Below are 64676 nucleotides of genomic sequence, written 5' to 3' on the forward strand. Positions count from 1 at the left end.
TAGGAAGGGTAGTGTATGTTAAAGTCTCCTACTACGATGTGGCACCCTTGTCTCTTAAGCGTACTGTCTAGGTGTCTGTAGACCCCTAGGTCGCGGCTAGACCTCGAGGCTAGCGGTTGTATATATAGGTTGTGTATCTAGGTGCTACCTACGTAGAGGGAGGTAATATCGCCCCCGCCTTCTTCGTCTACGTAGTATACTACCTCCTAGTCGGATTCTAGTATGTCCTTGCTAACATAGAAGCACGTACGGGGTCTACCGTCGCCTCGTAGGCATGTCGTATAGCCTAGTAACTTATAGGTCGTTAGTCTCTTATAGTACGGGTTAATCTATAGCTCCTAGATTGTAAGGACGTAGTAGACGCGCGGGTCCGCCTCGTATAGGAAATGGTTCTAGACTATATCCTTACTATAGTTAACGTTATACTAGATGATGCTAAGCGTATCGAGGCTAGTTATCGGCATCGACAATCATTTCCTCTATATCGTCCTATGTCCTACTGCCCTATACGTCCTAGTCTACGCCTATCGGCTATATACTAAAGGGGAGCCGGGCCTAGTTAGATTCCCTCGCCGTAGCTAGCAGAGCACGTGGCCTCCCGTACGCCCTAGGCTACGTATCCTTTATATCGTTCTCGGCCCTAGGGCGCTTATACCCGACCGCCGCTAGTTAGTTCCGGTATAGGCTAGCCTTACGGTCGCCGTAGAATCTTAGGGCGACGGTTCTGTTTGTGATTGCCTTGTTTTTCGCTAGTTTCCGCTATAGGCATTCCGTACTATACGATAGGTAGTGCCCCGGACAGTTCGCGTACCGTCTCGTAGTCGATATACAGTCCCTAGACATATAGTCTCCTATATAGTTCGAGTAGGCCTACTTGTTTATACACGTGTAGGTTTGGTGTCTATACTATTAGTATTTAAAGCATTAGAGGACACGAAAGGATAAGGAGTGCTTTTCTACTATCTTGAGGCTATATTACTAGACTAGGCCTTGTTCTATCGCTAGATCCGCCGCTTTCGCGTCTTGTAGCTATACTATTAGCGCCGAGGCCTTCTTGCCTTCTGGCCATTTCCTATAGAGCCAAGTCGCCTTCTGGATTAGAGAGTTAAGAGTGACCGGGTTGTCCTCTTAGAGAGCGCGTAGGTGACCCTAGTTAGTTAGGTCAAACTCCTTAGGCATGTCGTAGACTAGGATCGTAAATTACTTCGTTAAGACCTTCGCTAATGCCGCAACCTTAGATGCCTACTGTGGCTATGCCTCTAGGTGCCTCCTAGTAGTAGTAGAGCTAGTATAGATCTATAGAGTGCCGTTAGACTGTTAGTTCACTACGACCACCCCTAGTTAGTTAATTCGTTAGGCGAGCTCCTTGTTCGATAGCTTCGCAACTTCGGCCTAGTCTTCCTTTGCTATAATACGGATCGTAACTATATCGTGCGTTAGGCGGGGGCCTAGTATCGATGCCGCGACCGATGCCTAGCTATAGGGGTGTTAATTCCGGGTGGCCTTACTAATCGCCTAGGACGTCGTCCTTATTTCTTGTTACCCTCGGTGATACGACAGTACAAGCGCCGTGCGTAGCTAAGTGATTATTACCTATAGAGACCGGTAAGGGAGCTGATCGTTAGTTTCTATACTTTTTACGTCCTCTATAAGTTGCTACCAGTTGTCTTAGGGGGGCTTCGCCTATAGGGCCGTAGGCGCCGTTAGTACCGTAGCCTAGGCTACTATTGCCTAGGAGTTGCCTAATGTAGCTAGGCACCTCCGCGGCGTTTGGAGCTGAAGAAACAGGGTGAAGAGAGCTTTAAGCTGTCTAGATTGAATGAGGTAGAACTCCCTTAGTCCTAGGGGCAGTGGCCTGCTTTTTATATCGTTAGAATGGCCTTAATAAGAGCTTTCGAATGTGTCGTGTTTTTCAAATGAATATAATATAATAGCGTAAGAAGGTATTATTAGGGGTATCGGACTTATAATTCACGCTTTATATCTATAGTAGGAAATAGTAATTAGTAACATCTCTATAATCTTTAGTCCGGAGGTTATACTATATACTATAAAGACGATAGACCTTCCGCTAAGAAGCTCGTATATTATAGTAGTAGGCGTAGCGGGTAGTAAGTTAGTACGTATTCTAATAGATCCCGGTACCGAGTCGCTATTTTATAATACGAAGTTTGCGAAGAAACATCTATTACGAATACGACTGCCTTAGGCTTAGAAGATAGGCCTAGGAGCTAACCCTAAAGTATCTAGTTAAGCTACGGAATGTGTTAAGACTAAGGTCGACCTAAACGGTCATATCGAGGAAGTTAGTTACTTCGTTACTAACCTCGACTACGACTTTGTATTTAGCATACCCTAGTTCTAGAAGTACTGCCCTATACTAGACTAGAGAGCTAACATATTTATATTCCCTAAAAAGTACTATACGGATCATTACGATCCTTACCCTACGACTATCGGCGGCACGAAGGTTCGTATATAGCACGCTATCCCTTATTTATAGACTCTAGAACCTAATATCTAGGTGTCTAGTATAACGATTAGCGAAGCCTACGAAGAAAACCTAGACGAAGGTTACCTTATTTAGGAAATAGGGACTCTTAACCCTAATAAGCTAGAGCCTACGAGTAAGGAACTTATTCACGACATTAGTATACGGCTGAGTACTATATTAGCTAAAGATAAGGCTATCTATATAAACAAGAAGCAAGCGACTATACGAGAAGTCGAATCCTTACTACCCTAATAGCTAAAGGACCTAAAGTACGGATTTGACCCGTCTGTCGCTAAAGGCCTACCTCCCTATCGCCCCGAATCAGATTTAGCGATTGAATTCGTTAAAGGCGCTAAGCTGCCTTTTAAGCGTCCCTATTCTATATCGAAACTAGAGCTCGACGTGACTAAAGCCTACGTCGATAAGGAAGAAGCCGCTAGCAAAATCCGACGCTCTACGTCCTAGATTGCTAGTCCTATTATCATTATTAAGAAGCTAGGTAGAGGACTCCGTATCTACGTAGACTATAGAGCTGTTAACGCTATTACCGTTAAGAATAGGTACCCGATACCTTAAGTCCGTAAGACTCTAGCTCGTATAAGCGGCGTATAGTAGTTCACTACCTTAGACATTATTATAGTATTTAACGAGCTACGTATCCGTAAAGGCGACGAATAGAAGATAGCCTTTACTACCCGATATAGTACCTACGAATGGCTTGTAGTGCCATTTGGTCTCTATAACGTACTAAGCGCGTTCTAGGTATATATTAACAAAGTATTATAGATAGATAGATAGATAGATATTTCATTAAGCTGTTGTAGTGCCCTTTGGCCTATGTAGCTATACTATCTTGTTTTTTGTATATATAGAGGGGAAACCGTGTTAGTGAAAACCCCTCCTCCTTCCCGCCTATCTTTTCCTCCTCGTTGTCGTCTTAAATTTCCCTTGTTAGGGGTACGCTAGTGTTATAGGCCTGCCCTAATGACTACCCTATCTGTAACCCCCCTCGCTTCCGCCTCTTGTCTATCCACTCCTCCGTCTCGCTCGCGAGGCTAAACTACTAGAGGTATCCCTACTATAGTATCTACCGAGAGATTCGGCGAATGTTGCCTTTGTCCCTAATAATTGACTTGTAGTCTCTCCTTCCCGCTTAGTGCCTCCAATTTCCCCTACCTCTCGCCTACTACGGGTATCGTAGTAGCATATATTCTAGGTTTTGCGATAGGTAGCCACACTAGTAGGCTAGGCTATAGATGTCTAGTGCGCGTCTCCTGAACAGGTAGGCCCTTAATCTAATGTGTTCGGACCTGATTTGGGTCGCTATGCTTGCTTCGGCCCTTGTTAGGTCCCTATATAGCTAGTAATTATGTCTCTAGAAGGCTCGGAGCGCTATCGGGCCTGTTGTCTTAGGGGGCTTCCTTTTCTAGTCCTGCTCCTATAGGCAGCTCGCTATCTATTCCGCTAGGTTTTAGGTCTTGGCCTTACTCCCGCCGGCCTAGCGAGTCCTACGCTCCTCCTCCTTTCGTGCTAGCCATTCGGTACTTGTCTATACGGCCGTAAAGGTAGTAAGGTCATCCTCTTTTTAGCTTGTCCTATATCCTGCCCCTCTCCGGTAGCGGCTTTCTATCTTATTCTTTGCCTCCTAGATCGTGGTTTATGCTAGGTAACCTGTCGTCTTTACCGCGTATTGAATTCTCATTCCCCGGATATACTGGCCGATTAGTAGTATTCCTATCTCCATTTCTACCGTGCTTGTTAACGTTGTCTTATATACGCCTAGTACCCTACGTAGGTTCCCTACCTATGTCCTGTTTAGGGGTTGCTCTATCCGTTTCGGGATCGGCTTGCCTACGCCTCCTGTTCCCTAAATCTGTGCCCCGTACAATATAGCTAGTCTGACGATCGCCTTATATATTACTCTTGCCTTATCGAATGTTGCTCCCTATATAGATACCGTAAGCCTCTTTATCGAGGCTTTATTGACTTGCGCTCGACTCTAGGCTTTCTTAATCTATACATTCTAGCTTAGCTTCGGGTCGAGCCAGATCCCTAGTACTCGTAGCTCCGCTAATAGCTTGGTCTCGTAGCCTTAGATTCTTACCGCCGCCTTTATATTATAGTATGTTCTCGCTTTACTAAAGTGTATAAGTTAGTACTTTTTAGGGGCGAACCGGGCACTATGCTTCTTTGCCTACTCCTCGTATTTCTTGTGCCTATCTTTAAGGAGGCGACAGTTCTCTTCTGTCGAGTCTGACTAGGCTAGGATGTTTATATCGTCTACGAACCCCGATGCTAAGGTTTACGGAGAGGTGAGTAGGGGGATTAGATCCGACATAAATATTAGAAACAGGATAGGGGAGAGAGTAGATCCCTAAGGTATTCTAGTCTCTACCTTCACCGGGTCGGACGTGTACCTTCCTAGGACTAGGTATGTCGTCCGTTCCTAGAGAAAGGAGAAGACGAACGACGTTGCCTACTAGGGGATGCCTTTCTACTATAGGATATATATTAGCCTTTAGTATAAGACGTTGTCGAAGGCCCCTACGATGTCGAGGGATAGTAAGGACGCCGCTCGGTTCCTACCGTAGTGCTAGAGGGTCTGAATTTGCTCCGTAATTAGCTCTATTGCTATTAGTGTCGATCGCTAGCTTCTTCCCCCTATCTATGTTACTAGGAGTACGTAGTTGTCCTCGGTAAGCTACGTAAGTCTCTAGGCTACTATCTTTTCTAGGACCTTCCCTATCGTATTTAGAAGTGCTATTAGTCTATACGACTTGGGCTGAGTATAGTCTTCCTTCTATAGCTTACGTAGCACTACTGTCATAGACTCTCTATACGGCTTCGGGTGATACCCTAGCCGTAGGTACGCGGTAAATAGGTTTGTAAGGCTCGGCGCGATCTCTTCTCTACACTCTTTTAGTAGTACGTTTAGTATCCTGTCTAGGCCTAGGGCTTTTCGTCCCTTTAGCTTACTTATGACTCCTATTACTATATTAGAGCTAACCGCCTAATCTATGTCTAGGGGTTCCGGGTATATACTCGGGTCGATATCCGTAAGGTCTACCTCTACTTACGTCGAAAAGAAATGGTCGGCTAACGCTTTTGCCTTGCCCCGGGGCGTAGCCTAGGCAATCCCTTCGCGGTCTACGATTAGGGGGAAGTAAGGGGCTTGTTGCTCTTTAGGTAGTCGTGCCTATTTAGTAAGTCTCTACATCTATTCCGGGTTTTCTATAACGAGTCCGATCGTCGCTCTCTAGTCCTATAGCTTATCGCGTCTTATCTATACCTTGTTCTCTTGTGTCGCGCGACAGTATTACTCCTACGTCTCTTAGGTATGCTCCTTCGTCTACTGTCGCCTTGCCCTTCTAGCCTCCCTTACCTTCGTAGAGCATTTAGGGGTCTAGAAGGCCTTCTACTACGTTAAGGGCCGGAGTAACGGCGTATATTGTTCCGCTACTTACTATATAACCGAGGTAATCTGTTCCGCTGCTTAATCTAGCTAAGCTGTCGTCTCGAGTTCTCTATACTATAGTAGGTTCGCTATTAGGAAGCCTCTTATATCGTCCTAGCGTGCCTTCTTCTAGTTACGGCGTAGTTCGTTTGCTAGCTCCTCTATCGCCTTCACCCCTAGCGTCGTTTAGATAGGGATATAGTCTAAGGAGGCTTCTAGCGCGTAGTTCGGTCGGCATTGGACTAGTCTCTCTTTAAGTTCTCGTAATAGAAAGCATAGGTCGATCGTACTTATACTAGTACGGGCCTTCTACGTCTCTGTTCCCTTTAGTGTTACTAAGGCTATTCCGTAGCGTACGGTTATGTCTAGTAGCTTCCCCCCTAGAAATGCGTACGGGGGAGTGAATTCGAGTCCCTACTATAGGTAGTGGAGGTTGAAGTCGCCGAGGAGTACTTGCTTCGTGTCTTAGCTTAGGGTCCGCTCTAGGTAGGCGAGGGTTCCTAGTTCCCTACTCGTCCGACCCCGCGGTAGCGGGTTATAAACGTTATAGATCTAGATAGGGCCTTATGTCGTGTCGATCTAGATTGATGTTATGTCTCCTAGGTTGCCCTACTACGGTAGTATAACCTTCTACGACTCAAGGTCTATAGTCTTACTTACGTATATATATATCCTCGGGATGACGCCTCGTTAGCCCGCGATTACGGTGTAGTATCTCCGGTCATTACAAGTGGCTAGGAGTCCTACGTAGGGGTTGATCTATAGTTCCTATACCGTAATAACGTAGTGCCGTAGCGGGTCTAGCTCTTATAGAAAGTGGCGCTAGACCTTGTCCCTACTTTTGTTTACGTTATACTGTACGATAGTAATGTCGTCGTATAGTATTATTCGTTATCCGTAAGGTCCATTTCCGTGCTGACCTACTGTGTCTCCTAAGCCTATATCTCGCTATCCGGCTAGCCCTAGGGCCGCTAGGGCGCCCTAAAGATTCGCATTTGGCCTAGTTCGTTAGCAGCCCGGTTAAGGTGTCGAGGCCTACCGGGAGGTAGATACGTTTGCGGTTAGGTTCCCTTATTCGTCTCTTCTACCCTCTTCCTTTTGCTCGGCTCGAAGCCCTTATATACGGTAGGTCCCTCCTACTGTCGTTAGGGGTACCTAGCTAGTATAGAGATCCTTACTTGTCTCGCTCGTTCTTATACTGCTATTCTAGCCGGGCATTGGCTTGAATACGCTAGGTGCCTTCTGCCGTAGTATACGTACCTGCTCTCCTTTTTTAGGCATTCCCTTCCCTAGTATAGGCCTACGTAGTAAGGACACCTTAGGGTCTTCTCCCCGTATTTTAAGGCTATATAACCGTACTGTTAGTATTGGAAGTATTGTAGTACCCTATAGCTACTCTAATAGATCTCCGTGTCCATTCTCTCGTAGTTCTAGAATAGCCCATTATCTAATATCTAGTTAGCTTATTCCGCTGTCTCTACCTAAATAATAAGCGATGAATGCGTCTTTTCTCGGTCTACTGTCTTATATAGCTATGCCGCCTTCGTTAGTCGTACTCCTAGGGAGGTGTTCTAGTTCTATACTTAGAGGTAGGGAAGGTCTTCGACCTTAAATGTCCTAGGGACCCCGTAGGCGATGACGGTATACTGTTAGTAGGAGACTCGTACCGACTTCGCGACTTTAGTAGTCCACTCCTTATAGGTCTCTAGCTTTCGTCTATTAGACTCTTATACGGTAAAGAGTCTTACTACGCCTATTGCCTCTACCCTCGCCCTAACTACCTCCTTTTGGCCGATTCTGTCGACAATCTCCTTACTTGTTAGGGCTACGATTTCTTATTTCTCCGCCGGATTAGTAATGTATAGGCGTACCGCCTTACTTACCTTCGGAGGGGGTTAATTCTTGCCTACTACTACTATTGCCTATATAGTTAGTTTCTAGGCTGCCTTCTATATTACTTGTTAGATTGTCTTCGGGATTTGGTATAATAGCGCTTTTAGCGCTCCTAGTAGCTGTGCTATAGTGTTCTTATATACCCGGGCTAGGTGTTCGTCATCCCCTAGTAAGTTCTCCGCCTCCGTATATAGGGTCGTCTACGCTATATTGTTTGTCGTTAGCCTCTACTTTCTGTATAGTAGGCCTTGGCTTATGTCCTAGGTTTTTTCTTAGTTTGTTCCCCGGTTTGACTCTTAGTATAGAATGTTCGTAAGGCTATAGCTCTCGTTAGTTGCTATCCTTCGCTATTGCTCGGGGTCGCGCTTCCTAATTAGGCAGTTGTCCTCCGTAACTCCGCAATTCTAGGGTCTGCCTTTAGGGGAAGGGGACCTCGGTTTTAGGGTTTTTTTGTATCACAATTGCGCCGCCGCTAGCGTAGGCGGGTCGCTACTACTTGAGTAGATTGCTCGTCTTGATAAGGGCTATCGATTAAATGGTCCTCGTCCTAGTACCCGAGATAGGTCGTTTTTCAGGCTATAAACAAAGTATTATATAGACACCTAGACGACTTCGTGTCTATATACCTAGACGACTACATCGTGTTTACGTATAGTTTATTAAAGGAACACGTAAAACACGTACGTACTATTATTAGGTGTCTAATTGACGCTCGACTTCCTATAGACGTCTATAAGTACCGCTTCTTCTAGAAGAGCGTCAAGTTCTTAGGACTGATTATTACTAATAAGGGCATTCAGATAGATAAATCTAAGGTCTAGACTATTATAGATTGGGCTACTCTATAGAGCTTAAAGGATATGCTATCCTTCCTTAGGCTAGCTAACTTCTATACGAGGTTCGTTAACAACTTTTCCGGTATCGTTATACCTTTAACCGACCTTATACGCGGTAACGTACTCAAGAATCGTATACCCTTCGTATAGAGCCTAGACTACTAAAGTGCGTTCGAGACCCTAAAGGCAGCATTCTACAAACGCCTAGTATTAGTACATTTTGACATTACTAAGCCCTACGTCGTAGAACCTAATTCCTTAGATAGGTATATAGCTAGCGTATTGTCTTAGGTTAGAGAGGACGGTAAATTGCATCCTATCGTATTCTACTCGACAAAGATGAACCTAGTAGAATATAATTACGAGATTTACGACAAGGAGCTAATAGCTATTATTAGAGCGTTCGAGGAATAGAGGCCGGAGCTAATAGTCGCTCCCTCTAAGGTTCTTACCGACTATAAGGGCTTAGAGTAGTTTATAACGACTAAGTAGCTAACTGTTAGGAACCGCTGTACGTTATCCCAACCGGGCTTGGATCTTTGCAATGATGTCTCTGACTCGTTGAGAAGGTAGTGGTCCCAAACAGTATATGGTGTATACTTGAAATGAGTTGAGCACGAGGCTCCTATCTACTTGCAAAAGAGCGTCGTCTATATAGTGCCGTGTCTTGGCGTAACTGATCAAACTGATCAGACTGATCACTGAGCATACTGATCAGACTGATCACTGAGTCATACTGATCAGACTGAGCGCTCAGTTGCCAAGGTCTCTGAGCTGATCAGTTTCGGATTCTCCCACTAGTGTCTAGGCATCGATTGGTTGGCTGGAGCTTCCCCATACCGATCCGTAACACCATCCCCCTTCTAGCTTAGTTCCGTCCCGGAACTTCTCACATAAGCCCGCTGTTCTTCATCGTTTGCCTGGGCATCGCAATGTCTCCTCCTTCCATTTCTTCCAAAAGTTCCCTCCGTCGACAAGCCCTTGCTGTCGACATACAACGATCCGGTATCGAGATGGCCCCCTGCCATCACTGTCGGTCCGCTCGAGTCGCTGCCACCGAGCAGCGCCCAAAATGTGTCGTTTCGCCCCGGTCGGGAAAATGCTCGGAGTGTGTGAGGAAGGGTTACTCTGATTGCGACGTGACCTTATCCGCACCCGAGTGGACGAAGTTTCGCGACGTTCGTGATGGCCTCCAGCGAGACCTCGAGCGTGCGGAGGAGAAGGAGGTGGAGCTTCTCCATCAGCAGGCCGAGCTCGCTCAGCGCATTATTCGCCAAAAGGCGAAGAAGATCCGTCTTCGCAAACAGCTTCGCCTCGCGTCCGGCAAGGCCGACGACGCCGTAGCGAAGGAGCTCGAAGATCTCGAGGCGGCGGAGGAGGAAGAAGTGGAGGAGTCTGCTGGGGTGGAGACCGCGTCGTCGTACAAGGAATTCGATCCTTGGCAGATGTCGGTCCAGGATTGGAACCAGCTGTGCGATCCTTCTTTTCCTTGGGTCGTGCCTCCTCTGGCCTCATCGTCGTAAGTTATTGTTCCAGTAGTCTTTTATCCGTTGCTGTTGTTGACTTCTGTGTCCTAGGTCATCAAATCAAGAAGCCGCTGTTTGATGCCTTTGTCGTCAGGTCGTTTCTGCTAGGCAGATTTCGAGAAGAAATCCTCGCATTCCTGGTACGTCTTTGTCGCTGTCGCCCGATCCATCGCATTGAACTCGCGGCTGACAACATTCTTCTTTGGACAGTCTCTAGCATAGTGGCCTTTCTTTCCACATGCATAGCAAGTTAGATCTCTTGTTAACTGCTTGCTTCGTCCGCGCCTTTCCGTGGCGTCGAGTTCCATTGGATCTCCATAATCAGGGTCGTGACTTCTGGCCTTGAAGCCCCCTCTTCCGCCTCTCGCGGGTCTCTGGAATCCAGGCTGTACGAATCGGTCGTACTTCAATTCCTGGAGTCTCTCGTCGATTTCCTTTGCAGCCTTGACCATCGCGGCCAAGCTGGTGAGACTGGAGTTTCGAGATAATTCGGCTTTGACGTTGTCCTTCAAGCCTAGGTAGAACTGGGAACGAAACGCTGCGTCGTTCCACTCGAGGTCGGCGGCATATCCTTGGAACTCAGAGGCGTATACGGCGACTGAGGTGTTTTGTCGGAGTTGTCGGATATGTCGGTCGGCATGAACCTCCTCGTTAGGTACCCCGTAGAGATCATTCAGTTTGATCTCGAACTCATCGTAGTCGGCAAATATCTTCCGGGTTTCTGTCTTCGGGTTGTCTCCTTCGTCCTGGTTGTTGAGCCAGTCTTTGAGGTATGGTCTGAATCCCCGGGCTGCCCTGCCCCTTAGGAAGGATGCGGCGTACAAGACCTTAGAGGCCTCGCCATTAAACTGTTGGGCGTTGAAGTAGAGGTACAGCTGAACCTGCAGCTGAAAAGCCTCCAGCTTCCCTTGTGTCCCATCGAACGTCTCCGGTGGTGACACCTTAGGTGCCTTGGTGAACTCGTGCATGCTGTTCGAGCTTGCAGAGGGTGTTGATCGTTTTCCGCTTCCAGTAATCGACATTTCGCTCATTCGTTCCGTGATGCCAGTTGACTGTGGCTGTTGTCGTGACGGACTCCGGGTAGCGTCTCTCCCAGACATATACAAAGGGCCCTGGTGGTGGTGCTCAAAGTTGTTAGGAACCGCTGTACGTTATCCCAACCGGGCTTGGATCTTTGCAATGATGTCTCTGACTCGTTGAGAAGGTAGTGGTCCCAAACAGTATATGGTGTATACTTGAAATGAGTTGAGCACGAGGCTCCTATCTACTTGCAAAAGAGCGTCGTCTATATAGTGCCGTGTCTTGGCGTAACTGATCAAACTGATCAGACTGATCACTGAGCATACTGATCAGACTGATCACTGAGTCATACTGATCAGACTGAGCGCTCAGTTGCCAAGGTCTCTGAGCTGATCAGTTTCGGATTCTCCCACTAGTGTCTAGGCATCGATTGGTTGGCTGGAGCTTCCCCATACCGATCCGTAACACTAACCCGCCGATAAGCGCGCTAGAGCGAGTTCCTATCCGGGTTCGACTTCTAGATAGAATATTGCCCTAGTAAGCTTAGGATAAAGCCCGATAGCCTTACGCGCCGTAGACAAGACATAGACGATAAGGATAATATAAAACATAGGTAGTAAGCTATATTAAAGCTACGTAATCTCCCTCCTAATATACGTAAGCGCTTGAAGCTATTAGCTATAACTACTCCGCGTACTACGGCCGCCTAGTATTAATTAGTACTTTACGTACTCGAAGCAAACGAGGCCTCTATCGAAGAACTTATCGAGGAAGCCTACACTAAAGACGAGCTAGCGTACGGTATTAAGAAGGCCCTAGACGATAATACTCGTACTTTACTACAAAACCTAGAAGGCTCTAACTATATCTCGCTTAGTAATTATAAGTTAGACGGTGACCTAACTAAGATCTAGGGACGTGTGTACGTACCGTATAAGCTTCGTCCGGAGCTAATAGCGAGGTACTACGATACTCTATTAGCTAGGTATCCTAGGCGTAAGAAGATAGTCGACCTACTTACGCGTACGTACTACTAGCCTAGTCTAGTAGTAGATGTCGCTAAGTACGTCAAGAATTGTTACCTATATATACGATCTAAGGCTTTTTATAATACGTACTAAGGTATACTCCGATAGTTACCCGTACCCTCGGGTACCTATAAGGAGGTAGTACTCGATTACGTAGTAGAGCTACCGGATAGTTATAGTACTAAGGGCGTGAAGTATAACGCTATCCTTACCCTAACCTATAGACTTACTAAGAGGAAGCATCTTATGCCCGTAGTGAATTTGACCCCTAAGGTAGCGGCCGACGCCGTATTAAAGTACGTAATTAAGGATTAGGGCCTATTTGATACGGTAGTATTAGACCGTAGTAGCTAGTAGGTAAGCTAATTCTAGAAGGCTCTAATAGCGCGTCTGGCTATACGTATAAAGATCTCGACTACCTTTTACCCTTAGACTAATAGGTAGTTAGAACGTACGAACTAAGCTATAGAATAGTACCTACGCGCGTACGTTAACTATACGTAGGACGATTAGGTCTAGTAGTTACCTATCGTAGAGTTTGCCCTAAATAATTAATAGAGCGCTACTATAGGTATATTACCGTTCTTTATAACGCTAGGCCGTAATCCTCGAATAGAGGTATTACCTTAGGCTACGAGCGGTAACGGTACTAAGCTTCCGAAAGTATAGGCTTTATCGAAGTAGTATATAGAAGATTTCGCGACTTTTATAGAGAACGTTAACGTACACTATATTATATAGCTTAGATATACCTAAGAGCGGTACGTAGACACCGTAGCGAATAAGCGTAAGCCTATACTAAGATACGCGATCGGCGATAAGGTTTAGCTAGATACTAGAAACATCCGTACTCGAAGGCCCTATAAGAAACTTAACTATAAGAATGTAGGTCCCTTTATAATTACCCGTAAGATTAACGTAGACGTATACGAGCTCGACCTTTAGGAAAGTATACGTATATACCCGAGGTTCTATACTAGCGTACTACGCCTAGTAAACGACGACCTATTCCCTAATTAAAGCTAAGGTCAACTACTTATCGAGGCCTCCGAAGGCGATAGCGAGGAGCTAGATAAATACGTAGTTAAGGCGATTATAGACAGTAGATAGACTAGTAGAGCTAAGAAGTATATAAAGTATACCGTCCGTTAGGAAGGTAGTACTATTATAGAAGTGCCTTATAGCGAATTAAAAGGTAGTACCGAGGAAGCGATAGTAGATTATTATTATAAGAACCCGTTAGCGGCCGGTCTACTACCTAGATAGCGTAAGCCTAAAGGTTAGATATTGGACGATCTAGACATTGTTACCGATAGTCGACCCTACGACGCCCGCGTAATATAGATATAACTTAAGGCAAGCTAAGGCTTAATATATAGTTAGCTTGTCTAAGGTATACTACGGTATAATATAGACTCGACTTAAGGCTTACTACGGTAAGATATATAGTATCTCTACGGTTGACCTAACGTAAGCTAGCGCTTTCTAATAGTACGGTTTTTCCTTACGTATATACCCTACGGCAATATGTTTCCGCGTACGAGGGCGTACGGCGGTTTAAGAGGGGGGGTAGTATTACGGTTCACCTCGTAAGGCTATACTTAGTGTTACGTAACCTAGTACGCTAGCGCGCCCGGACCCTAGACCCTAACCTCAATATTTACTTTATCGCGGCTTCGCGACTTTCTTATCTTCTCTTCTTCGTAGAACTTATTCGATTCTAAGGTATTGATACGTTTACGCTCTATCTTACGCCTTGTCTATATCGATATAGTTTATTAAGCTATTATAGTACCTCCTAGCCTATATAGCTATTCTACGTACTTCTGTCTTACGGAGGGGAAACCGCTCGCGGTAAAAACCCCTCTCCTCTCCTATACTACTATTGTTCGTTATTTGCCTTCCTACTTTCCTTATAGAGGGTATACTAGTGTTATAGGCCTACCCTAATAACTACCTTGTCTACATCCCCTTAGTCTCCCTCCTCTTCTCTATCTACTCCTCCGTCTCGTTAGCTAGTTTAAACTAGGTAAGGTATCCTTATCTTATGACCTAATATACTATCCTCTATACGTCGCTCTTATTCGTAACAATTGACTAGTAGTCGCGTCTAGCTACTCTCGCTCTCTATATACTCCGCCCTTCTACCTACTATAGGCACCGTACGACTATATATTCCGGGTTCTACGACGGGTAGCTATACTCGTACGCTAGGTTATCTATATCTAGGACGTTCCTCCTATATAAGTAAGCCCTAAGCCCGATATATTCGGACTAGATTTAAATTATTACGCTTACTTCTACCCTTATAAGGTCGCGGTATAGGAGGTAGTTATGTCTCTAGAAGGTTCGTAGGGCTAGGGGGCCTATTCTCGCTAGCGGGTTACTATTCTATTCCTGTTCCTATAGGTAGCCGGCTACCTACTCTACGAGGCTCTAGGACTTTCTCTTACTCCCCTTCTTTTCCCGGGTTCTTCGTTCCTCCTCCTCCTCGCTAGCTACTCCGGCGTTCCTTATACTTTCCTAAAAACCCGTAAGTCGTCCCGCTTCTAACTCCTCCTTATATACGGTCCTATATTCAGCCGGCTATATCTCTATACAATTCGTACTGTCTTATCGTAGATAGTTTGCTATACTAGGTACTCTATCTCTTCGCCGTATATTAGATCCTTATCCCTTAGATATAGTAACGGATAGGTAGTGTCCCGGTCTCTATCTCGGCTACTCTCGTCGGTATAGTCTTATACGCTCCGAGAATTCTCCTTAAGTTACCTACTTAGGTTCGATTAAGAGGCTGTTCGATCCGTCGCGGTACTAGCTTATCGACTCCCCCGGTACCCTAGATTTATACCCCGTAAAGTATTGCTAGTCGAACGATTACTTTATATATTATTCTTGCTTTGTCGAAGGTCGCCCCCTACGTTAACTTAGTAAGACGTGTTATTAATGCCTCGTTTACTTATACCCTGTTCTAGGCCTTCTTAATCTATAGGTTCTAGCTTAGCTTCGGGTCTAGCTAGATTCCTAGTACTCGGAGTTTAGGGGAGGGCTTTGTCTCGTATCCCTAGATTATTATAGTTGCCTATATATTGTAGTAGGTCCTCGCTTTACTAAAGTAGATTAGCTAGTATTTCTCTAGGGTAAAAGGGACGCCGTAGCGTCTAGCCTAGTCCTAGTATACTCTATATCTCTCCGTAAGTAGTCTATAGTTTTCCTCCGTTATCGCGGACTAGGCTAGGATATTTATATCGTCTACGAAGCCTAACGCCAAAGTCTAAGGGGACGTAAGTAAGGGGATAAGGTCGGCTATAAAGATTAGGAATAGGATCGGGGATAGCGTAGATCCTTAGGGGATTCCGGTCTCTACGTATACCCTTTCGGATTTATACCTCCCGAGGACTATTCTCGTAGTCCTCTCTTTAAGGAAGGAGTATATAAATTTCGTAGCCTATACGGAGACTCCCTTCTATCGGAGTATATAGAGTAGTCTTTCGTAGGAGACGTTATCGAATACTCTAGAGATGTCTAGGGAGAGTAGCAATACTATTCTATTCCGTCTATAGTACTAGAGGGTTTAGATCTATTCGGTTATTAGTTCTATTACCGTAAGGGTTAAGCGGTTACTTCTCCCTCCTATCTATATCTCCGGGAGGATGTTGTTCTCCTCGACTAGTTTTATAAGTCTCTAGGCTACTACCTTCTCTAGGATCTTCCCTACTATATCTAGGAGCGTAATCGGTCTATATAACTTGAGCCTATTATAGTCTTCCTTCTATAGCTTCCGGATAACTACTATTAGGGAGTCTCTATACGGCTTCGGATAGTAGCCTTTCCGTAGATAAGTAGTAAAGAGCTTAGCTAGGCTCGGGGCGATTTCCTCTTTATATTCCTTTAGTAGGAGGTTTAGGATTTTGTCGGGCCCTAGGGCCTTTCTTCCCTTAAGCTGTCCTATTACGGCCTTAACCTCGCCTAGCTAGACTATCTAGTATATATCTAGTAGTTCCGGGTACGACGTACCTACTATATCCGTTAGGTCCGCGTCGACTTATATTAAGAAGAAGTAGTCCGTAAATGCCTTCGCTTTTACCTCCGGCGTTAACCTTAGCGTCCCCGTTATATCGACTATAGGCGGGAAGTAAGGCGTCTTCCCTGTTCCTCTAGCTCTCGCCTACCTCGCTAGTCGCTATATCTAGTTAGGATTCTCTATTACGAGCCCGACCGTCGTTCTCTAGTCTAGCTATTTGTCCCGACGTATCTAGACTTTCTTAGCTTAGCTAGCCCTTCGTATATATCCTATATTACTTATATATACTCCTTTGTCTACTCTCGTCTAGCCCTCCTCGCCTCTTTTACCCTTTCCGCGTACGCCGGGGTCTAGAATAGCTTCTGTCTTTAAGAAGGTCGAATATAGAGTATATACCGACGAGCTACCTCCTATACGACTATTATTATCCGTTCGGCTTCTTTATCGAGCTCGGCTTCTTATTCTACTTCTATTCCCGCTTCTAGTCCTATATTTACTCTATTATTGTATAGTCGTACCGCTAGTTCGTCTCGGATTTCCTCCTACGGGGCCTTCTTCTAGTTTAGGCGTAGTTCCGCTATAGGTTCCTCCTCGACTCCTACCTCGATTGTTATCTAGATCGGGATGTAGTCTAATCCTACTTCGAGTAAGAGGTTCGGGCGGTACTTATCTAGTCTCGTTACTAGCTCTCTCGAGAGGAAGTATAGGTTAATCGTACTTACGCTTAATCTCGCCTTCTACGTCTCTATACCCTTTAGGGTCGCTAGTTCTATATCGCGGCTCGCGGTGATTTCTAGTAGCTTGCCTCCTAGGTATACGTATAGGGGGGTGAAGTCTAGACTCTATTACGGGTAGTAAAGGTTAAAGTCGCCTACTAGGACTTAGTATATATCCCCTTATTCGAGTATCCGGTCTAGCGTAGCTAGGGTTCCTAGGTCTCTACTCGTTCGTTTTTATAGGGGAGGGTTATAGACGTTATAGATTCGGACGATTCCCTAGCCTATTACTATTTCGATTATCGTTATGTCCCCCTAGTAGCCCTCCGGCTATAGTACGACCTTCTATACTTCTATACTAATAGCCTTACTTACGTAGGTATATATTCTTAGGGTATATCCTATACCCCTACCGATTACCGTGTAGTATCGTTAGTCGTTATAGGTTACCGGTTTACTTATATATAGGTTAGTCTAAGGTTCCTATAGCGCTACGATATAGTACTTTTAGTAGTCGAGTTCTTATAGGAAGTAGAGCTAGACCTTATCTTTACTTTTATTAACGTTATACTATATAATAGTAAGGTTGTCCTATACTACTATTACGGGCTAGCTAGGATAATGTCTATAGGGGTACTCCGGGCTTAGATAGTGCCTACGGTTATCGTATCTTCCTCTTAGGTTAGTAGGTCTTCGGCCGGTAGGGGTGTTCTAAAAATCCGTATCTATCCTATCTCGTTTACTACCCTATTTAGCCCCCTTAGCCGTCCTAGCGCCGGGTACGTACTCGGTAGGTAAGGAAGGAATCGTATTTAGTAAGCTAGCTATAATATAAGGTAATAAGTCTTAACCGCGCTTTCCTACTTATCTAGTACTACCGTATAGCCTCGTTTCGAGAGGTTAGCCCGGAGTAAAAGCTTCCCTCTACGCCCTCCCTCCCTATTTGCTCCTTAAGCTAATATCTACCTCTATAGGCCTAAGCCCTTTAGTGCTCTCTATTGACCGATATACGTATCCGTCCTCTCGGGCTATATAGATAGTATTAGCCGTCGCTACTAGTATATACTACGCCCTAGGTTTTAACGCCCTTCGCGTTACCGTAGCCTATCTCTAGAAAGCGGCCGTCTATACCTCGTAGGTTTGCTCGGGGCACACACTACGCCGGGTAGCGTACTCCTTACGTTCCTACCTACTAACTAATATAAAGTTCCTTATTACCCTACCCTCGATCCTCCCCGATTATAGAACTAATCTACTTATATTATACGTCTTTTCCCCGTCCTAATAGCCGTCTTTTCCTTGCTTAGGCTATCGTCTTTTCCTCGTCGTAATCTACTATATTAGACTAGGTACGTTATATAGCGGAATAGGTAGTACCTTAGGCAAAACCCTCGTTCTTATACCGGGTACTTAATAGGCCCTTATAGACTTTATCGCGTGTCTACCTACCCTCCGTATTACCCGCTAGCAAACACTAGATTGTTTCGTAGTCCGCTCGACGCCGTCGTATAGTCCGCTTAGTTGTTGTTCTATAGTCCGCTCGTCTAATATTCGTCGCTCGGCCCGCTCGGTTTACGGTCTCCGGAGGTAAAAATTCTATACTTATACTAGAGGTGTCCTATCGAGTATATAGGCCACGGTTCCGCGCCCTTCTTATACGTAGAAAGAAGAGGGACTCGCTCCCGATACGAGTATACGCTCGTCGGATAGTTTTTATACCCGTTATACTAGTAGTCCTCTATTCGCCGCGACTTCGCCTACGTTACGCGCCCGTCGCGCCTACGACGCTCTAGCGTAAGAATACTTAGCTCTCTCGTAGTAAGACGAGAGGTTCGTAGCCGATACTACGTATAGGTAATTCTCGTCGTCGACTAACCTTCGCGATATAGTAGATAGCCTAGCGGACTATCTTCTATAATACGGACCTAGAACTCGATACCGGCTATCTAGACTACCTAGCTATCCGTACGACGTTCGACGTAATATACCTATAGGCGCTACTAGCCCTAGAACTACGGCCTTAGTAGAAGAGAGCGGACTAGAAGGAGATTAATAAGGTACTAAAAGAACGAATAACGGCCCTCGTACCGCCGGTACCCCTCCGCTTAGAGGCGGAAATCGACGCGGCGGTAGGGAGCCTATAGTAGTATATAGTAGGAGTAATCCGGAATAAGATCCTCTATACCCGACCCTCGAAGTACGCATCGCTAGCCTAGTCGTAGGAATACGTAGACGTAGTCTATATAACGATAGCGGCGCGGCGCCGGTAGAACGAGATAAAATAGGACGCGATATACGCCCGATACCGCCGACTAGATAACGAGAAGGGTAGGATTATTAGGCGCTAGGGTAATATTACGTAGTATAACGCCGTCCGTAAAGTTATAGGAGACTAAAGTAAGGTCTAGAAGCTTGTTAAGTAGAAGCGTACGAGGAAGCCGGAGACGCCGCTACTACTACTATAGTTCCTACCTATCCGTAATAGGTAAGGGATCCTCTAGGAAGCCTAGTAAGGTAGAGCCGACGCGCTAGTAGAGGCGTTCTTCCCTCCTCTAGGTACTACCCGACTTAATAATATCGAAGGCTTTATATACCTAACGGAGCTCGAGACTAGCTAAGAAGTAACGGAGGTAGAGGTACTAATAGTACTAAAAGCGGCGCTACTAGATAAGGCCCTAGGACTAGATAAGATCCCTAACCGATTCCTTAAGTACTACCGCTAGACGCTCGCCCCGTACCTCGCGGGGCTATTTACGGTATACCTCTAGTAGTTATACGTACCGACCCCCTTCCGGTACTCGAATATAGTCGTCCTCCGTAAGGAGGGTAAGGCTAGATACGACGTTAGGAAGGCCTACCGCCCGATAGCCCTACTTAGTACGATTAGTAAGGCGCTAGAGCGTATTATAGCCGATCGTATCTTTAAGCTAGCCGAGGAGTACTAGCTCCTCCTAGCCGAGTAGATAGGAGCCCGACTAGGGCGGTCTACGACTACCGCCCTAGAACTTATTACGGAATAGGTTTATATAATCTAGGTAATACGCCGATAATAGGTCGCTACTCTACTATCCCTCGATATCTCGGGGGCGTTTAATAGAGTTTCCTACGCCCGACTACTCTATAACCTCCGGGTAAAAGGTCTACCTAGCTAGCTCGTCGCGTTTATTAAGTCCTTCCTTAGTAACCGGTCTACGTAGCTCGTCCTAGGAGAGTAGCGTAAACCTTAGATACGGCCTATAGAAACGGAGATCCCGTAGGGCTTATCGCTCTGTTCGATCCTCTTCCTTTTCTTTACCTCTACGCTCCTCTCGCTACTTAGGGGAAGCGCCGGCGGTACTAACTCCTATATAGGCTTTATCGACAATACGAACATCCTAATATATAGCGACTTAACCGAGACTAATTACCGCTAACTCGAAGCGGCGCTCGAGGTATATAACGGCTAGGTAGCGCGATACGGGGTAGTCTTTATACCTAAGAAGTACTAGATAATCTACCTTACGAGGACCCCGAAGAAATATAACCTCTAAGCTATAATCGAGGCCGGGACCGGCGTAAGCTAGATTACTCTATAGCTATCTATCCGGGTCCTAGGATTCTAAGTAGATACGTAACTCCGGTAGTACGCCTACCTAAAGTAGCTCCGGTAGCGGGGAGACTAGAATAAAGCCTTAGTTATACGCCTCGCGGCCTCTATATAGGGCGTAGCCTTTATAAAGGTACGCTAGCTATATAGCTCTATCGTCCGACCGGCGATCACCTTTAGGGTACTAGTCTAGTATCTATCCTACGCGACTAGCTAGATAAAGTAGATTTAAAACGTATAGAACGAATATTTACGTAGGGCGACCGGGGTATACCGTACTATACCGACGTAGGTCCTAGAAGCTAACACGTAGATCGCGCTACTAGACCTTTACCTCTAATAGCTCGCTATAGGCTATACGCTCTAGACGGTAAATAGTAAGGTAGGGGGCGACATCCGCGCGGCGTACTAGGCGATCACGACACGCCTTCGATCTATAGCGCCTAAAAAGAAGATAGAATTATAGGCCTAGCGGTAGCTAGATATATAATAAACCCTAATAGTAAAGTTCCGAGTATAGGCCCTAGCTAGTAGTATACTAGTAATAGGAGCGGGATAGGGACGCGAAGAACGGAAGGCTATAGCGAACGCGGTCCGTAGATATATATAGGGAATCTAGAACGAGCGCTAGGATAAAGGCGAAAGGTACCTAAACGGGTAACTACTACGGTAACGAGCGTACCGACGAGAAGACGAGGTAGCGGCGAAGATAGGACCTATTAGCCGAGATAGAGTAATACTCTTCCGAGTCCTTACCCGCCTATAGGTAATAGTCGTAATACTACTCCGCTCGGAATATATTAGGTTTAAGGACTATCTATATCGCCGAAAGGTACCGGGAGTAGATAGTAGCCTATACGAATATAGACGTATTAAGACGCCGAAATATATCGTACTATTCTACCTACGCTTTATAGAAGCCCGGTAGGTAATACGCCTCGAGACTAGGGCTATAGACTTCTAATATATAATAGGTATAGCGCGTAGGATACGGATAGCGGTACGAATAGTAATACGTACCGGCCTACTATAGTAGTTCTAGATAGCGGGTAAGATAGTAGTAAGAATAGGGGAGGTAGCCTAGGAGGAAGAGCTCTAGGAAGCCTTCGAAGGCGCCCTACCTATAGACGTAGTAGAACTCTAGTAGTACCGACGACTACGTAGGCGGGTAGACTGTAGCCTATAGCGACCCCGAGCGTAGGAGGAATAGTAATAGGAGTACTAATAGAGTATAGGAGCCCGAAAGGGTCGACTCGTCGTCTACTCGACAGCTAGCTTGTTTTCCGCTCGACGTTTAACCTATCTCCTACTTAATAGGCGACCCGCCTCTACTAATAGTCGACCTGTCGTCTATTCGATAGTCGGTACTACGGGTAGCCCGCGACCCCTTACTATAGCTACGTTAGCCCGGGTAAACCGCGGACCTTCCGTATCGGGTTAGCGCGGCTTAGCTTTACTTTATAACTTCGCCGCGCCTCGCGCTCCTCTTTCGTAGCTTCGTAGAATAATAACTCTCTTATTCGGACCCTACGGTACGCGTGCCCTTATAGTCGGCTAGCTACTAATACTCGTTCCTAGGTACCGGGTAGATTAGTACTCCGGGGTAGCTAAATACCTAGTATTTACCGCTTCTAGTACGACAGATTGACTAATAAGTAATAGAGAGAACTTACTAATACCTAAAGAGGGGTTTTCCCTATACGACGGTTTTCCTCTCTCTCTTCCTTAATAGCCCCCGGCCTCGTAGACCTTTTAGGAGCTAGATAGGCATTATAAATGTATTTATTTATTTATTTATAACAGTTATTAAGAATATATAGGTCATAGGGTCAACATTAGGTACTTAGGGGGATAAGTAATTAGGGCTTACTAGTTAAGTCCTAAGTATAGCTGTCCCTCCTAAAACACCTATACTATTAACTAGCGATACTATATATAGATACACGCTATCCTATTAGGTCCTTCTTTATTTATATAATCTATAATTCCTATCTTCTATAGCTACGTAATCTGTACCTATTTAATAATAGTTACTATTATAGTAAACCGTACTAATTATTCGTAGTAGCTAATAAGCGTATATAAAATACTCTTAACTTTTAGTAGCCGCGTCGCTATACTAGTACTACCCGCGCTACTAATAGTATAACGATATAGAGGACGGTAATATAGTAATAGTAAACGACGGTTCACTTTCTTTAGTATATATATACCTATTCTAGTATCTAGAGCCGCGTTATAGGGGTGACTTAATACTATGTCCTATTAGTTCTTTAGATACTAAGCCTCTAGCGTGCTTTCTTCCTTCCGCATTCGAGCTTATCTCTCTTTCTTGCTTTCGTAGATCTTCTTCAATAAATCAATCTACTCACATTGTCTGTAAAGGTGTAATCGGCATGCTCGGCCGCAGTCGGCCGTCATCTCCGCCCCTTCCCTTTCGTACATCCATCTCGCAACACGCCTCTTGCCGACAACACATCGACAAGGATCATGCCGATATGTATCGAATGTCGCTACCCAGTCAGCAATCTATACACGACCTACAGCAAAGCCGATGACAAGGCCTTGGGAAAGGGCGTTCGCCTGACACAATGCCCACGATGCAAGCGCTTCGCCGATAAATATGTCGAGCATGACTTTGTTGTGTTGTTTATTGATTTGGTGTTGATTAAGCCGCAAGTAAGTCCTTCCTCAATGTCACATATGTCTTGTATCAGATGGAGTCGTGTTCGCAATTGCAACAACCTGTTGCTTCCCCTTCAGACTTCTTGGCAGTGCTACTCAACGCCTACCTTACTGACAACACCAGGTCTACCGCCATCTGCTTTTCAACAGGCTAGGACGAGAGGATGACAAGTTTGACGTAAGTACACAATACCTCGATTGAGCATCTCCGCTCCTCTGACCCATATCCAGCCCTCCATCCTCCGCCTCGGCATCCTCCTCCTGCTCTTCGACGTCTACCTAACCTGGGCCCGAATCGAAAAAGCAACCCCAACCTCACCATCCCTCCCCCTCTCGCCACCACCACCACCACCACTACCACCCTTCCCCTCCGGCTCCAACACCACCAGCCTTCCCGACCAAGACTCCGACCACTCCAGCTTCCTCGCCACGCAACCAATCCTCCTGCAATACCTCTTCTTCCTCTTCCTCTGCACTCTGGAAACAGCTTCCTTCCACCTCCCAATCCGCTGGGTCCTGTCCCTCAAGCTGCCTCTCATCCCGCACTACCCGCATGCTGCATTGATCAGCACAGCACTGCTGGTCAGCTCTTTCACGAAGCTGTTCCCGCTTATGCTGCTGGTTTGGAAGTATGATCTGCCCAGCAGTGCGAGCGCTGTGAGCTGGGCGGTAATCATCAATAATGTGGCGGCGCTGGAGATTTTGCTGGATTGTGGGTACGTCAGAGCGGCGCTGTTGGCGGGCGTGGGTGCGGTGGGGAGGGCGGGAGTTGGAATGGTGAGTGAAATGATGGCAAGTCTGATGTTAGGTGTGTATACATGTAGACTGACGTGTGACGCAGGGCATACTGCGAGCTGTGGGAGTAGGCGGAGGTGTAGCTGCCGCGGGAGTGGTAGAGACGGGAGATCTGATAGATGTATGGCGCAGACTCATGGAGACTGTTGGGCTGGGTTAAGCGTACAGCATTGTGTCGCAGCGCGTACGCGTAGTACATGTAGTCCGGTCTCGGCACAATGTCATGATATCCCATTGCTGTTTCATACACGTACACATGCCGCCCTTCTCTCTCGCTCTTCCTGAATCTAGACGCATTCCATGCTATACAACCATTCCCTTGCTGCCGAAACGCCATGCTCCTTGTGCCTCATCTGCTCTTCCTTGCCTCAGAACATCGAATCGGGACTCGGTTTCGCAGGCCCGGGGACTCGATTGAACTCAGGTCGTAGGTCTTTCCGCTCGGGGTTGATGAGAGGATGCCATTGCGCGAGGAATGTTATCGCTGTGATATGGTCAGCCTCCACGTCCATGTACCATGTCGCCCACCGTCTCGCACGGATGGGTCACATGGGCATGATGGCCTCGCTGCGCTCCACATGACTCACCCCACATCAGCCAGCAACTCGCAGTGGCGAGTATGATGGTGGATCGCCAGACGGCTTGGTTCTCGCCTTTGGGACTGAAGAGCCAGGCGGCGACGCCGATGAGGGCGACGACGATGATGGAGATGATGAGGGACCAGCTGGAGATGGGAGATTAGCAGGCGCAATGGTGAGGTGAGGATATGCGTACCCGTTTGCCATGATGTATGTCGTGCTTCGTGTAGTGTTTCTGGTGTCAACGGTGCTTGCAGGTTGGAGGTAGCTTCGTCACGAGAGCGGAATTCAACCCGGAGGCAGTCGCGATGATACATGTACTACTCACATAGCACATCATGTCTACCCTCGTTCCTTGCAACACAGCTATGTTGTAATGGAACGCGATTATGACCATTGGGACCTGAGTGATCCTACAAACAAGATGCACTACCTTCCGCCAAGGTGTATTCTATACACAAGCCTCGAGCAAGCGAACGAAGCAGCTGAACAGTACAATGACGGTGACTACCTGGACACAAAGACGGGCAATTGCTATCGCCAGTCAGACCATACCGAGGAATTGCCAATTCCAAGTCAGCGTTGTGACACATGCCTTGGACCGCACAACGTCAACGGATTGGCGTAGCATGAACAAGGACTGTCATGTCACCGCATGGAATCTTCGTGACAACAAGCATCATTGAATGAAAGCGTCGAGATCGATGCGCCGAAAGGCCCAAAGCCGGCCAACATGATACAGCGTGGCTCACCAAGTGTTTTGACATGCTGCATACGTCTACTCTCACGAGTCAAATATCGGCGCAAAAGCAGCAATGCCTCTTAACCTCGAAGCGCCTACGACCTGCTTCGTCAACTTTCTGTTGCTGATAAAGTACAATGCTTCCGCCCGATGCTCCCTGCACACTTCCGTCGCAAGCTCTACAAGGTCCGGTCTTCCCTTTTCTCTCGTGTTCCAGATGATAGCATTCTGGTCCCAGCGTCTCAGCGTCTTGCACATCTCAACCCCAAATATCTCTTCGGGATTCGGAGCCGACCATATGATACGCAGGTCAACATCTATCAGTAACGACAAAGCAGCCAGAACAGGCCCAGCACCGCTTCCCGTGCACATATACACCACTCGCTTGAACATCTTCGCTGTCGATCCGACTCCAGTCTGGTGAATTCCTTTCATGTAGTAGTAGGGAGCGGGATTCGCGATCGTGTCTGCTGTCCAGTCGCCGGCCCTGGAAATTATGACGGACGAGGATCCGCCTGCGGCATCCTCGAAGTCATCAATCGCTGCGAAAGCATGCCACTCTCGTAGCGGTGATTTCGAAATCGCTGCGCCATGCTGTGGTGGTACCCTCTCCTTTGCATCAAAGTACAAACGGATAGCGTGGTCTGATAAGCGCTCTGTCTTCACGATTTGGACCTTGCGGAGGAGAAGCCATGGCCATATCGCACTGATGCTGAGGTAGAGGAGGAGCCAGAAGATAGGGAGTTTGATCAGTTGCAGGCCTATGGATGTGTTGAGAGTCTCGACTTGATCGCGCAGGAACAAGATGAGCGCGATCCAGAACACGCCGATTGCAAGCCATCCCAGAGAACGATGGCACTGCTCGAAAAGATTGTGGTGTCTCCGACGCATTTGGGGCGTTGCCGTCACGACGATACAGACTAGGACGAGGATCAGGAAGAACACCAGCGTCAGCACGGCGACGTTCCTCCTCTTTCCCACAGCAGCATCTCGAACCAAGTACCCAGCGAAAACGCAGAACCACATGATCGACGAACAAGCCGCGCCGCTGTGGATCCCGCCAAACTCGTATACCTTGGCAAGCTGATGTCTGAGCCAAAGTGGTGTCGATCGAGGAACTCGCCATGTTATGTGGTACAAGAAGTTCAGAGTGTATGGTTGTCGAATGAAGACAGCAGCTGTCAGATTCGCCACTGCGGCGTTGGCGCAGCTCAGGAGTGGTGATGAGTCGTCGTTGATGTTATTCAAGACCACGGCGAGAGCGATGATGTTGGCTGATAGCACGAGTGTGAACAGTAGTTTGTATACGCTTGCGTAGTCACCAACCCAGGCGTTGTAGATCGGTCGGAAAAGGCGCTGGGCTGGATGGTGTCGTTGTTTGCGTTCTTGGCATTTCTCGACTTCGTCCATGGTAGATACGGAGGCTTTCTTCCCCGCCGTGGCCATGACTTGGACATGTAGCACCGTTACGTCGGGGCTTTGGTTGGAGATTGACCGGATGAAGTCCTTTGCGGTCTCAGTACATGTACTGGACTTCGCAACCCCGGGAGTCGGCTGGACAGCGAAATCATCCGCCGATGCAGAATGGATATCGATCTCCAAGTACCAAGCTACTCGACCGGAGGTCTATGCAGCGAGTAGCGCGAGAGAGCGCTGAGTTGACAAGTGCCAAGGCTGCGGTGGTTGACGAGATGCCGCGTGAGTATTTCGAGCTGTCCGACGGTCATGAACTTTGTGTTGATGTTGCTGGGTCCATGAGCGGCCTGTAAAATCGACACATCAAGCCAAAGCTACATCTGTGCCGATCAAGGGCATCGCATCTTGCCATCGGATGGCAGAGGTGGCATTCTTTGGTGAGGTTGTTGGTTGTCAGTCCTAAAATTGGCGTCTGTAGCGTCAATGCAGCAGATCCTAGGCTTCTGAAGTAATGTAGGGCATGCCGTGCCGGTGAATACACGTGGCCCAGCTTGGTCCAGGATCACTTGCGTGGCTGGGTTGAGAGTATACCGATAACCTTCCGGCGCAGACAGATGCTGTAGGAACCCAAGTTACCCAACGGCACAATCAATGCAACGTTATCCTAGGGTTGCACGTTTGAACACTACCCTAGCTCGGAAATACAGCGTCTTCCTGCAGCCGAGTTACATTCTAAATCCCGGCGGACCGATCATCCTAGCAAAATCTAGGTATAGAGCCAATAAGCCAACATCGATGTGGCGACAGCTAAAAGCGCATTTGACTCGGCTGCACGAAGACGCTGTAACATCTGCCAGGGCCATTTCGCATCCCTTTGCACCTTTTCTCGGTCAAAGTTTCTCGAAAGTCAGCTCGTCCCCTGCCAGCTGCGTCCTCACATGATACGTCAAACGACAGGCACATGGGGGTCGCACGGACTGTTACGAACATGAACTTACACCTCAAACACGTATAGTGAGGCTGAAGATGCTGATCGTAGAAGTAGACTCTTTTGTGTTCGAGTTTGCAAAGGGATCCTCAGCATCTCGCAAGCGTGCGGGTAAATCCTCTCACGACCAGGATATGTTTGCTATCGGAGCGGCGGATTTTCCGGCACGCTTGCGAGATGCTGAGGATGCGAAATGGCCCTGGTAGATGTTACTCGCATCAAGCTCAAAGTCAAGAGCCCGTATTCCATGTGAAGGCGTTGGTTTCCTAATTGACAGGCATGAAGAGGGTGTATCCATCGAGGCGTATTGTCGGATGTCTTAGTTGGCGGCGCTGCTTACATCGCCCGCTCATCGCTCGTTGCGGATTAAACGAGGAAGTCAGCACTTAAGTATTGCCAAAAGCAGCCAGTGCCAAGCTGCGAGACTATGGTACAGTATCACCATGGCTGTTGTCGACTGCATAGGTGCTATGTCTTGAGGCCAGTTGCGTAGCTGCAGACATTTTCACGCCGCGACGTACAACCTTCACGTCTTCGTTCTCCCGCCTCGCAGTCGCAAGTTACCAGGCCAGGTGGGCGCCTCGGATCTGATGCGATCGTTAACTTTTGTTCAGAACGTACTTCCCGCGGCCGCTCTCTGCCAGCATGTGTCTACAGACAGAACTATCGCCTTGGACATCCCTTTGCAGTCCTGTAGGTGTCTATGCGACGGGCGCGATCTTAGTGCGAGGCTGTGGTTGGCCGAAAATTGTTGTCAGTTGTCGGTTGAATGGGCATCGTCAAGGGTTGCAGCCAATGTTTTCCTTGTCTTCAGATGGAAACTAGCGGGAGCTATTTGGCAGTGAGTTTTCGATGGGATGCGCTGATACCCGACCAGCCTCACCCCAAAGCACCTGTACACCTTCTTCATCCCTGTCTTAGGAAGCTCCGAAGGCGGAAGGATCTACCACAGATTATGGCTGAACCCAGCCAAGTGTGCCAGAGGTATGCGACCTCGAACGTCCTTTCAGCTTTCTAAGAACAAACAAGCTTCTAGCTTACACTGCGGAACTCCGCAGAGCCTCTTGATGCTGGACGATGATGATTTCAGAACACGACCCAATGGTTCGATCTGTCGTACGCCGCTGGCCGACCAGACGAATCACATCTTTGACCCTACACGGCATACCCCGTGAGATGGCCAGAAGGGACAGGCGGTCAGCCATAGTCTTCGCAGCAGGCTGTCAGGACCGGTTTGAGCGTCGGAACTCAGCGTGAGAGTACAGCGTCTTGTTGCATTGGACACATCGGGTAAAGCGCGGACCGATCAAGATCATCCCAGCAGAATCCAGGATCGATTATGGCCCCCAGAAGTTTAAATGCTGCTGTGCTTAATAGAGCCCATAGTTCCACTCGGTTAAGCAGCTTGCTTCGTTATAACATGCTTCAACGCGTGACCCGGCGCAGAGCTTCATAAAAGTTGCAGCGCGCTGTACAACCGGTCAGGCCACGCCATCAATACAATATCCAGTCATGACCACAATGACCGAAGTCTGTAGCATCAAGAACAGCTGCCATGATGGGAAGGCTCTCCTGGAGTGCACGTTGCGGGATGTCTTCCTGGAGACGGCTGCAAGATTTCCAGATCAGACAGCTATTTTCGATGACAACTGCCAGAGGAGCATCAGCTATAGCAAGGCCAATGGCTTGGCCACGTCTGTTGCAGCGTCTTTGCAGACAATTGGAGTAACGAAAGGAGACCGCGTTGCAACCAGTCTTGGCAACAGTCTTGAAGGATACCTGGTGAGTCTTTGTCTGTCTGTAAAAGAGCGAGCATTCAGGCTAACGTAGTCGTTGAAGTCCATCTTGGCCTGCTACAATATTGGAGCTATTGCCGTTCCTCTTAATCCAGCATACAAGCTGGCGCAGGTCGTCGGTGCTCTGAACCATGTTAGTGCCAAGTGTCTCATCATTTCCCTCGATGCACGACTGGCATATGATCGATCGGAGTCGAACACCCCTCTGTTGCAAGAACTGGCGAAAGACGACGTGGTGCCCGGCCTAGACCATATCATCGTGGTAGACAATGCAGGCGGCAGGACTGATGAGATCGTCCCGACGGAGAACTTCACGCCGTGGGACGATTTGATCGCTGGTGACAATACCCTTCAGGAGACTCATGTTGGTCCAGGGGACGTCGCGCTCATTCAATTCACCTCAGGAACGACAACGGCTCCGAAAGGCGCATGTCTCACGCATCGTAACATCGTCAACTCTGCCTTGATCATGGGCGAGCGCCTGAGATACACCCACCGCGATGTGATATGCTGTCCTTTGCCACTCTTTCACGTATCTGGGACCATTCTCGGAATGGCAATTTCTTTGTGCTTTGGCGCGACTCTGGTATTCCCTGCTGAAGCATTCAGTCCTGAGGCGACCGTACTAGCGCTTCGTACGTTGGAGGCCTCGTCGTTGTACGCTGTGCCGACGATGTTCATCACAATGCTGGACTATGTTCGAGAGCATAAGATCAAGAACGAGGACTTCCAATCCTTGCGAACCGGGATCATCAGTGGTTCTCCAGTCCACGCTGCACTATTGAGGCGGATACAAGATGTGTTTTCCCTGCCTGAGCTCGTGGTAGCATGGGGTATGAGCGAGACAACTGGAGCAGCTACGATGTCACACCCGACCGAAGATAGCGTCTTGCAACGGACGTCGACCGCAGGAAGGCCCTTGGCGCATACGCACGTAAGAGTCGTAGCGCGAGATGATCCGTTTCGTGAACTTCCTGCTGGTGACCGCGGTGAGCTGGTTGTGTCCGGATACCTGTTGATGCAAGGCTATTGGGCAGATGTGGCCAAGACCAACGATATCATGGTCCGCGACCCATCCACCGGGGTGATCTGGCTGCGGACTGGTGACGAGGGCCAGCAAGATGTCAATGGATACGTGACCGTGACTGGACGTATCAAGGATGTCATCATTCGTGGAGGTGAGAACATCCATCCTGCAGAGATTGAGAGCCTGTTGATCGAGCACCCTCTTGTTCAGGATGCTAGTGTGATCGGGATACCGGACCCATTCTACGGCGAGGTCGTTGGCGCATTTGTCGTCCTGGCGAGTGATGCTGAGCAAGCTAGTCATAAAGCTATTCGACTCTGGCTGGCTACCAAACTCGGCCGCACATGGTTGCCGAAAGAAGTCTTCTTCGTGACAGACCTCCCGAAGACACCATCTGGCAAGATCCAGAAGTTCGAGCTCCGCGAGAAGGCCACTCAATTATTGGCCGACAAGGCCAAGTGGAGCTACGCGGCGGATGCCTACAGCGAGGGCATCCAAAAGGCCTCATCCCGAGTTGCCGCTCATTTGATCGAGATGGTCAATCGTTCGCAACCGATTACAGAGATTTCTCGGGTTGTTGACGTTGGGGCAGGCACTGGAGCGGCGACAGCAGTCCTCGCAGAGACGACTGCAGCCGGACGCATCGTCGCAACAGATATTGCACCTCTCATGCTGGATAAGATCGTTTTGTCAAGCACATCCCTGACCAGTAAAAGAGTCGAGAAGCGTGTCGTGGACGTCTTCGCTCTCTCAAAAGTCTTTCCTCGCCATATCTTCACTCATACCGTCTCGAATATGCTTTTGCACATCTTAGACGATCCATTACTAGCAGTCAAGGAGATGGCAGCCGTGACTCGCTCTGGTGGTGCTCTCGCGCTCGCTATCACGGGTACACCTGTGTTTCCATACATCCTTTGGGAACGTGCTTGCCGGACCTTGGACGATACATTTCGAGTCTCCGACCCATTTCCAAGCCGATGGTCCAAGCCGCGAGACCTTCAACAAGCATTCGATGCTGTGGGTGCCGAGAACGTGGTGATCCAAGAGATAAGCGTTGAGTGGCCCTTCCGCGACGGAAGCGAATTCGTCAAGCTGTTTGGCAATGGCAAACATCCCGGCTTCACGGCCGCTGTTGCAGAATGGAAGGGTTGTCGAGACAGCGCTCTGCAAGCATTAGTCAAGGTCTTCGACGAAGAAGCAGACTTCTGCCTGAAGGCTGTCATAGGTGTAGGGCGGTTGCCATAGCGTCAGATGGAATGAACCGCCGAGGCGGGCTAGAGAGGTCAAGCGATATCATTAAAGAAGAGTGTGCTCCTGTACAAAAATCTGGCAGCCCGTGCAGCGTGTTTCTGACCTTTCGCTGCGCAGTCAGAATCATCTGCCTCACGCCATCCCTCCACATTGCGATTCTCTGACCTAGTAGATCAACTGAGCGAGCCTGCCAGTCATTCCAGCCAGCACCAAAGAGCTTGTCGCGAAGATCTGGAATCGGACCATGACCTTGTTCACAGTGGCCTGCATGACGCTGTGAATGATTCGAGTAGCGACGTATGCCCAGGCGCCATACACAGTGTATGGGTGGTCATCTCCGAGGATGGCCAGAGACAGAGCAATGGCGTAGAAGACGGTTGGCTGCTCGTGCAAGTGATTGTAGTTGTCTGCCTTGAAGCGAACGCTCGGGGGAATCTTGGTCTGCAGATCGCTCGACACCTTGTCAGGGCTGACATCGACTAGTAGACAGAGTCAGTTTGGAAGTGACAATCAGAGACCGCTGCAGTCCGAGGGGCTAGAGCGAGACCGACCCTTGTACTTTTGCATGGCTGGGATCCTGGTCGCGTACATCCAGACCTCCATGACGAAGGTCCAGCCTGCGAGGGCGGCGACGGGGCGGATGAGTGGCGCTTTGCCGATGCTGAGGGCCATGTTCGACATGTGGCGTGATGGGAATGTGATGCTGGTCGATGTTCCGTGATCTGCTTGTTTGTTGTGTTGATGAGGTGCCCAGGTGTGAGCCGGCTCATGTTCAATGTTCAACCGCAAGAGAGGAGCCAAGAGAGGAGCCAAGAGAGGGGCCAAGGAGGTTCAAGAAATTCAATGCCTCGGCCCGAAGTTGCACCGGGACCTGCATAAATTGTGCATTCCTGAGTACCTTAATCTCTGAACTTCGAGAAGCTTGATATCTGCATGCTGCAAATCGAGCAACGAGACATGTCACAGGATTTCAAGCTTGATACGCACAGAAAATGTCTTCCGGGGGCTACTACTGCGTGTCTCCTAGCAAAGCCCTGGTGTCGTCTGCCATGGACTGAACAGTCTCGGCTTCTGGCATGCATTCCTGCACGGTCGAGAAAGGACGACGCCTTCTTCGTGCCGTGACCTCGCCCGCTGTGCCCGTGTCCGCACTGCTCAGATAGATCCTGGTATGTGCGGGTAGTCCAAGTATCTTCTGCATCGATAGCCAGGCCTGGTGATACCGCTCGCTACTGTCCCAGTCATAACAACAATCCTTCATCGCCTGTTCCAACTTTGACTGAAGCTCGACAACAGGCTGTGCGCCGAAGATGTTGTCCTCCACGAGATAAGCTCGTCCATCAGGGCTGGAAAGTCCCGGCAAAGACACGATTGAGATGCTCATGCTTCCCACAGCCATTGCCTCTCCATCCGCGTAGTCATTCTCCAGGGTGTCGCGAAAATTCTTGCCATATTTGCGGGAGAAGAGCCTGTTGAACGGAGCTGTAGCCCGGCTTCCGCAGATTCGTGGTGCGTAGCCCTGTGATACCAGTAGTTGCATTCGCAGGTACCAAGCTGCGGAGCGAGTAGTCTCTGACTGGGAACAGGTCTCGAAGATGGCATCGACTTGCAGCTGACGCTGCTTGATGAAATCGAGAAGCTCGTCTGCAGCTGTTGTTGATACTCGTGGTTGCTCATCAGTGTGCTCAAGGACCGGATCGACGATAACGCAGTGTATGCCGTGGGGTTCAATAACGACGTACTGCCAGGTTTTGGTTGACGGCTCGACAAACGTGCGGACCTCGACTCGAGAAGACAGGTCGCATTGATCGAAGTCGGTTCTCGCTCGATCCATCGTGAAGTCCATTCCAGGTCAATCGAAATAGAGCTTAGAGCTAGATTGCGATAGCGTCCGCTGAACCACGCGGCATTCGGGCTGCTGGATCGAGTGCATCGAAGCAACCAATCCGTTTTGTTCGCAGCATCCCCGTGGTCGCCGATGTGTTGAATTAAGGTTCCCGAGCAGCCTCCTTTCCCTGGCAGTGGTGCAATAGGATCATGCGGTGCTCTGTCACTGGAAGCCGGCATGGATCCCATCCTACAGCGTCTTCGTGCAGCCGAGTAAAATGCGCTTTTAGCTGTCGCCAGATCGATGTTGGCTTATTAGCTCTATACCTAGATTTTGCTAGGATGATCGGTCCGCCGGGATTGAAAATGTAACTCGGCTGCACGACGACGCTGTAGGCCTACCAGTACATTTAGGCTGAGGTCCTCGGGCTTGCACATGAGTGGTGAGGTCTATTGTCTGACTACTAAACGGCAACAAAGGAGGCACAGGCAGAGGAAACTGGCCCCTGTCAAGGTCTCATCCAGCTAGGGCCATGGTCGCAGAATTGTCCTGAGTAGAGCTAGTTTGATTCACGCCAGATGTATCGGCCTTGTCTCGCTGCAGCTCTGCAAGCACTTCGGCTGCAACTGCGATAGCAGCATCCGGCATGCCCGCGAGCTCTGCCACTTTCAACGCATGCGAAGAACGATTGACTCCACGACGTAGCTTATGATCGTACATCCAGCTGCCGCCCTCTTGCTCTGTTACCTCCGTACAGTAGCAAGACAAGTAATCGAAGTCCCTTGTCATGTCGGCAAGCGCGTGAAAGTGCGTTGCGAAGAGAGATCGGCATTGGTTGACATTGTGCAAGTGGTGCAGACAAGCATAACCGACAGCCAATCCGTCCTCAGGTGTGGTGCCTCGACCAACTTCGTCCATGATGACGAAAGAGCGCGGAGTGGCTTCTTTGAGGATGTCTGCAGTCTCCAGCATCTCGACCATGAAAGTCGACTGGTCTTGATAGAGATTGTCGGCAGAGCCGACTCTGCTGAAGATCTTGTCGACGAGACCAATTTCGGCATAATCAGCTGGGACGAAGCAGCCTGTCTGGGCCAAGATCGTGATGAGAGCTGTTTGGCGAAGGAAGGTGCTCTTTCCCGCCATGTTGGGGCCAGTAATGAGCAGGATCTTCTCCGTGTCGCCTACTGCACAATCGTTCGCGGTGAAGTTGCGGCCCTGCTCCTTGAGGCCAACATCGACTGTGGGATGACGTCCGCCAATGATCTTGGTAGTAGAGTTGTCTTTAAGCAGTGGACGGATGAGGCCTCGTTCTTGAGCGACGACTGCTGAAGAGCATGCTACGTCCAGTTCATCTAACACTGCAGCATTGCGCCGAAGCTTCATCAGGTTCTCCAGGACTTCAGCTCGTAGCTTGGCAAAAACACGATCTTCTTCGGTCCTGATCCGCAGCTTACTGTCATCTATCCGCACACCAAGGTGCGTCCAATCGGACAAGTAGAAAGATCGAGTGCTCTTGCTGCTTCCGATGACTCGAGCTCCAGCCAACGCAGACAGGGTACTTTGTGCATCTTTGCCTTTGATATGGCAGTAGTGACCGAGTTGTGCGCTCCATTTCAGCGTGAGACTCGAGGATCGCAATTCTTGCTGCAACTTGGAAGTTAATTCGCGCTTGGCTTGCAGCAGACTATCGAGATCGTTATGCGCTCGTTTCAATGTTATCGACGCATCTCTGCGCATTACCCAGATGGCATCAGCTTTCTCTTCATTTGCAGGTGGCTTCGCTGCTCGTCTCGACAGCTTGGGTATGTCCGCTCCTGTCTCATCAGCTGCCACGACTTGCTCCGTCATCTGCTCAGCTTCTTCCATCGAGGCTTCCTCTGCGAGATGCTGCTGGTTCAGACCAGCTTCGTCAATGGCGGACAAGATCTTTTGCGCGATTTTCGATGGAGTGTCGAGGTCTAACCGCTCCAAAATATCCCAGAGGAAGGTCATTTCGGTATTTTCCACGGCGTTCCCTGTATTTGGGGATGCGTCCTGGTGAGTCAGTATGTGCGTGTGCAAGACCTCCGCTACTTCGTGCATGATCTCAACCGTTCGGGCGAGTCCAAGCAGATCATCGGCGTCGCCTCGACCAACAGAGAATTTCTGCATCAAGCGGTATGTATCGGAGGTCCGTCTGAGAAGAGCAGTGACATGCTCACGCAAGGCCTCGTGCTGAAGCAACTCCTGCACAAGGTCGAGCCGGTTGTCGATGATTGACAGTGACATAGACGGTGCTACAAGTCGCTGGCTCAACAAACGAGCGCCGCTTTTGGTGACGGTCTGGCGCATTGCCTGCAGCAGACTGCCTTGGTATGTGCCGTCCCTGATCGTCGTGCGTACTTCAAGGTTGCGCAGGCTCTGCCTATCGATCGTCATGGCTTCGTCGTGAAGCCGCCGGACAGGAGCTTGAAGTTGCAACTGTGTGCCGCCCAGCTTCTCCTTGACGTAGTCTAAAACAAGACTCCCAGCAGCCACTTCTGGAGAGGTATAGTCCGGTTGCTCGTCGTCCGGAACTGCCTTCTCTAGCATTGAAGACCAGTCTGATATTGTCGATAATGTAGCGGTCTGGGTGTGAAAGTGAATTGATAGATTCGCATCACTAATCAGACGTTGAAGAACGACTTGGTCAACAGATTCGAGCGAGGAGTCTAGGACAATCTCTCTTGGACCTATGCGTGCTACCAGAGAAGGGAGGCTGCCAAGATCCGACGGTTGCGTGAAGAAAGCGCCACTAGACAGATCCACCCATGAGCAGCCGACCTTGACACGACGTTTCAGATGGTCGTGCACGGACCGGTTTTGATTGTTAGTCGTCCCTGTTGGTAGGGCTCCAGCGATATGTATTGCAAGCAGATAGTTGTTCTCGAAGGGGTCCACGAAGCTTTCGTCAATCAGCGTTCCGGCAGTAACGATGCGTGTCACTTTGCGGTCAAATAGCATACTGCCACCCTTCGCGCCACGTTCGGACTCTGGCAAGCGTATCTGCTCGCTGATGGCGACCTGCTTGCCGAGGTCCTGGACGAACATCTTCAAGTAGCGGTCGAGCTGGGTGTGCTGAAAGCCTGCCATTGGCACATGGCCGAGGGAAGTTGCCCTTTTGGCTTTTTTCAGATTCACCAATGGAGCATACTCTTCGACTTGATCAAAGTACATCTCGTAGAAGTCGCCGACTCTGGTCAGTACAATGCAGTCCTTGAACTTTCGGACGTTGTTCAAGTGCTGCTGCAGGACGGCAGGATACGTCTTCTCCGGTATGGGTTCGACATGTTGTTCGGGCAGAGGGATAAGCGCTCCCTGAGGCAGGCGATCTGCTTTGATGGTGCTGCGTGTCTTGGCTCCTCTGAGTTGAATATGTTGCTGCACAACGTTGAAGCCATGTTCGTTGGTCCGCAAGCTGGCTGAGCCTGCAGGCGCGCGGTGCAAGCTACATCTCGCCGAGATGCGAAGAGTCCTGCCGTTCATATGATGGCCGGTGTGGATGGAGACGTCGGCGGTGTTGTGTCGTTGATCGTAAGTGCCCCTGGAAGTCGATGCTGTTGTCGCGTCCCAGCAGCGCGTCTCGATCGGCGGATCTTGCCGAAAAACGTGCCTCGGCTCGACTTTCCCACCACACTTCCCGAACTTCTAGTCCACTTCTTTCTCATCGCCAACAATACCAACACAACAACATAACGAGCACTAGTGAATGCATCTATTGTGGACATCAAGCATCACTCGACGGCACTGGAATAATATCTGGACGATATCCCAGACACTCAGCGGTCTCGTCTTCGTCGTGTCTCGGATGCTATGCTATTTCTGGTTGTCTGAACACTGGTGTCTTTCCAGGACTTCCTCGGCTCACTTCTCCTCACCGCTGGAGTAACGTGGAGCGCTATATACCGTCAGAATTGATCACGTGCATCAGCGAACGAGCTTGGCTCTCAACAATTCGCCCGCTTAGTGAGTTCATCACGAGACGAGTCCACTGTCCGAGAAGCTGTCGAAGCTAACAAAAAGTTCAGGCTCAGAGGTATGATTATTCGCTGACAGCTTCAGTGCGCCGCCGACTAACCTAAACACAGGTAGAGCGCATCACTAGTAATGATGAGGTCATTGGTTCAATTCCAGTAGCGGGCAACTGCGGTTGCGCCTGGCTTTCTCTTTTGCCATTGTGCTTGATCTTTTGGTCTGGAAATGCGTTTTGAGGATGTTCGGAGGTATCGTACGAAGACCAACGACGATGAAAGCGAGCTACGGCGATGGCAAGATGCTGCAAATGGTCTTTTCTTCCTGGTATGAAGCCTTTTTGTGATTTGACATATCCTGGCACAGCATATTTTTGCCACTATCACTACCGCTGGATCTTTACGAACGGCTGACAGAAGCAATACCGCTTCCTGCCTGTTCCCAGGTCCCGCATGCCTTGAGACAGGGCCGTCGTGAACGAGGGCGACCATCACACGACAGATCGCCTCGACGACTCCGCGCACAGCACAGCATCTCGTTACCAATCTTGCCCTCGTGCGGCAGCTGAATGCCATTCGTGCCGTCTGCTTCGATCAACAAGTCATCATTATTCGGCTGTGGCGGGGACAAAACGTCGCACAGCAGCATGATTCTACCAGGATCTCAAGCCACGCTTTCATTCCTTCCACAGACGAGAACCAATCCGTGTCGATCACAGCTCTTCTACGAATACTGGCTATGCGGTACAAGTATCTATCAGCGACGCCTCTCACTACACCCTCAGGACTCAACACTCCATACATATGTACGTCTTTCTCCTCGATGATGCGAGCCGGCAGAGCTCGTCTGCACATCTTGCTGCAAGGTGAGAGCTTCGATTGCTGTGCATTCGTGGCAATATGCAACAAGCTGTCCATGCTGGTGAGGTATGGCATGTGGAGGCAGCTTTCCCTTCCTTCTGCGGAGCTTCAGAGTTCTTGTAGGATTTTTTCGTCTTTTGTCTGTTGGTGTATCCTCTGCTATTCTCACACACTGCTAGCACCTTGGCAGTCAATCTACGCAAAGGCAGTCAGAAATGGGCCCTCCAAGGTTCGATCAACCCTTCGCAGGCTATGCTCAACCTCGAGATCCAGGATCCCAAAATGCAGCACGAAACCACTTCATCGCAGCAACGGGGGAGTTTGTTGGCACATTCATGTTCCTCCTCTTCGCCTTCCTGGGCCACACGATGGCAGTAGACCAGGCACCGGACACTGCACCAAATGGAGCCAACAGCAGCATGACCGTGATCTACATTGCAATGGCCTACGGCTTCTCACTTCTCGTCACCGCATGGACAATGTTCAGAGTCAGCGGTGGTCTTTTCAATCCTGCTGTAACGATTGGCCTCAGTCTGTCTGGACAATTGCCTTGGACACGAGCTTTGATTTTCTTGCCGACACAGCTTTTGGCAGCAATCTGTGCGGCGGCGGTATGTAGTGGCATCATACCTGGGGACATCGCGACAGTACAGACGACATTAGCATCTAATGTCGGCATTGCCCAAGGGTTGTTCTTGGAGATGTTCCTTACCGCCGAGCTCACTTCACGGTTCTCATACTGGCTGCTGAGAAGCACAAGAGCACATATATCGCACCTGTCGGAATAGGTCTCGCGCTGTTCGTAGCTGAGATCGCTGGAGTCTACTACACTGGAGGTGCGCTAAATCCAGCCCGTTCCTTTGGCCCTTGTGTCGCCGGAGCATCTTTCCAAGAACATCACTGGAGTACGTATCCAAATAAGAACGATTGGAGCCCATCGACTGACACAACCTAGTATACTGGGTCGGCCCATATCTCGGAGCCATGATCGCCGCCGGATATTACCACTTCGTCAAATTCTTCAACTACGAAGAAGCGAACCCTGGCCAAGACAGTGCCGACGGTAAGCACATCGATTAGGGAGGAAGACAGGCATGCCGGAAAAGCCAATCACCACTGCACTGCTGGATCACCAGCATAAGCTTGTGTTACAAGTGTGTATAGCTGCTCTGAGGGACGTCGTTGTTGACTTCCGTCGGTGAGAGTTTCTGACAAAATATCTCGGAGGCTTTCTACCTCATAAAGACTCACTCGATGCCGCGATGGGAACTCGACCGGAGAGTGGAGCTGAAGGGAGTAGCAAGGCTGGGCAGAGTAGTGGAGGGCGACTAGTCTGAGCAGTTGGACGAGGAGTATAATGCGGATCACGCGAGACAAAACGAAGATGACGGTCGAACGGGCGAAGACCCAAAGAGGCAATAGCACTCAACTAAGCGAAGGCGTCCGGGAAGCATGGCATAGCGTTGTATAACACTCTTCGGACATCAACACATGACAGTCACAAAACACCAGGTGAGGTCGAAGTAACGTAGCACTACAAGCCTCTCGCACACTACACCACATCTAGTCAACAATGCGCCTTTCCTGCTTCGCTCACATGAGTACAAAAGCAGCCAACCTGGATCCATCACAAACAACCTTTAACATAGCACCGAGCACCCACAAATTACATCCATCCAGAAAGAACGCCATCATCAACCACCAGGAATACACAAGCCTCCTGCCAGTGAACATGAATCGCCGCGCGAAGACGCATCGACAGCCACGCATATCCTTCAACCAGAGATGCCGCCCATCCATTACCATCACCGACGCTTCCACCCCCATTGACCTCATTAAGCACATTGTCCGCCTCCGCTACAAACCCCACTACAACACGCTGCTGCCCATCTGCACGGCACTATGGTAATGTGGTTAGCCACCGTGCGTACTTTCTCGCTGAGTGTCTGTCAGGGCGAGGGTTCAGGTACGCGGACATACCATTACTGTGTCTGCAATCCCTTGCGTCCAGTAGAATCCCGGGCAGGCCCAACGCCAACGCCGCAGTAGTGAAGGAGAGTACTGCGATGATGATGGCTGATAGTCTCATGTTCTGGCCGTGTCGGAGTCTTCACTCGCTTGGGGGCGGTTGCCGGGCTGTATAAAACAGGTTTGGAGTGATTGCGGTCCCACAGAGCCGCAGTGTTGCTTTGACCTCGGGACCCGTCTGCGATGGTTTCGATGACGGAGTCGTTACCATAGATCACCTGATGAAGTCGGCGTGTATATCAATGATAATGATTCATGCTTGATGGCTTGTATGAAGATGACTCTGCCAGCCCACTGCGTATCGACTGACAGAGAAGCTCCACTCCCCGGGGGGGATTGGATCCCTACATATACCATGCCAGATGCGGCTCAGCTGCACGCCAAGTCCACCAACGAGGAGGATGACAGCCTCCACGAGTAGCCGTAGTGGTCACAAGGATCGCTTACACCCTCGAGTACAGCCGGAGTAGGTACCGATGGCTGCTCCGATGCACCCGGCTGGAGGCTTTTACACGACTGGAGCTGTAGTTCAGCCTCTGTCAGTCGGTCTACCGAGGCCGTGATAGTTCGTGCCAATCGATGGGTGGTGTGCTCTGCGATTCGAATGTTCTCGAAGGTCGATATGGCGGTTGATATGATAGGAATGTGATCTCGTGACCGGTCAACTCGCGGACAATGCCAACGGAGGAGGCTTGGTCACAACTGGGCAGAGGAAGCCAAGTGGTTGTGGTGGATCGGAGGTGACGGTGACCATAGGAGGTAGTATCTAGCGCAAGCGGTCGCCATTGAATTGAGGCTTGAACAGCTGCGGCATTATTATCGCATTTGGTGGTTCTTGGTAACGACAATTCGCCCGACTCTCGATCAATGTGCTCCGGCATGATTTTCTTCTGCATGGTTCTCTTCTGCCCGAGAGGCTGAATAGAAGTTTGTCTGCGCAGCTGTCGTCTTTGCCGGTCTGGCGTCGTTGAGTGTGGCCAGAAGGGACCTTTCCCGACCATCTTGCACGCATACGCCGCCTCGAACAAAGAATCATCGAAGGCCATCCGCGGCGGAGACGGGAATCTTCGCCGACATTAATATCACGAGGCGGTGTCGCAATGGGTGTCACAATGGTCATGGTTCTATGCCTTGGCATTGCTGCTCACGTCGTCCACGATTCTGGTCCGGCGGAAGTGTTCCTGGGGACTGTAAGAAATCGTAAGTGTATAGATTCGGGGTATGAAGATGCATCGTGGCATCGTTCGCTCTTTTGGAGATCGAGTGTATGGGTGTTCACTCAGGTTGCGCGTCGACATTGGACTCATCGAGACCGATTCGCCCTCACACAAGACTGAGCCGGCTGATGACATCGTGCGACAGATCTACAGGCACAGTTCGGCATGCCGGGTGAAAGTTGGCGATTGGCATACCGACCGCCATGCGGAAGAGCACGAGGACCCGTGCAGGGCCTTCAAACTCGGTCAGCCGGTAGTGTTGTGCGTCCATGATGGATTGACCTATGGCCATGCTGGACCTTCATGAACCACACCATGGACTATGGATGGACCAGATAGCTTAGCGGGTGGTGCGAGGCCGTAGCCAGGGCTATTCACCAAGGAAATCGTAGCAACCTCACTGTCGATACCAGATTAGGCTCAGCTCTACTATGAAACACGATGGATCACGGCGGATCAGTCTTATAACCAGCCTGGTCCATTGTGGCCCGAATGAATATGGGTTTCCTACGGATCACGGAGTACAACACTACGGTCAGCCTCCGTCAGCCCCCCGTCAGGCTTCACAATTCAGAGACCTGCTGTGGTCGAGCGTCGGAGAGCACACTCGTGATGTAGAAGACAGGATGAATTTCATGATTCGGCATCGTCCTACCACGTCCCAGATACATGTTGTCGAGGTCCGCTTCGGATGTCTGGCCGCGCCGACTGCCGAGATCTGTAAGGCGCTGTAGTAGCGCGATAGCGTCCTCAGTTTACGGTGCTTCGACCAAGTTCACGTGGCGCACAAGATGGCACCCAGAGCTGCCGGAGTACGGTGACTGCTGTTTGGTAAAGGGCCATGCGGCGCTGTGCTCGCTCTTTAGCGAGAGTGTAACCAGGCTTTTGCTGAGATCCCGGGCGACCGGAAAGTTCGTAACACTCGCGTGGGGGATGCTCAATTTCGTGTGCCGGTGGGTGGCCTGTCGAGTAGCGAGCACACTGTGCCCATGGCATTTCATCTACATACGCTCTTCTACACTATCATGCTCATTCCTCATCACAAAAAGGCGCTTAAACGCTAATGGCCCAGCCAAGCGCGATTCAAACGATGCTCGCGTGCTTTTATAGCTTCGTTAGAGGTTTGGTGGTCCCAGACTCGATTCACTGGATGCCAGCCTTCTTCTTGAAAGCATTGATGAGACCGCTGGTGGAAGCATCGTGCTTCGTGCTCTCGCCGGCAGCCTCAAGCTCGCTCTGGATGGTCTTCGCGAGGGCCTTGCCAAGCTCAACACCCCACTGGTCGAAGCTGTTGATGTTCCAGATCGCACCTTCTGTGAAAGTGACGTGCTCGTAGTATGCAATCAAGGCACCCAGAGCGCCCGGTGTGATCTTGTCTGCCAGGATACTGGTGGTCGGGCGATTACCCAAGAACACCTTGTGTGGCACCAGCTCATCACCTGCACCCTCAGCCCTGACAGTATCTGGTGTCTTGCCAACCATGAGCGCCTCAGCCTGCGCAAAGTAGTTTGAGGCAAGCATGATCTGGTGCTTGTTGTTCTCGATTGGGTTGTGCGAGTTGGCAGCAAGGATGAAGTCGGTTGGAATGAGCTTCGTGCCCTGGTGGAGGAGTTGGTAGAAGGAGTGCTGTGCGTTGGTGGCGGGCTCGCCGAAGAGGATCGCGCCGGTGGTGTACTTTACGTAGTCGCCGCTGCGGGTGATGGCCTTTCCGTTCGACTCCATGGAAAGCTGCTGAAGGTACGCTGGGAAGCGGTGTAGGTACTGGTCGAATCTGGCAGAGTGTTAGCTGGGCAGTCATTCGCTGCGTCGACACAATACTCACGGAGATACTAGATGTGTCTGGGCGCCGAAGAAGTCGGAGTACCAAACGCTGAGGAGACCGCCAATCACTGGGATGTTCTGCTCGAGTGGTGCAGTCCTGAAGTGGTGATCCATGGCGTTGGCACCAGACAGGAACTGGTGGAAATTGTCGTAGCCAATGTAGAGGGCGACGGAGAGACCAATGGCGGACCAGACAGAGTAACGTCCACCAACCCAGTCGCTGAAGCCAAACATGTTCTTGGTGTCGATGCCGAACTTCTCGACCTCCTTGGCGTTTGTGGAAAGAGCAACGAAGTGCTTTGCAATGTCGCTCTCCTTGGCAGATTGCAGGAACCACTTCTTTGCAGAGTTGGCGTTGGTGACGGTCTCGGCGGTAGTGAAAGTCTTGGATGCAACCAAGAAGAGAGTGGTCTCTGGGTTGCTGTCCTTGAGGGCCTCGGCCATGTGTGTGCCGTCGATGTTGCTGACGAAGTGGAGCTTGTAGCCTGCCTTGCCGTATGGCTTGAGTGCCTCAGTGACCATGACTGGCCCGAGATCTGAGCCACCGATACCAATGTTGACAATGGTGTCGATTGGCTTGCCAGTGTATCCCTTCCACTCCCCAGAGCGGACCTGCTCGGAGAAGTGCTTCATGTGGTCGAGCACCTCGTTGACGCCCTCAACTACGCTCTGGCCATCAACAGCCATTGGCTCGTTCTTGACATTCCTCAATGCCACGTGGTAGACGGCACGCTTCTCGGTGAAGTTGATCTTCTCGCCCTTGAACATGTCATCGCGGAGGTCTTCAAGCTTGGCCTCCTTGGCGAGGTTGACGAGGAGGGGGAGGGTCTCGTCGGTGATGAAGTTTTTGGAGAAGTCGAAGAGGATCTCGCCGCCGTCGGCCTCGTTCTTGAAGGTGTGGCTGTACTTGTCGAAGCGCTGGGGGTCTTTTTCGAACTCGCTCTTAAGGACCATGCCGCGGCCCAGCTTCTCGTGGTGCTCCATCAGGCCCTTCCATGCTGGCAGCTCGTTAGCCTGCGCGAAGCCTGGCATGTTGGCGGTGTGTGGTGAAGATCAATGGGAGTGGTGGTGGTGTTTCTGGTGAGACAGGCAATGGTTAGTGGGGTGGAGGTGTGGTTGATGGGATGGTTGATGCTCACTCTGTCGAGGTGTGAGGTGGTACATGTATTGATGGAGGTGTCCGGATGAGGTGCGCAGTGGTGGAAGCAGCAGCAGCAGCCGCCAGCAGGAGATGCGAGTGGGCCGGAGTGAGAGGTTGCCGATGACGATTTGCCTCTCAAGTTCTCAACCACATGCACATTGCCCCACCATTGCACTCCAGCAGAAACACAGAAACACAGAAACACGTCGGGTTGCTCCTGTCCCACCACTGCTCATGCTCATGCCACTGCTCATGCTCATGCCACTGCTCATGCTCATGCCACTGCTCATGCTCATGCTAAGAGGCTCTCTCTTGACAACGACAACAAGGAGGCGTGTTGACATGCTGCCCTTCAATGACCCGTGCAATGGACATGTACTTTGCCTTCCTACGCTGCGTCACCAATCTGTTTCCTACCTCACACCATCACACCGTCTCTCGTAGCACTACCATGAGCAAGTGGAGTACGAATGAAATGCCAACAAGCAGTGGTCATACGAATGATATCATCGAGGTGAAAAGACAGGACCAGACCCCCATCACAAGCCTCCAGGCCAGCATCGATGCCATGCAGGAAAAGCTCGATGAAGTCGGCAAAATCATCTACATCGGATCAGTCGAGCAGGTCTGTCTACAGCTCTTCGACATCCAAGATGAGTTCAGGGTACAGGTAGGGCACAAAGCTGCGACTTGCGTGCCAAAAAACGTCGAGAAATTCCAGCACAATGCGAAGAAGAATGTTGATGTGTTTCAGTCGAGCATTGGCCAACTCGATGCGAGGGTGGGAAAGCTGCTGGAAGATACGACTTGAGCTCCGCCGCACACTGCGTCAAGATTGGACGATGTAGGAGTATTCAGTCATCTTCGAATCACATTCGTGTCTAGATCGTCGAGCCGGGATTCTGTGCGGGCGTAGCGCGAGTCGATCCTCGAGTTGAGGTTGTCCTGGAGAGTATCGACCTCACCCGACGTCACCGCAGTGTGCTGGATCATGCGAACCGACGCTCGCGTCTGGTCCACTGATGCTTTCGTCTCCTCAAGCGTGGCTCGGAGGTCTTGCGTTCCGGTACATACAGCAGTACCAACAGCATCCGCGAAGTGGGCGGAAACGCCGCTCAGTTCTTGCACGGTAGGAGCCGCAGTGGCTTCAACTCGTGCCAATCGCTCGTCAACGCTGGCAAACTCAGCCTTGAGACTCGCCATGTCCGCTTTCAAGTCTTGCTGTCCTCTGAGCAATAGCATGTGTCCCTCGCTTAACTTCTCCACCAACGCCTTGTCCAAAGCCACAGTCACTGCAGTGCTTGCATTTTCTTGCTCTTGTTCTTGTTCTGATCTTTGCGCGCTCGCATTACTCGGCTGCTCTAGTCCCTCAAGCCTCTGCGTCTTACTCAATGTTCGCACTTTGTTTGCGCAGGCGGGCGCTGCCTTGGTCTTCTGCACCTTGAAAGCCGGCTGGCCTGTGACTGTCTTGACAAGTGGAGCGGCGTTCGTTCGATAGCTAGACAGTCTGGTGCTTCTACGCTTCGGTGGCATGTTCAAGATCGGACTTCGACGTGTGTATAATAGCAAGTTGTTGCAAAGGGCGGAGACAGACAGACGACTCCAAGAGATCAACACTCGGGTAATCCACGGCCATGCGCACAGGCCATGTAATACAACGCGAAAGGCTTCTCGAGATTAATTGAAACGCGTCTCGACGCGCCAGAACGTGATCATTGAAGGGTCTCCGGGGCGATGGAGTCCATACTGCCCGGTGTCCTCTCGAGTCCATACTGCCCTCAAAGAGACTGTGGCTCATTGACTGCCCTCTGCCATCATGTCCCACCCCTCCAGGCGTAACATCACGCAGCTGCAGCACAAGCCTGCCGTCTGACTTCATGACCGCATGTCCCGTCACAAGACCTGCCTCGACAAGATCTGCTTGATCTCGTGGCATAGCTTGAATACCACTCCTCATGAAGGCGATTCTCTTGACTCGAGTCGCCGGGCTGGCCTCTTTCGCCTTGGTGAGTCCGACCCTGATCTCACCAGTAGGTTCCATACCAGGATCAGAGACTTCCTTGCCAATGTTCGTGAGGTGCCGATTCAACGATGACTTTGTCAAGTCATGATCGTCCTCGCTCAAGCCACTGGAGCCGGTGGAGGCTAGTCTCAAAGTCAACGCCATCATGTGTGGCATCAGAATATGCTCTTTGACTTCATCATCGATGTCGTGAATTGTAAGGTCGCTGAGCAGAGGGCCATGGAGTATGTGAAGCTGCTTAGGATGCGGTGGTATCGCAAGACTGAGTGCCTTAGGCCCATACAATATTTTGGCCCTTGGGTTGCCATGTGGCATGTCCCATCAGGGCCGGGAAGGTAGCAAGTATGTTGGTAGGGATGGTCGAGCTCCGAAATTTGGTGTATGCTACTCCTTCCAGGAACTCGTGCTCCTCAGCAGTCAGGCCTGCCTCGCCCTGACGAGCAATTGGGTTCTTGAAGTCCTTCAAGAGCGATGACGGAGGAGCTTCACTGAAGTCCGGCAGCCGTAATGTCCATCCATCACGTCCAGTATGTGGCCGATAGGGTCTCAACTGAGAGGCGACGTCACAATAATAGTCCACATCCATGTCGTTGTCCTTTGCCGAGACGCTCATACGAACGAGGTCCGGCGAGCTCCGATACCAGTCTCTAGTGATGGAGCGTGACATTCTCGTGATCAGCATAATGCGTGTTGAAGCTTGAAGCAGAAAGGCATGTCGGTGTGAAGACGGCTCTGTGGATGCATGTCAAGCCGTTCGACAGGATCGCTGTCCACGAGAGTGATGGACGAGTGTACATGTATGATGTGCGTGAAACGATGCGATGACGTCAGCTGGAAAGTTGCATGTGGTCTGCAGTGAATGTCGGAGGAGCATGTCCAAGGAGCATGCCGCGAAGGAGAAGTCAAAGCGCGTCTGCATCTCCACCTCACCTGCAGACTCCACCAACGCGCTTCGTCAATGTTTCTCATCCACTGGGCTTTCAGCCTTTCCACCTTGGAATTGCGCCGTGTGGTTAAGATGTTTGGACGGCTCAGCATGTTGGCTTAGAGGATACCAGGTATAAAATGTGCTGTTGGCGGTTGTGAACCTCCAAAGGTAAGCGTAGCGGAGTGGAGCTCTCTACCAACCCTTCTAGACTGCAAAGTAGCGTGCGATCCACGCTACCGCTACCCGACGTACAGTGCTTATTATACGACGACATAGGCGTGAGCGACGAGTATATGTTTGCGAGTTCGCCAACAGGCAAAGTGCGGTAGGTCACGTGACCCTCAAACTTGAAAGTTGATCAATCAGAGCGGGCGCCAAGGCTAGTTGAGGGCTGGTGATAGAGCTCCACTCCCTCCTCGCTGACGCCACCACCTACGCTCGAGTGTTCGCAAGCTCGTACTCCGGTGTGGCTAGCGCTCGGTCGCTACGCTTGACTATAGCGGTAGCGGAGCGGCCATGTCGGCCTCACGAGCGCCCAAGCGCAGGAAATTGGAGGACAGCACGACCAACAATGAGGATGCACACCAGAGTTCGCCGGCGACAAGACATCCCCCTGCCACAGTCACTGCGAATGGGGCACACCTCAGACACGCCAAGTCGTCCCCAGCGGTCAAGTCAGCGCGCAATGGCCACATCTCAGCGCCCAGCAATGCGCCCTCGGCCAACGATACGTGGAAAGAGGCCAAGGCATTGCGGCAGCTGGAACGAGGGAAGAAGCTTCCTGCAACGACACGCGAAAGGCAAGACGTGGATGTTTATGATGACATTGAAGGCGCCAACGTCGGCCGGGAACCATTTGGCAGGATTGGGGGAAGACGCGCACCGTCACCAACACAACCTGCGAGCAATTCTGCTGGTCCGAAGCTCGTGAGCAAGACGCCGGGCTTCTTCAAGCAGTTCCACCGGCCGCCAGCCCAGCCAACAACAACGACCGCCATCAGCAACAACACGAATGACGCGGCAGCAAAGACTACCGATGGGGTTAGCACTCCTCGCGGGAGTTTGGTCAAATCCAAAGAGAAGGAGGTCATCATTGAGGAGAGTGAGCAGGAAAGCGAGGACGACTTCGCAGAGGTCCAAAACATATCCCAACGTTCCACTGCTCGGCCTGCCCGGCATCAAGAAGAGTCGCCAACACGATCAGCGGCTACAGCAAGTCATCCGAAGAAGCACACTTGGGTGTATGGCAAGAAGAAGACCTTTGAGGATGAAATACGGGAGCTGGAAGAACAAGCTCGAAAGAAGGCTGATGTCGATGACAGTGAAGATGAGCTGGCGTCGCAATCCGATGCTCGACGCTCGTCCAAGCGTCGACCCGTGCAGCGAGACATCTTCAAGCCAGATCAAGTGAAGAAGACGCAGAAGCCACTGGACAGACGAAAAGATGATCTTGAAAGTATCAACGTCAGATCAGTCACGGAACATGACCCAGAGGACCGCATGGAGATCGACGAGTTTGACGATGAGCAGTTGCATGTTGTCAAACCCACTGCAAGTGCAAAGACCGCACCTTCCAAGGTTATTACCACGCCCAAGAAAGCAACGATACAGCAGCCAAAGCAGAAGACAGACACGGACCCAGCGCATACTTTTCAACCCGAAAGACTGCGACAGATTCAGACAGTGCTGCTTGAGAGAGCGACCAAGAACCGTGCACTCTCTTTGGCAAACCTGGACGACGAATATGCTAAAGTTTTCTCGGTCGTCAATCAAACAGTAACAGCGGGCGAGAGCAACAGCATGCTACTTATCGGCGCAAGAGGAAGCGGCAAGACCGCCTTAATCCACAGCATCCTACGAGAACAGACTGCGAAACACCCAGACGACTTTCACGCGGTGCGCTTGAACGGCTTCTCACATACAGACGACAAGATTGCACTTCGCGAGATATGGCGACAGCTCGGCCGAGAGATGGACCTCGAAGACGATGAGGGTGATTCGAAGAACTATGCCGACACAATGTCGAAACTGCTCGCGCTGCTGTCACATCCGGCTGAGACGGGCAATGATCAGCCTGAGCAAGTCACCAGGAGTGTCATCTTCGTGCTTGATGAGTTCGAGCTGTTCGCCACGCACCCTCGCCAGACTCTACTCTACAATTTGTTCGACATTGCGCAGAGCCGGAAGGCGCCGATCGCGGTCCTGGGCTTGACGACGAGGATCGATGTGGCCGAGAGTTTGGAGAAGCGCGTGAAGAGTCGTTTCAGTCATCGATACGTGCATTTGAGTCTAGCGAAGAGCTTGCAAAGCTTCCAGCACGTCTGCGAGAGTGTCCTACGCATCGCGCCGACAGATCTCAGCTTGCCAGGATCGAGTGCGGATCAGCCCACGAACCTGACGAAATGGAATGAGTTGGTCGAATCCATCCTCGCATCAGAGCCTTGCACTCGATACCTCCGCCGCCTCTACGCCACAACCAAGTCAATTCCTGACTTCCTTGCAACGCTCACACTGGCCGCCGCGAGCATGCCCGTAACAACTGCAACCACTTCCTCAGACGTCTATGACCACTTCGTCTCATCATTCGCACAGACAGCCCTACAACCACCCGACTCAAAGCTATCACTCCTCCCCTCCTTGAGCACTCTACAACTCGCACTCCTCATTTGCGCCGCCCGACTTACCAACATCTACAACACCGAAGTCATCTCCTTCGCACTGGCATACGAGGAGTACAAAGTCTTGGCCAGCAAAGCTAAGCTGCAGGCCTCCGCAGCAGGAGCCGCGCAAGGTGCAGGGAGCAGAGTCTGGGGCAAAGAAGTGGCGAAGGGTGCTTGGGAAGAACTCGTCGAGAGTAGTCTTGTTATGCAGGAAGGGAGATCTGGTGGCAAAGAGGTTGCGAGGGTCGATGTAGGTCTAGAAGAGATTGGGATGAGTGGCGTTGAGTTGGGAGCTTGGGGAAGGTGGTGTAGGGAGATATAGATATGTACGAATCGATGCACTTAGGTGTGCATATCTGCTGCAGGCCTTTCTCAGTCTCGAGGAAGATGGACCTCAGCAACGAGATCCTGCAGCACCGACGAGCAAAGCCCCTCGGAACAGGCCGGTGACATCTTTAGAGTCAGCCCGTGTACCACTTGGCTTTGATACAGGACAGCATGTGTCACCACTCCCACAGCCGCAATACTGCGAGTGTGTTGGTGCCCACACTGAGTCTCTGCGAGCTCTTTCATCTTGCATCCCTCCAAAGCCACCTTCAAGATGAGTGGCTGCGTCTGTGCTACCAACCTCAGCGGCAGTGTGGCACACGGCTTCGGCGCAGCATGAAGCAAGCGACTCCTTTCTTGACTCCAATCCTGATGAAGAGACTGGATCTCTCTATGGAGCGAGGTGAAGTACAACAGCCTCCGTACTAGTCGTATGTCATCCAGCAGAACGTACATCGCCCCCAACAGACCTACTCCACCAGACACCACGATGCCAAGAACACTTCTACCCCGAACGACCAACGCAGAAACGCACACATCAACATACATCACAATCGGCATCGTCACAGGCCTTCCAGTACTCATTCTGCTTGGCCTCGCACTATGGATCTGCCTTCGAGGCAAGACTACTCGGACACGCCGTGCTACAACATCCAGTCGAACGCAAGCGACCGCCATACATCTTGACATCGAAAGGCTTGAGCATTTGAGAGCAGCCAAGGCAGAATCACAACTGCCACTACATCCTGCGCTACGGCCATCTGCTGCTGAAGTGGAAAGGGAAGAATGTGCGACGGAGGAGGGGAGAAGTAGTGAAGATACCAAAGCGGCTACCGCCAGCGAAGGGAAATCGTTGGCGACGCAGTCGAGTGATGAGATTTTGGCGATGAAGTATGGATTCTCCTGGATTCGAGCATAATATGATTCCGTCACGAATCCATCTTCCCACCACAACCCTGCTCCCACCTCCTCCTGCTACTAGCCATCACAACACCACGCCCACGCCTAATCAAACGCAATGACCGCCTTCACAAGCTCATGCCTCTCAAACCTACTATACGCATCCGGCGCGTCCTCGATCGAGATCACATCACTCACAATAAACCCCGGCCTCGCCCGTCCATTAACGACCAAACTCAACAAAAACGGCGCTAGCACAATAGGATTCGACGCAGCAGTCTCCCACTTGAACGCACCCGTGAAGAAATTAGCCATGTTAAACGAAATCTGATCCTGCGCAGCCGCACCCCTCGGCGCCGTGGTGCTGTTGCCCATAAAATGTGTTGCGAGGCGGCGGAGCCAGTCCTCGGTGCGCCGCTATTGATACGCCCATTCCATGTTGTCGCTGCCGTAGAAGGTGAGCTTCTTATCCTTACTGCCCTCGTTGTTGTCGCCTTGCTAAGATCTTAGTGGTATTATAAAGCGTAGGTCCTGCTCGCTGTTGCTGTCGCTGTCGCTATTGTACTTAAACCGTAGTGGTAAGGAGCCTAGCAACGAGCCTTCTACAGACTCCGGCTTGTAGCGACTAAAGTGAATACAGGGCCCGTTATTTATATGCCATTCGTGGTCGTGCTTAATTAAGCTAAGGTTAATTATAGTGTCGTATAGCGCCCTGCTTCGAGGGATAATATCCTACTCGAGGTAACACTAGGTCTATAGTAGATATTGCTAGCTACTAAGATCTTTATTATCTCCTAGTTAAGTAATGCGGTTAAGGTGTCCGTATCGGCTTAAGTAACTTCCCTTAATAGCTCGTAGATAATGCACTCGTATTAGTAGTAAAGGCGTCGCTACGAAGGGTATGTAGCTGCTACTCGAAACGGACACGTCTAATCTATAGACAGTAGTATTAGCTTAATATCGAGGTATTCGAGGGTAAGAAGGATATTATCTTTAAGAGGTGTTAAACAGTACGAGTTACGTAGTAGTAGAAGACGGCGGATTATACGAAAGACGAAGAAGGACCTAATAGGATAGCGTATATCTATATACAGTATCGCTAGTATTAGTATAGGTAGATACTAGGTGTCCGGATGTTTACTAGCCTATAGGCTGGCAAACCCTAGTCACGTGATCTAGTCACATAACACACCTACACCTATATACTTGTCCTACGGCCTATATGTTCTCAACACTCCTACTCAGGCTATATAGTCTCCTATAATCCCTTTACGTAAGCTAGAGCTACCTTATAAAGTTTTAGAACTGCTAGCTATTAAGGGGCTTTATTAACCTATTAGTAGCTATATACTTTATATAGCAGTAGTCTACTATAATCTTCTTCTACTACTAGAGATGTCTAATATAGTTATATATAACATCAATATGCTTTGACCTTTTATACATATAGGCATCTTTAATAAGTGTTAAAGCGGCTTAGTTGTTACCTATAAGCTTGACTAGCCTTAGCTCGTTAATAGTGCCCTTACTTACCCTTATACTCGGCTAGAAAGAGCTCTTTCCTACTAGTTCTAGGCACCCTATTTCCCTAAGGACAGTAGCAAGAAATTGTGACTACTTTACGGCTACGTTTATAGCTATGAACTTAGCTTCTATTGTTAATATTATAACAGACTTCTGCTTCCTACTTATCTAGGACATAGGTGATCTATAAAGGAACTATACGTATCCTAGAATTGAGACTCTATCTACTTTGTCTATAGCGTAGTCAGAGTCCGAGTATCCCTAGAGATTGCCCCCTCCCTTTCTATATATAAGACCTAGGTCTAGGTACGACCGTAGGTATTAGGAGAGCTTCTTCAAAGCCTTTATATACTACTACGAGGGATTAGTAACATATAAGCTAATTCTTCTAAGGGGGAATGCTAAGTCTAGCCTTGTTATTGTTATTAGCTATATCTAGGTACTATTATAGCTCTAGTAATCCTGTTTGTTATACCTCTTATCTATAGGAGCCGTAGGTACTAAATGCTCGTAGCTCTCTATAGATAAGTAGGTTAGCGTAGCCTTCTCTCTAGCTATATTCATCTTAGCTAAGTTAGCGTAGACATAGTGTCCTTAATCAAGCTTCTAAGTGCCTTAGGACCTGTCTCTTATAATCCTTATTCTAAGGATCTTCGTAGGTTCACTAAGATCTTTAATCTTAAACACTTTTCTAAGCTTAGCCTTAAACCACTAAGCATCTAATAGCTTCGGAGCTACAATAGGTATGTCATCTATATAGGTAAGGACTATAAGGTCTCTATCCGTATAGATAAGTAGGTATAGATCTACCTAGGACTAGGTAAATCTAATCTTCTCTAGCTTCGTAACATAGAGCTTGTTCTAGTCTCTAGCTACTTGCTTAAGCCTATAAAGGCTTCGTAGGACCTTAAACACTATGTTTAGAGGTGCTTCAACTCCTAGGGGTGGGATTATATAGATGTCTTTAAGAAGGCTACTTTAGATAAAAGCATTATTTATATCTACTAGGTGCATCTCGAGATCTCTCTTATATACTACTGCTATAAATACTCGGAGAGTATTATGTCTAATAGTAGGTATAAAGGTCTCTCCGAAGCCAACCCTATATTTCTATAAAAACCCTCTTATAACTAGTCTTACCTTAAACTTCTTAATAGCTCTACTAATCATTCTTTTTATATTCAAGACCTACCTAGAAGTAATTAGATTCGTACCCTTTAGCGGTATAACTGCTTCCTAGGTATTATTGCTTACTAAGGTAATAAGTTCGTTCTCGATTACCTCTCTCTATATATATCCCTATTCGGGGTCTCCTACGGCTACCTTATAGGACTTTAGGATTAGCACTTCCTGCTAATAGGCTATAGCCTATCTAATAGTAGCAAATATATATTCTTCTACGTCGTTTAGAATCTCCTCTACCTAGCTTATTATAGGGTCTAGATAGAACATCTAGGCGGTAAGAGCCTTATAGTATTTAGCCTTATACTCTTTAGAGTTATTATCTCCGTCCCCCCTTAACCTCTTGTTGCCTATAACCTAAGGTAGCGCTAGGTGTTCGGATAGGTCAAACTAAACAACATCTTCTTTTTCTTTTATTAGAGTACCCTAATCTCTAAACTTCTAGTATTCCCTAATGTCCTTTAGGGGAGGGGGAAGTTATATAAATAGCGGTTACTATAGTATTAATGACTTAGGTAGGTTCTATATAGATCTACCGTTATTGGCCTTCGACAGTATTAAACCCGCCTTAATATTTTCTCCTAGCCTTCGTAACGGTGTCTCTAATCATCCCCTATCGGAAAATTTCGCCCTAAAGGGCTTCCTCCTAATAGGATTGCGCTATAGCGCTCGACTCGGCTAGTTAGTAAAGGTGATACTAAGATCTATATCTCCCCCCTTCTTATTCTTAAACTAGTCGACGTGACTATACGCTTTTATAGCTTTTATGTCGGGATCCTAGAACAGCTATTGTTTTATAGTGTTTTCTAAGTAGCCTATAAACACGGCTTCTTTTCCTCGGTTTATCAACTTGTCTCTCCTTAAGCCTTAAGGTTAGGCTCTTAGGTCTATATAGACTATAGCTTTATATCCCTAGACGCGGAATGTTATAGTCTCCCTATAGAGTGTATAGAAGGTGGGGACAGAAGAGCCTTAGAGTGCTCAGAAGTCGTTAAGAAGTGACAGTCCAGCTTGGTATATAAGCGCCAAGAATTATATGCCCCGTAATATTCACTACGGGACCTAGCCCTCCAAATTCACCCCTCTACTAAACCTTGACAGATTCACTTCGGCTCGTAACTATGTAACTCACGGTACTCCCGCGAGCACCCGCGACTACGCTAGACCCTAGAAGAAGCACGTAGAAGACTCGGAACGTAGGGCAGGTTGGAATAAGGTTTTGAGCAAAGCTACTAAGCGCGGCTTCGTATAGGTTAGCCCTATTGATACGGGGACACGTACTCGCGAGGGTCGCGTATAAATATCTGGCCTTCCCTAGGCCTCTCTTGCTTTCTTCGTCTTTCGTTTTGTGTAGTAATTATACTACACCCTTTATATCTGTACTTCGTACCTACATTCTCGCTTTCACCCTTATATCTTATAGGCTAGGCTCTCGCCCTAACATCACGAAAGACTAAAAAACCGTCAACCACTCGAGTTATCCTTATAGGTGACCACGCTACCGATAGAGGTGTTAACCTCGACAACTAGGACACTCTATTCTACTTTAGCGAGTAGACTAACATCCCCTTCTCGAACGCCGCTGCCTTCGGTACCTAGGCAAACGCTAACCCCGACACCGCCTACGCTCTTATTAACCGCACCGTCTCCTCTTTCCGCGAGACCGCCTAGTAGGTCGAGCAAGCGAACAACTAAGTAACATACCTTTAAGGTATTATGAACACCTTCTAGAACCTCGCCCCGTACGCCGACGACAACCGCCGCTAGCACTTCTCTAAGAAGGTCAACGACCTAGACGAGTTCGACGGTAATAAGAGCAAGTTTAAGGCATTTGAGACATAGCTTACTATCAAGCTATTAGCTAATACCGACTACTTTCCGTAAGAGAAGGACAAAGTCACGTACGTCTTCTCCCTCCTTCGGGGAGACGCCGCGGCTTAGGTATAACACTATATCGATAATGCTACGTAGACTATCGGCTGCCCGGACGTCCTTACCTTAATGTAGGACCTCCGTGCTGCCTTTAGTGATCTAGACCGTAGAGCCACCGCCTAGAACGCTATCTATAACCTCCTCTAGAAGAACAAGAGCTTCGCCGAGTACCTCGCGGCCTTTAACCGCGACATCGGGTTTACCGGCTATAACGAAGAGACTAAGAAGAGCACTCTCCGCCGTGGTTTATTAGTAGAGCTTCTTCGAGCCCTCGAGGACAAGGACGTCGGTGCTATAAGCTTCCGTAAGCTCGTCGAGACCTACTAGCGCCTCGACTCTAATATAAAACATACCGCCTCTCTCCTCGCTTCCCGTTCTTAAGGTCGTTAGCCTCGTAGTCCCGGAAGCTACTTCGCTACTCTACTAGGCGCCGCCGCTCCTACGGCTCTCCCTCCCGTCTCTATAGGTAACGCTATAGATCTTAGCGCTAGTGCCGTAGTCTCTCGAGTCTAGGGCCTCGTTAACGGTAAGCTCACTTCCGAAGAGAAGCTTCGCCGTCGCTAGGCCGGACTCTATACCTACTGCGGCGGTCTAGGCTATATCGTAGCTAACTGTCCGTAGCTTGCTACCCGTAACGCCCGTAACCCGGTTCGCGGCGCTATCGGCGCTATCGAGCCTACTCCTACTACTCCCGCTAAGTAGGAAAAAGCCTAGGTCTTCCTTATCGACGCGATAGAGACTAAGAATAACGTTTACCGAAAGTGAAGAGAGGAAGGAAGTTGAGGATCAATATAGTATAGCTAGACCTATACGACGAGACGGGTAAGGACTACGCTTATAAACCGTTCGTTACGAATGTAAATATCGGCTTAAAGAAACTCTCTTCTTCTAATCTCACTCTTATAGACACTGGCGTACTAGGCGAGTCTTTTATAGACTATAAACTCGCGACCTCTCTTAACCTCGAACCCTAGGAACTAAAGTACCCTCGTACCCTTGAACTCTTTAACGGTACGGAGACTACTACTAGTAAGATTACTTATGTTATATACACGTCAATTACCCTCGGAGGCAAGCGTATGTCGATCACTAGCTTCCTTACGTCCCTACCGCATTAGAAGTTTATCCTCGGCCTCCCCTAGTTTAGACGATACCGATCTATTATCGACTAGACTTCCCTTACTATTAGCTTCCCTCTAGAAGTTCCTCCGGCACCTCCGCCTTCTCCGCCGCCTTAGCGCGGTCCTAAGTATACTAAGATCTTCTAGGTAAACGCCGCTACCTTCACTACTACTACTAAGTAGCCTAAAGCTCAAGTCTTCGCCGCCTCTCTCCGCGATATCGACATCGCCCTCGAGAAGCTCGATAAGAAGCGTACACCTACCGACCCTACTACGAAGGTCCCTCCTTAGGCACACTATATCCTCTACGTATTCGATACTAAAGCCGTAGACGAGCTGCCTCCTTATCGCCCTTACGACCATAAGATTGAGCTAGAAGAAGGTGTAGAGACACCGTTCGGACCGCTATATTCTATGACCCGAGAAGAGCTTATCGTCCTTAAGAGATACCTCGAAGAGAACCTAAAGAAGGGGTTTATTCGAGCGAGCCGTTCTAGCGCTAGCAGTCCCGTCATGTTCGTTAAGAAGCCCGGCGGTAGCCTACGCTTCTACGTAGACTACCGAGGCTTAAACGCTATTATAAAGAAGAACCGCTACCTAATACCGTTGATTTAGGAGACGCTCGAGCGCCTCTCTAAGGCTAAGTACTTTACTAAGCTCGATGTCATCGCTACGTTTAATAAGTTACGAATAGTAGAAGGACACGAGTATCTTATAGCCTTCCGTACTCGCTACGGGCTGTTCGAGTCGCTCGTTATACCCTTCGGCGTTTGTAACGGGCCTAGTACCTTCTAGAACTTTATTAACGACATCCTTTAAGAGTTCCTCGATCAGTTCTACACTACCTATATCGACTACATCCTAGTCTATAGCGAGACTAAGGAGGAGCACCGCGAGCACGTCTATAAGGTCCTTTAGAAGCTCGTAGACGCCGGCTTGTAGCTCGATATCGATAAGTACGAGTTTAAGAAGACCGAAGTCAAGTTCCTTAGTTTGATCATTACCGTAGACGGTATCAAGATAGACTAAGAGAAGATCGACGCTATCGTCGAATAGGATACTCCTACGAACGTTAAAGAGGTCTAGGGTTTCCTAGGCTTTACTAACTTCTACCGCCGCTTTATCTACGTATTCTCGGGCGTAGTACGCCCTTTAACGAAGCTTACGCGTAAGGGTAAGAAGTTCGCCTAGACCGACGAATGCTAGGAGGCTTTTGACTTACTTAAAGCGAAGTTTGTTAAGAACCCGCTTCTATAGCACTTCTATTTCGAACTAGAGACCCGTATAGAGACCGACGTATCCGACGGCGTAGTAGGCGGTGTCCTACTATAACGCCGCTCGCCTGAATCCCCCTAGTTACCTATCGCCTTCCTCTCTAAGAAGATAACCGCTACGGAGTATAACTACGAGATCTACGACAAGGAGCTTCTCGCTATCGTTAAAGCTTTCGAAGAGTAGCGCCCCGAGCTCGAAGGCTCTACTATGCCCGTCTAAGTAAGCTCCGACCATAAGAACCTCGTCTACTTTATAAAGAGCAAGCTGCTTAATCGTCGCTAGGCCCGCTAGAGCGAGTTCCTCTCCGGTTCAACTTTATAATCTCGTATACGCCCGGTAAGGCCAACTCGATAGCCGACGCCCTTACCCGCCGCCCTAGTGACTCTCTAGTTGATCGAAGAGGGGGCCGGCAAATCGTAGAGCAACAAGTTATTAAAGAGCACAACCTCTCTTCCGAGCTTCGAGAGTACCTATCGAACGGCTAGCCTACGCTCGCCGCTTCCTTTGCTACTCTCGTGCTCGCTCCTACCTACCTTAACGAGAGTAACGATGAATCCGAGCCTAAAGAATACGCCTCGGACGCTAAGGACTTAAACGACGATAAAGAGGGCTTAGTAACGACCGACGGCTTATCCGAATTAGACTTTAAGGGGTTTAATAATAAGGAGCAGCCCGAAGGCATTATAGTACGAGTACGAATAGCGTACGATACCGATATAGACGCCTAAGAGTTAGTTTAGGCCCTTAGATCTAGCGCGAGGACATTCCCGGGCTTCTCGCTATCCGAGTACGAGCTCTAGGAAGGTGTCGTCTACTTCCGTAAGAAGCTTTACGTACCGTAGCCCGAAGGCTCTAATATCCGAGCTAAGATTCTTCAAATCGTCCACGACTCCGCCTCTAGGGGTCACCTAGGCGTAGCTAATACCTATAAGCTCCTCGCTAGGTATTACTAGTAGCCGTATTCCTAGAAGGACGTCCGCCTCTACGTACTGAACTGCGCTACTTACCGAAGAGCTAAAGCTAACCGCTACCGCCCCTACGGTCTCTTATACCCTCTCCCGGCTCCTAATCGTCCGTGGAAGCACATCACGATAGACTTTATCACCGATCTTCCTTACGGTAAGACCTTTAGCGGCGTGAAAGCAAAGGCCCTTCTAGTGATCGTAGACCGGTACTCTAAGGACCGGTACATAATCCCGTGCTAGAGCATAACCGTAAAGGAGACTACTCGCTTGTTCTACGAATTCGTCTAGCGCTTTCAAGGCCTCTGTTACGGTCTGAAAGGTGGGAGAAGCTCATTTGTCAGACAAGCGAAGAACGAGGGGAGATCACTAGGCAGCCAGTGTATTGGAGTCACTTGGGTCACTCGTGAACGAGGTGACTCAGGGTCACTCGTGAACGAGGTGACTCAGGGTCACTTAGGTCACTCGTGAGCGAGGTGACCGCGCCAAGACATAGTACTATATAGACGACGCTCCTTTGCAAGTAGATAGGAGCCTCGTGCTCAACTCATTTTAAGTATACACCATATACTGTTTGGGACCACTACCTTCTCAACGAGTCAGAGACATCATTGCAAAGATCCAAGCCCGGTTGGGATAACGTACAGCGGTTCCTAACAACTTTGAGCACCACCACCAGGGCCCTTTGCATATGTCTGGGAGAGACGCTACCCGGAGTCCGTCAAGACAAGGAACGCCACAGTCAACTGGCATTACGGAACGAATGAGCGAAATGTCGATTACAGGAAGCAGCAAGAACAACAACGCTCCTATGAGTATGCTGAACTCACAGGACCACCACCGTGCACCTAAGGTGTCTACGCCGGAGACGTTCGACGGGACCAAGGACAAACTGGAGGCTTTTCAACTGCAGGTTCAGTTGTACCTTCACTTCAACGCACACCAGTTTCAAGGCGAGGCCGGCAAGGTCTTGTACGCCGCATCCTTCCTACGAGGAAAAGCAGCTAGAGGATTCCGACCATACCTCAAGGACTGGCTCCACAACCAGGGTGAGGGGGGGACACCGAAGACGGAAACTCGAAAAATTTTCCACGACTACGACGAGTTTGAGACGAAACTCGATGATCTATACGGGATACCGAATGAGGAGGTATACGCCGACCGACATATCCGACAACTTCGACAGACCACTTCTGTAGCGCTGTACGCCTCAGAATTCCAAGGATATGCCGCCGACCTAGAATGGAACGACGCAGCATTGCGATCGCAGTTCTACCTCGGGCTGAAGGACAACGTTAAAGCCGAACTATCCCGAAACGCCAGCGTTGTGACGCTAGGGGCGATGATCAAGGCAGCAAAGGAGATCGACGAAAGGCTCCAGGATTTGAGGTACGACCGACACGTACAGCCTGGATACCAGAGACCCGCCGCGAGCGGAAGAGGGGGCTTCAAGGCCAGAAGTCAGGACCCTAGTTACGGAGACCCAATGGAATTGGACGTAACGGATCGTAGGACAGGAAGGGGGCTGAAGAGCAAAGGTTCCACCTGCTACGTATGTGGCGAGCAAGGCCACTTTGCAAAAAACTGCAAGAAGAAGAATATAGTTAGCCGCGAGTTCAACGCAATGATTCGCGAAGAGAAGACATACCAGGAATGCGAGAACTTCTTCTCGAAATCTGCTTAGCAGAAACGACCTGACGACAAGGCATCAAACAGCGGCTTCTTGATTTGATGACCTAAGGACTAGAAGTCAACACAACGACACGGATAAACGACTACTGGAACACGACTTACGAAGGCGCCTCGGGAGGAGGATCAGAACAAAAACCAGACCAGGAGAAAGGGGACGCTACACCGACGCTTTGGAGGCTCTTCTCCAGCTCGGATGCGGACAGGTGGACGACCCGAGTATCGTCTCCCTCGGCGGCGAGCTCACGATCCAAGCAACGGAGTTTTTCTTCTTCACGGGCACGGTTCTGCTCGAGTACTTGGCGCTTCCTGGTGAGGATCGCCCGGACCTGCTCCAGTTGCTGCAGGAGCGATTCCTGTTGTTGCTCCGCCAGCTCGATTTCTCTTTTTATGGATGCTTCGGTCCGATCTATGGCGGCCCACGACGTACGGACACAGGCGCGACCTCTACGGACACACTCGGAACACCGCGAGTCGGAGCCAGGCATGACGAAACACAGACGCAACTTCGAACAACAGTTCTCGCAGGGGGACTCGGCCAGGTGATTCTGTCGCTCGATGCGGGAGGCACGAAGTTCGCGTTTCTGTGACGAGGAGGAAGACATTTTGGACAAGCTGAGGAATGAAAATGATGGGACATTCGCTTATATCATCATGACACGTGATCGTTGGGACACCGATCCTGGGGAGGGGGATGGTGTTACGGTCTGAAAGGTGGGAGAAGCTCATTTGTCAGACAAGCGAAGAACGAGGGGAGATCACTAGGCAGCCAGTGTATTGGAGTCACTTGGGTCACTCGTGAACGAGGTGACTCAGGGTCACTCGTGAACGAGGTGACTCAGGGTCACTTAGGTCACTCGTGAGCGAGGTGACCGCGCCAAGACATAGTACTATATAGACGACGCTCCTTTGCAAGTAGATAGGAGCCTCGTGCTCAACTCATTTTAAGTATACACCATATACTGTTTGGGACCACTACCTTCTCAACGAGTCAGAGACATCATTGCAAAGATCCAAGCCCGGTTAGGATAACGTACAGCGGTTCCTAACAGCCTCCCGGATAGCATCACCTCTGACAGAGGCACCTAGTTCATCTCGTACTTCTAGAAGCGTCTATGTGCTATCCTAGGCATTAAGTATAACCTCTCGACTAGTTTTTAGCTATAGACCGACGGCCAGACCGAAATTACGAACGCTATCCTCGAGTAGGTCCTTCGTTACTTCGTCGACTACTACTAGAAGGATTGGCCTTAGCATATCCCTACGGTGGAGTTCGCTACTCGTAACTAGGACTCGGAGACTACTGGCTACTCTCCCTTCTATACTACGAGAGGTTACTATCCTCGTATAGGTATAGAACTAGAAGAACCTCTCCCGCCTACCGAAGACGTAAACGAGCAAGTAGTAGACGAGTTCGCTACTATACTCTTATAGATCTATAAAGAAGTTCTTGACGAGATAGTATACGTATAAGTAATCTACGAGGATCAAGCTAATCGTCGTCGCTAGCTAGCTCCCGACTACTAAGTAGGCGATATAGTCTACCTTAACTCTAAGAACATTAAGACGGACCGCCCCTCTAAGAAGCTAAACTAGAAGAACCTAGGTCCTTTTAAGATCACCGAGCGTATTAGTTTATACGCCTACCGTCTAGCTCTTCCTACGAACATAAAGATCTACGACGTCTTCTATCCCGTACGCCTTCGGCCGTCGGCTAAGGACCTATTCCCGAACCAAAACTAAGACATACTAGGTCCTCCCGATGAAGTAGAAGTCGACGAGCCTATTAACCTACCTTCTGACGACTATACCGTCCGCAAGATCCGGGGAATCCGCGTAGAGCCTAACGACGTTAAAGGACTACCGCCGATTAAGTATAAAGTCGAATAGTAAGGTTGCCCTAAGTAGGATACCTTATAGGAACCTATCTAACATATCATCTTTAATCGTCAAGCAATCGAAGAATACTACGCCCGCGTAGACGGCCTAGAAGTCAACATCGGTAGGCTCTTCGAATCTAAGCTCTTCGGCGGGGCTTACTAATAGTATATCGACTATAATATTAGGCCTAGGCCTAGTACTGAAGCTGAACATCCTCGATATATAGAACTACTACGGCTTCGTAGGAACTTAGCTTTGTTCGGGGGGGCTACTGTTATAGTCTCCCTATAGAGTGTATAGAAGGTAGGGATAGAAGAGCCTTAGAGTGCTTAGAAGTCGTTAAGAAGTGACAGTCTAGCTTAGTATATAAGCGCTAAGAATTATATACCCCGTAACATTTACTACGGGACCTAGCCCTCCAAATTCACCCCTCTACTAAACCTTAACAGATTCACTTCGGCTCGTGACTATGTGACTCACGGCACTCCCGCGAGCACCCGCAACTGCGCTAGACCCTAGAAGAAGCACGTAGAAGACTCGGAACGTAGGGCAGGTTGGAATAAGGTTTTAAGCAAAGCTACTAAGCGCGGCTTCGTATAGGTTAGCCCTATTGATGCGGGGACACGCACTCGCGAGGGTCGCGTATAAATATCTGGCCTTCCCTAGGCCTCTCTTACTTTCTTCGTCTTTCGTTTTGTGTAGTAATCATACTATACCCTTTATATCTGCACTTCGTACCTACATTCTCGCTTTCACCCTTACATCTTATAGGCTAGGCTCTCGCCCTAACACGGAAATAGTCGACTAACGGTACTTAGCTAGTAAAGGCTTCTTCTAGTAAAAGAGCAATACTATTAATGATCGGACTATTAGGTAGTCTGTTTCTAATTATAGTCTATACTTATAAAGCTTCTAGCTAGAACTTAACTAGTATGCTAGAGTCTTTAAGTATAGCCCGGACTATATTCTTAGAGGCTTAAATTGACCTTTCTATAGGTCCATTTTAAAGAGAGTTATAGGCATTAGTTATATCTATCTAAGTACTAAACTCCTTCTCCTACTCTTTTAGTAAGGCGAGAATTTCCTTTATACTATTACTACGGATCGTAGACAGAAAGTACCTTGACTACCGTTCTGTCTAGACCTTCTAATCCCGTAGGGCTATAGGAGCGTCGCTCCTAGCCTTTAAAGGGATTACCCACTTCTTCCTAGAGAAGTTATCTATAATCTTAAGCTAATATTTGTATCCTAGCCTAGATACTACGCCCTAAAAAGGCCTATAGATATCAATAGAGATGAGGGCTAGCCTCTCCCCTTTCCTCTCTATAGTAGGTCCTTTGAACTTCCTTATATTTATAAGAGAGCAGACCTTATAGTTCTAGTACTTAGGAGGAACAGGAATAGGATCTTTCTTATTAGTAACTCTATATAGGTTTCTTAGCAGTCCCTTACTAAGGTGTGTACATCTTCTATACTATAGCTCCTACTGATCTTCGGACTTAGTATTAGCTATAGCGGTGCCGTTACGTTCT

The 64676-nt window shown here is 49.3% G+C and overlaps 16 protein-coding genes across 16 annotated transcripts; 6 read left to right on the forward strand and 10 right to left on the reverse strand.

Moving 5' to 3' along the window:
• Positions 1-23067: 23067 nt before the first annotated feature.
• Positions 23068-24217, forward strand: CLAFUR5_08464 (uncharacterized protein; the record flags this gene model as incomplete). Its single annotated transcript, XM_047907612.1, has 4 exons — positions 23068-23256; positions 23387-23440; positions 23494-24039; positions 24104-24217. 4 exons carry the CDS (start codon positions 23068-23070, stop codon positions 24215-24217), a joined length of 903 nt encoding a protein of 300 aa, XP_047759682.1.
• A 208-nt stretch (positions 24218-24425) lies between these two features.
• Positions 24426-24842, reverse strand: CLAFUR5_08465 (V-type proton ATPase subunit e; the record flags this gene model as incomplete). The annotated part of the gene is made up of 3 exons (XM_047907613.1): positions 24426-24541; positions 24645-24781; positions 24832-24842. The coding sequence occupies 3 exons, from the start codon at positions 24840-24842 to the stop codon at positions 24426-24428; spliced, it is 264 nt and encodes an 87-aa protein (XP_047759683.1).
• A 577-nt stretch (positions 24843-25419) lies between these two features.
• On the reverse strand, positions 25420-26823 carry CLAFUR5_08466 (Adenylate-forming reductase; the record flags this gene model as incomplete). The annotated part of the gene is made up of 1 exon (XM_047907614.1): positions 25420-26823. One exon carries the CDS (start codon positions 26821-26823, stop codon positions 25420-25422), a length of 1404 nt encoding a protein of 467 aa, XP_047759684.1.
• Positions 26824-29293: 2470 nt separating this feature from the next.
• CLAFUR5_08467 (Acyl-CoA ligase SID4) lies at positions 29294-31849 on the forward strand (the record flags this gene model as incomplete). Its single annotated transcript, XM_047907615.1, has 2 exons — positions 29294-29563; positions 29621-31849. The coding sequence occupies 2 exons, from the start codon at positions 29294-29296 to the stop codon at positions 31847-31849; spliced, it is 2499 nt and encodes an 832-aa protein (XP_047759685.1).
• Positions 31850-32020: 171 nt separating this feature from the next.
• Positions 32021-32536, reverse strand: CLAFUR5_08468 (uncharacterized protein; the record flags this gene model as incomplete). Its single annotated transcript, XM_047907616.1, has 2 exons — positions 32021-32334; positions 32407-32536. 2 exons carry the CDS (start codon positions 32534-32536, stop codon positions 32021-32023), a joined length of 444 nt encoding a protein of 147 aa, XP_047759686.1.
• A 328-nt stretch (positions 32537-32864) lies between these two features.
• Positions 32865-33701, reverse strand: CLAFUR5_08469 (Glyoxylase B2; the record flags this gene model as incomplete). Its single annotated transcript, XM_047907617.1, has 1 exon — positions 32865-33701. One exon carries the CDS (start codon positions 33699-33701, stop codon positions 32865-32867), a length of 837 nt encoding a protein of 278 aa, XP_047759736.1.
• A 498-nt stretch (positions 33702-34199) lies between these two features.
• Positions 34200-37187, reverse strand: CLAFUR5_08470 (MutS 1; the record flags this gene model as incomplete). Its single annotated transcript, XM_047907618.1, has 1 exon — positions 34200-37187. The coding sequence occupies one exon, from the start codon at positions 37185-37187 to the stop codon at positions 34200-34202; it is 2988 nt and encodes a 995-aa protein (XP_047759191.1).
• A 1561-nt stretch (positions 37188-38748) lies between these two features.
• Positions 38749-39613, forward strand: CLAFUR5_08471 (Aquaporin-1; the record flags this gene model as incomplete). The annotated part of the gene is made up of 3 exons (XM_047907619.1): positions 38749-39263; positions 39296-39438; positions 39489-39613. 3 exons carry the CDS (start codon positions 38749-38751, stop codon positions 39611-39613), a joined length of 783 nt encoding a protein of 260 aa, XP_047759190.1.
• A 3308-nt stretch (positions 39614-42921) lies between these two features.
• Positions 42922-44631, reverse strand: CLAFUR5_08472 (Glucose-6-phosphate isomerase; the record flags this gene model as incomplete). Its single annotated transcript, XM_047907620.1, has 2 exons — positions 42922-43549; positions 43601-44631. The coding sequence occupies 2 exons, from the start codon at positions 44629-44631 to the stop codon at positions 42922-42924; spliced, it is 1659 nt and encodes a 552-aa protein (XP_047759575.1).
• Positions 44632-45191: 560 nt separating this feature from the next.
• Positions 45192-45551, forward strand: CLAFUR5_08473 (uncharacterized protein; the record flags this gene model as incomplete). The annotated part of the gene is made up of 1 exon (XM_047907621.1): positions 45192-45551. One exon carries the CDS (start codon positions 45192-45194, stop codon positions 45549-45551), a length of 360 nt encoding a protein of 119 aa, XP_047759635.1.
• Positions 45552-45598: 47 nt separating this feature from the next.
• On the reverse strand, positions 45599-46273 carry CLAFUR5_08474 (uncharacterized protein; the record flags this gene model as incomplete). Its single annotated transcript, XM_047907622.1, has 1 exon — positions 45599-46273. The coding sequence occupies one exon, from the start codon at positions 46271-46273 to the stop codon at positions 45599-45601; it is 675 nt and encodes a 224-aa protein (XP_047759407.1).
• A 179-nt stretch (positions 46274-46452) lies between these two features.
• Positions 46453-46907, reverse strand: CLAFUR5_08475 (uncharacterized protein; the record flags this gene model as incomplete). The annotated part of the gene is made up of 2 exons (XM_047907623.1): positions 46453-46512; positions 46566-46907. 2 exons carry the CDS (start codon positions 46905-46907, stop codon positions 46453-46455), a joined length of 402 nt encoding a protein of 133 aa, XP_047759574.1.
• A 127-nt stretch (positions 46908-47034) lies between these two features.
• Positions 47035-47430, reverse strand: CLAFUR5_08476 (uncharacterized protein; the record flags this gene model as incomplete). Its single annotated transcript, XM_047907624.1, has 1 exon — positions 47035-47430. One exon carries the CDS (start codon positions 47428-47430, stop codon positions 47035-47037), a length of 396 nt encoding a protein of 131 aa, XP_047759573.1.
• Positions 47431-48207: 777 nt separating this feature from the next.
• CLAFUR5_08477 (Origin recognition complex subunit 4) lies at positions 48208-50673 on the forward strand (the record flags this gene model as incomplete). Its single annotated transcript, XM_047907625.1, has 1 exon — positions 48208-50673. The coding sequence occupies one exon, from the start codon at positions 48208-48210 to the stop codon at positions 50671-50673; it is 2466 nt and encodes an 821-aa protein (XP_047759572.1).
• A 495-nt stretch (positions 50674-51168) lies between these two features.
• CLAFUR5_08478 (uncharacterized protein) lies at positions 51169-51597 on the forward strand (the record flags this gene model as incomplete). The annotated part of the gene is made up of 1 exon (XM_047907626.1): positions 51169-51597. The coding sequence occupies one exon, from the start codon at positions 51169-51171 to the stop codon at positions 51595-51597; it is 429 nt and encodes a 142-aa protein (XP_047759588.1).
• Positions 51598-51683: 86 nt separating this feature from the next.
• Positions 51684-51893, reverse strand: CLAFUR5_08479 (uncharacterized protein; the record flags this gene model as incomplete). Its single annotated transcript, XM_047907627.1, has 1 exon — positions 51684-51893. The coding sequence occupies one exon, from the start codon at positions 51891-51893 to the stop codon at positions 51684-51686; it is 210 nt and encodes a 69-aa protein (XP_047759587.1).
• Between the last annotated feature and the right edge of the window lie 12783 nt (positions 51894-64676).

This window comes from Fulvia fulva, chromosome 3, assembly GCF_020509005.1.
Source record: "Fulvia fulva chromosome 3, complete sequence".
Taxonomy (NCBI): Eukaryota; Fungi; Ascomycota; class Dothideomycetes; order Mycosphaerellales; family Mycosphaerellaceae; genus Fulvia; species Fulvia fulva.